Source organism: Entelurus aequoreus, linkage group LG12 (assembly GCF_033978785.1).
Source record: "Entelurus aequoreus isolate RoL-2023_Sb linkage group LG12, RoL_Eaeq_v1.1, whole genome shotgun sequence".
Lineage (NCBI taxonomy): Eukaryota > Metazoa > Chordata > Actinopteri > Syngnathiformes > Syngnathidae > Entelurus > Entelurus aequoreus.
This window is the reverse complement of record NC_084742.1, coordinates 45,527,815-45,599,903: the sequence shown is the minus strand read 5'-3', so window position 1 is coordinate 45,599,903 and position 72,089 is coordinate 45,527,815. Positions and strand designations below refer to the sequence as shown.

Here is a 72,089-nt window from a genome sequence, read left to right as displayed (position 1 = left end):
TATCAGTCACCCAAGCAAAGTGATGCTACGAATAATTCTCAACCGCCTCAAAGCAAAATCTGAAGAACTATTATCAGAAGAACAGGCAGATTTCAGAGCAGGACACAGTACAGTGGAACACATTTTCAACTGTAGGACACTCATGGAAAAACACATCGAACATCAGAGAGACCTGTTCCACAACTTCATTGATTTCAAAAAGGCATTCAATCGTGTATGGCACGAAGGGCTCTGACACACTCTAAAGAATCCAATATCGAAAACTGGCTCATACAAGTCACGCAGGCCCTTTATGATAAAGACACCAGTGAAGTCCTCCTTAACAACCAAATTGTTCAATCTATTCCTAGAGAGAATCACATGCAGGAAGCCCTACACGAGCGCCAGACTACATTATCAATAAATGGCAGGCCCATCTGCAATCTACGTTTTGCAGATGATATCGACCTCATGGCAGGCTCAAACTCCAAACTGCAGGACCTTACAAACAAATTATGCACAGCAACTACTGCCTATGGAATGGAGGTCAGCACAGCCAAATCAAATGTACTGGTGAACACCTCAAAGAACTCAATGGCCAACATAATGATGGATGGGGAACAACTGGAGGAAGTGTCCAGATTTAAATACCTGGGAGCAACAATGACCAAAGATGCCACATGCAATGCAGAAATCCGCATCCGGATCGCCACAGCAACAGCAGCAATGACCAAACTAGGCAAAATATGAAAGAGCAACATCAACTTCAAGACAAAGTTCAAACTTTACAAATCCCTAATAACATCAATATTACTGTATGGATGCGAGACCTGGACACTCCTGGTAGAATCAGAACGAAAAATACAAGCCTTTGAAAACAAATGCCTAGGAAGAATACTCAAGATAACATACCACGAACACAAAACCAATGAGTATGTGCGAGGTGAAGTGGAAAGACTCGTTGGTCACCAAGAACCCCTGCTCGCAACAGTCAAAATAAGGCAATTAGCTTGGTTCGGCCACACATGCCGCTACGACACCCTGTGCCCATCATGCAAGGCACACTACAGGGTGGAAGGAAGCGAGGAAGACCACGGAAATTCTGGACAGACAACATCAAGACATGGATGGACCTATCGCAGACTGGCTGCAGCCTGGCTGCTTCTTCATCGCAGTTATCCCCCCGACGACTTGACAGTCATGGGAAAGAGTGAGTAAGTGAGTGAAATTCAGTACATTCACCTATTGTCAATGCGTGGACAATGGGGTGTTTTGTTTTTCCGGAATGCAAAGGAAAGTTGGAGCGGGCAAGGCGTGAAGGTAAGGACATATTTATTTCAACACTATCAAAAGGAACAAACGAAAAGCGCGCACAAGGGCGGAAGTACAAACTTGGCTATGAACAAAATTAACACATAAACAGGCTAAGGACATGAAACAAAACTTACTTGGTCAAGCATGGAAAGATCATAGAACTATGGCATGGACGCGTAATCATGGAGGTATCAGAGTTAATGTCTCCAGACTGACTTCCTGGCAACAATGGGCTTAAATAATACAGACATGATTTGTGACAGGTGCGCGAGTGCAAAACGTGAGACAGGTGAAACTAATGAGTAGTCATGGTGACAAGGCAAGGGAGTGAAAGCAGGAACTAAAAGTGTCCAAAAACCAAGCAGAACATAACTAAACAAAAACATGATCAACAGACATGACACCTATACATCTCCAGGAAACTTATACAGTTGTAAAAGTATGACCACCTTCTGTTTTGTCTGAAAGTCCAGTTTGAAAAAGTTTTTGAGCTTGGATATAGACTATATTACCAAAAGTTTTGGCCACCTGCCTTGACTCACATATGAACTTGAAGTGCCACCCCATTCCTAACCCATAGGGTTCCATATGATGTAGCTACTACAGCTTCAACTCGTCTGGGAAGGCTGTCCACAAGGTTGTGGAGTGTGTTTATAGGAATTTTCGACCATTCTTTCAAAAGCGTATTGGTGAGGTCACACACTGATGTTGGTTCGAGAAAGCCTGGCTCTCAGTCTCTGTTGTAATTCATCCCAAAGGTGTTCTATCAGGTTCAGGTCAGGACTCTGTGCAGGCCAGTCAAGTTCATCCTCACCAGACTCTGTCATCCTTGTCTTTATGGACTTTGCTTTGTGCACTGGTGCACAGTCATGTTGGAAGAGGAAGGGACCCGCTCCAAACTGTTCCCACAAGGTTGAGAGCATGGAATTGTCCAAAATGTTTTGGTATCCTGGAGCATTCAAAGTTCCTTTCACTGGAACTAAGGGGCCTAACCCAACTCCTAAAAAAAAAAAACACACCATAATTCCTACTCCACCAAATTTCACACTCCTACCACTTCATGGCTGAGTTGCTGTTGTTCCCAAACTCTTCCATTTTCTTATAATAAAGCCAACAGTTGACTTTGGAATATTTGGGAGAGAGGACATTTCACGACTGGATTTGTTGCACTGGTGGCATCCTATGACAGTTCCGCGCTGGAAATCACTGAGCTCCTGAGAGCGGCCCATTCTTTCACAAATGTTTGTAGAAACAGTCTCCATGCCTAAGTGCTTGATTTTATACACCTGTGGCCGGGCCGAGTGATTAGGACACCTAATTCCCATCATTTGGATGGGTGGCCAAATACTTTTGGCATTATAGTGTATATACCGCCAGATTCAGGATTCAGGATGCTTTATTATTGTCCATTCTTTAACATGTACAAGACACATAAGAACTGAAATGTCATTTTCGGCACCGTCCCACTAAGAGCAGACAGACGTTACAGGGAGACAAGACGGGACTGCCAACGGATCAGCCTCTTACGGCGCTCCTTAAAAAAGGTGGGAAAAAGGTGATATTGGGAAAGGGGGGAAGAGTAAAAAATATCAGTCAAAGGCTGGACCCTCGGGAGGGGGTCCAGACTAAGTCCAAGGGAAATAAGCTCATTTAGCATAGCACACATAAACATATTACATATAATCACAACAACTCGCAACAGAGGGGTGGGGGTATTTGGGGCCCTGGAGGCCGGCCTGCTGGTACAAAGCGCTACTCAGCCGTCCATAACCCCAAAGAGGAATTAAGCGGTGGTGAGGGCGTTGGGTGGGGGTGGGAAGTGTGTTTGTATATATGCCTATTGTCTTTGGGTGAAGTGAAGTAGTGTTCATGAGCCCAGAATCGTTCTGCATGCAATGCAAGCAAAGTTTCACTCCCAGGTGTCGTTAAGGAGGGGAGGAGGAAGGGAGGTAAAAAGCGTCCAAATTTTGAAATTCCTCAGGGGATGATTACAACACAGCCTGTTCTTGTCTCAAGGCCATTCGGGGGAGTCAAATCGTAGATAAGGATTTTTGTTTTTTCTTGAGCAGGCATTACAATGGCTTGCCTGTTCTATACGTCCATGCTGGCCCTCATGTCCAATCCTTCCTTTACAGCAAGCTTCTCCATGATGTGATCTGTCTTGCAATTCAGTTCAGAAATCGCCCCAGACTGTGATCCCACAGCCCGGCCCAATCCGTCCATTGCGACGAACAGCCTTTGGGCTCCTTGAGTAGCTGCCATCGTCTTACGAATTTTACGATACACCAGAGCAATGCCAAGCCCAATCAGCAGATGCCCCGGGATCATGGTTCCAAATAGGTAGATGTCTTCCACGTCCTCGATGGAAAGGACTGAGAGGCACATGATTCTCCATTTGTCCCAGGAATCTCTCACATACACCGCAGCAATGGTTCCATCAGGGCAGCCAGGCTCCCCAGAACCTCTTTTCCTCGTCGAAAAGATTTTGCCAATTGAGTCGAGAGTCCAGCTAATCAATTCCATGTCTGATGTTTAGATTTGGAGGACAGCGCAAAGAAAGAGGCTTCAAAAAAAGTTTAGACAAAACAAGACAAAAGAGAGCAAGCCAGGAAAAGACGGGAGGAGAAAAAAATGCGACCGACCCTCACCAGAGGCAAGACAGAAAGATTTATTAATTCATTCATGCATTCATTCAACAAGCATTAAAATATATTTGTTACATTTGATTTGTTGCGAGGTCTAGGTCAAGAACTAGGTCAAGACCGCCCCTCTCAGTATGATTTTTCTGTATTTATAGTTCAATTAGCGAGAATAATAATGTCACATTTACAGTAAATACATTACTCAGGCTTTAGATTCTACAGTGTGGAAGGTTATGTTGTTAAATGTTTCTGCAAACATTATACAGGGAACTTCGATTTTCAAATTTAATTGGTTCTTCAACATGGTTCTCCAACTGGAGACTTTGTATACTGAAGCAGAGCTCCCTAAAAGAAGTCAATGTAAACATGAAAAATTGGTTCTACCCTTGACAAAAGTCCCTATTTTAGTAAAACTATATATATATATATATATATATATATATATATATATATATATATATATATATATATATATATATATATATATGGAATAGATATCTGTTTTTTATCCAAACGACACAATAATATTACAGCAAGCTTAAATGTCAACACGCCCACACGCACACAAGTCTCATTGGTGCGCGCCAAAAACAAAAAAACAAAAATAATTTTAGCTTGTGTCTGCGAACATTTGTGGCATTGTTGAACACTTTGAGAGTTTCAGTGTGACATACAAGCAGCAGCTTTACGTAGTCGCCACTAGGGCTAGCTCAAGCTGGCAGTGTGAGGCGATCCTTTATCGGCTTGTGTCCCGGTAGTGCCTTCTCCCTCACTGTAAAAAAAGTCTGGTGTGGCATCTTCTTTTGTCTCATCACATTTAAAGACTTGCTGCGGAACAAAGCCCCCTTCGCTAAAAATCTTCAAAACTAAAGGGGCCGCAAGCTGGCGGCTAACTGGCTAAAATGCTAACTCAGTGGTTTTCTAGCAACCCAAAGCTATACAGCAAGTTTCTGATTACACAAAGTGATCTCTAAGACAGCTCTGACCAGTGCAAAATACAACAACTGTGGTAAAAAAACTCATCAGAAAAGCCGATGGCTGTCTTCGAAATGGTCGCGCCAGTGTGTACAGGATGTAAACATGATGTGTCATAGGTGGCCCGCCTCTTCAAAATCGCCGTGCCCGCGTGTACAGGAAGTGATGTCATCAAAACGGCAGCCCCCATGGCTTGAAGCAGCATGATCAATGAACGAATAAAGCGTTTGTATGTCGAGACGTGGTCCACTCACAGGGGAACCTTTGGCGCAATGTAAAGGTTCGTAAATCGAAAAGGACGTGAAGTGAATTAATTAACTCATAGTATGTTTTGCATATGGTGAATGTTTATATTCACTTTGGAGAAAGAAAACCACCAAGTTTAAGTAAATAGTGGTATTTCAGTTTGAGCACATAATAAGATACGGCCCCTTAGTTTGATATTTATGGGTGGATTGGATCACTTCTCGTAGGAAAGAGGCCCTAATTGGGAATTTGGAATGCAAAAGTGATAGCCCTATCCTTGTGAAGAGACTACCTCTCTAGCTCAATGCCAACATTTAAGTTATGACCTAAAGCAGTTGTTTTCCAGACACTTACACACAAACTTCTCCTTTAATGGCCAGGATGCACTCACCTTTGTTAGCACACACACAGAGACAGGAAGGAGGATTATAAAAAATGACGGTTTGGCTTTTTCAAGTTAGGAGTGAATACCTGTTGCAATTTTTTTCTTGTAAAAAGACTGTAGAGAGTTTCTGCTGCCGTTGGCGCTTTGTTGCTGTCTGACGTCACTCCCGCCTGCAGGAATTGTTAAAGGCCTACTGAAACCCACTACTACCGACCACGCAGTCTGATAGTTTATATATCAATGATGAAAACTTAACATTGCAACACATGCCAATACGGCCGGGTTAACTTATAAAGTGCAATTTTAAATTTCCCGCTAAACTTCCGGTTGAAAACGTCTTTGTATGATGACGTATGCGCGTGACGTCAATTTGGCCCCATTAAATCCAATACAAAAAGCTCTGTTTTCATCTCAAAATTCCACAGTATTCTGGACATCTGTGTTGGTGAATCTTTTGCAATTTGTTTAATGAACAATGAAGACTGCAAAGAAGAAAGTTGTAGGTGGGATCGGTGTATTAGCGGTGGACTACAGCAACACAACCAGGAGGACTTTGAGATGGATAGCAGACGCGCTAGCCGCCGACCTCACCTTGACTTCCTCTGTCTCTGGGCCGCCGACCGCATCTATGATCGGTTGAAGTTTTTCGTCACTCCGTCGATCGCTGGAACGCAGGTGAGCATGGGTGTTGATGAGCAGATGAGGGCTGGCTGGCGTAGGTGGATAGCTAATGTTTTTGGCAAAGCTCTGTGAGATTCCGTTGCTATGTTAGCTTCAATGGCGTCGTTAGCAACAGCATTGTTAAGCTTCGCCACCCTGGAAAGCATTTACCATGTATTTACATGTCCATGGTTTAATAGTATTGTTGATTTTATGTCTATCCTTCCAGTCAGGGGTTTATTTATTTTGTTTCTATCTGCATTTAAGCCCGATGCTATCACGTTAGCTCCATAGCCAAAGAGCTTCACTGATGTATTGTCGTAGAGATAAAAGTCACTGTAAATGTCCATTTCGCGTTCTCGACTCTCATTTTCAAGAGGATATAGTATCCGAGGTGGTTTAAAATACAAATCCGTGATCCACAATAAAAAAAGGAGAGAGTGTGGAATCCAATGAACCCTTGTACCTAAGTTACGGTCAGAGCAAAAAAAGATACGTCCTGCACTGCACGCTAGTCCTTCACTCTCACGTTCCTCATCCACGAATCTTTCATCGTCGCTTTCTCGGTCCGAATCTCTCTCGCTGCATTGAAAACAATGGGAAAATGTGAGCAGCCCTTCCTCCTGTGACGTCACGCTACTTCCGGTAGGGGCAAGGCTTTTTTTTATCAGAGACCAAAAGTTGCACACTTTATCGTCGTTGTTCTATACTAAATCCTTTCAGCAAAAATATGGCAATATCGCGAAATGATCAAGTATGACACAGAATGGATCTGCTATCCCCGTTTAAATAAAAACATTTCATTTCAGTAGGCCTTTAAGGGAATCGTTTGGAAAAAATGGCATGCGATTCCAAGAAATTGATACACCTGCAACCACTTCTCAACAAGAACCGGTTTTCGATTCCCATCCCTACCGCCAGCATAAACATTTTACAAATTCTGAGAAAGCACATTTTAAGCAGGCAACTGGATCAACATTTCTCATCCTTATCTAACAGTTTCCTCTTCAATTCAGCTTATATTCCACAAGGCCATCTTTTATAGCTCTAATAAGGCTCCTGAGGTTGACACAGTCTTTGTGATGGCCGCCCCGCTTCTAAAAATACCTTAGAGGAGACATTCAATCAGACACCGGAGGAGACGGCTCTGACTCTCTGGGCCTGTTTGCTCGTTAGTGAACAGGTTTGGGTTTTTTTCCTCATGCGCCAAACTTCTTGACAAGCAGGTACCTATGACTATTCAGCCAGCAAAGTTATGTCCGTGTTAAGATGTGAAGATCGGGACTTGAACACATCTTTTAAAGAGGGGTCTCATTGCTTTCTTTGGAAGAGACCTTTCGACGACAGGCCTAACAAACGAGCCGGGCAACTTTTCATTGCGGCGAGATAAAGAATCCGCCGGTGTGACACTGATGTACGAGCAGCCCATTTGCGGAGAAGCCAGGGCAAGATGCAAAACTGCAAATCGAAAACAAAAGCACGGGCCGAGCGCTGACCCAGCGCTGCAGAAGTGCAAGCTAAGGGAGGAGGAGGAGGCATGTCGGGAAAACGAATGGTGGCGCGGACTCTCATTTGCTAATTGAGGAGATAATGTAAATCACCATGGTAGTTGCTGGAATAAATAGCGTTTTAAAAATCAATGAGCTGCTCAGGTTTGAATCCTGCGAGAGTGAATAAGCATCGAAAAGAAAGAAAGAAAGTGGTGATGGAGCTAAAGGTTAATGATGGGCTAAAACTGCTCATTCCTGGCATTTTCAGGTCTCAGAACGATCACTTCAACTTTGCCTCATTTAAAGGCCTACTGAAATGATTTTTTTTTATTCAAACGGGGATAGCAGATCCATTCTATGTGTCATACTTGATCATTTCGCGATATTGCCATATTTTTGCTGAAAGACTTTTGGTCGCTGATAAAAAAAGCCTTGCCTGTACCAGAAGTAGCGTGATGTCGCAGGTTGAAGGGCTCCTCACATTTCCCCATAGTTTACACCAGCAGCGAGAGCGATTCGGACCGAGAAAGCAACGATTACCCCATTAATTTGAGCGAGAATGAAAGATTTGTGAATGAGGACCGTGAGTGTGAAGGACTAGAGTGCAGTGCAGGACGAATATTTTTTCGCTCTGACCGTAACTTAGGTACAAGGGTTCATTGTATTCCACACTTTCTCCTTTTTCTATTGTGGATCACGGATTTGTATTTTAAACCACCTCAGCTACTATATCCTCTTGAAAATGAGAGTCGAGAACGCGAAATGGACATTCACAGTGACTTTTATCTCCACGACAATACATCGGTGAAGCACTTTAGCTATGGAGCTAACGTGATAGCATCGTGCTTAAATGCAGATAGAAACAAAAGAAATAAGCCCCTGACTGGAAGGATAGACAGAAGATCAACAATACTACTATCAGGAGACACCGAACCAAACACTGGACCTGTAACCACACGGTTAATGCTGTGCCGCCTGTCGAAGCCTAGCAACGCTGTTGCTAACGACGCCATTAAAGCTAACTTAGCTACGGGACCTCGTCAGAGCTATGATAAAAACATTAGCGCTCCACCTACGCCAGCCCTCATCTGCTCATCAACACCCGTGGTCACCTGCGTTCCAGCGATCGACGGCGCGACGAAGGACTTCACCCGATCATCGATGCGGTCGGCGGCTAGCGTCGGATAGCGCGTCTGCTATCCAACTCAAAGTCCTCCTGGTTGTGTTGCTGCAGTTGGCCGCTAATACACTGATCCCACCTACAGCTTTCTTCTTTGCAGTCTCCATTGTTAAGTGAACAAATTGCAAAAGATTCACCAACACAGATGTCCAGAATACTGTAGAATTTTGCGATGAAAACAGAGCTGTTTGTATTGGGATACAATGGTGTACCAATACTTCCGGTTCAACCATTGACGTCACGCGCAAATGTCAGCCGGAAGTTTGCCGGGAAATTTAAAATTGCACTTTATAAATTAACCCGGCCGTATTGGCATGTGTTGCAATGTTAAGATTTCATCATTGATATATAAACTATCAGACTGCGTGGTCGGTAGTAGTGGGTTTCAGTAGGCCTTTAAAGGCTCATGGTTTGGTGTCTGTCTTCTGATAGCTTTTAGTTCAATCAATCAATCAATCAATCAATGTTTATTTATATAGCCCTAAATCACAAGTGTCTCAAAGGGCTGTACAAGCCACAACGACATCCTCGGTACAGAGCCCACATACGGGCAAGGAAAAACTCACCCCAGTGGGACGTCGGTGAATGACTATGAGAAACCTTGGAGAGGACCGCATATGTGGGTAACCCCCCCCCCCTCTAGGGGAGACCGAAAGCAACGGATGTCGAGTGGGTCTGACATAACATTGTGAAAGTCCAGTCCACAGTGGATCCAACACATCAGCGGGAGTCCAGTCCACAGCGGGGCCAACAGGAAACCATCCCGAGCGGAGACGGGTCAGCAGCGCAGAGATGTCCCCAACCGATGCACAGGCTAGTGGTCCACCCGGGGTCCCGGCTCTGGACAGCCAGCACTTCATCCATGGCCACCGGACCTATGCAACTCCCCCTCGCAAGGGACAGGGGAGAAGAGGAGAGAAGAAAAGAAACGGCAGATCAACTGGTCTAAAAAAGGGGGGGGGGGGTCTATTTAAAGGCTAGATTATACAAATGAGTTTTAAGATGGGACTTAAATGCTTCTACTGAGGTAGCATCTCTAACTGTTACCGGGAGGGCATTCCAGAGTACTGGAGCCCGAATAGAAAACGCTCTATAGCCCGCAGACTTTTTTTTGGCTCTGGGAATCACTAATAAGCCGGAGTTCTTTGAACGCAGATTTCTTGTCGGGACATATGGTACAATACAATCGGCGAGATAGGCTGGAGCTAAACCGTGTAATATTTTATACGTAAGTAGTAAAACCTTAAAGTCGCATCTTAAGTGCACAGGAAGCCAGTGCAAGTGAGCCAGTATAGGCGTAATATGATCAAACTTTCTTGTTTTAGTCAGAAGCCTTGCAGCCGCATTTTGTACCAACTGTAATCTTTTAATGCTAGACATAGGGAGGCCCGAAAATAAAACGTTACAGTAATCGAGACGAGACGTAACGAACGCATGAATAATGATCTCAGCGTCGCTAGTGGACAAGATGGAACGAATTTTAGCGATATTACGGAGATGAAAGAAGGCCGTTTTAGTAACACTCTTAATGTGTGACTCAAACGAGAGAGTTGGGTCGAAGATAATACCCAGATTCTTTACCGAGTCTCCTTGTTTAATTGTTTGGTTGTCAAATGTTAAGGTGGTATTATTAAATAGATGTTGGTGTCTAGCAGGACCGATAATCAGCATTTCCGTTTTCTTAGCGTTGAGTTGCAAAAAGTTAGCGGACATCCATTGTTTAATTTCATTAAGACACGCCTCCAGCTGACTACAGTCCGGCGTGTTGGTCAGCTTTAGGGGCTTGTAGAGTTGAGTGTCATCAGCATAACAGTGAAAGCTAACACCGTACTTGCGTATGATGTCACCCAGCGGCAGCATGTAAATACTAAAGAGTGCAGGGCCAAGAACCGAACCCTGGGGAACTCCGCACGTTACCTTGACATAGTCCGAGGTCACATTGTTATGGGAGACGCACTGCATCCTGTCAGTAAGATAAGAGTTAAACCAAGACAAGGCTAAGTCTGACATACCAATACGTGTTTTGATACGCTCTAATAAAATATTATGATCGACGGTATCGAAAGCGGCGCTAAGATCAAGAAGCAGCAACATAGATGACGCATCAGAATCCATCGTTAGCAATAGATCATTAGTCATTTTTGCGAGGGCTGTCTCCGTAGAGTGATTTGCCCTGAAACCGGATTGAAAAGGTTCACAGAGATTGTTAGTCACTAAGTGTTCATTTAGCTGCTGTGCAACAATTTTTTCGAGAATTTTAGAAATAAACGGAAGGTGGGAGACCGGTCGGTAGTTTACCATGAGGTCAGGATCGAGGTTAGGTCTTTTGAGCAGAGGATGAATAACCGCTTTTTTGAATGCTAAGGGAACAGTGCCGGAGGAAAGTGATAAGTTTATAATATTTAACACTGATGGACCTAATAATACAAACAGTTCCTTGATAAGTTTCCCAGGAAGTGGGTCAAGTAAACATGTTGTTTGTTTTATCCCACTTACACGCTGTAATAATTCCTCTAATGTTATTTCATCAAAAATAGAGAGACTATTTTGGAGGGCAGTGTCCGTCGTATATACAGTCGTATTTGTGTTAATAGAACCCAGTTGTAGCTGGGATGCGTTGTCTTTAATCTCCTTTCTAATGAGTTCAATTTTCTTATTAAAGAAATTCATAAAATCATCTGCCGAGTGGGTGGAGCTACTGGGAGGAGTCCCTTGTTGGGTTAGCGATGCTACTGTACTAAACAGAAATTTAGGATCGTTTTTGTTGAGGCGGATGAGATTTGAGTAGTATTTAGCTTTAGCTAAGGTAAGCATGCGTTTATAAGTTATTAAACTATCACTCCATGCTTGATGGAAAACCTCAAGTTTAGTCGCGCGCCATTTGCGTTCCACTTTTCTACATGATAATTTATGAGCTCTAATTTCTTCTGTAAACCATGGGGTGCGCCTTTTAGGGGCCCTTTTTTGCTTTAGCGGTGCTATACTATCAATAATTTCGCGCAAGGCATCGTCAAAGTTGTTAGTGAGGTTATCAATAGAGCCGACATAATTTGGGAATGGTGCCATTACCGAAGGCAGTAGGTCAGCAAGAGTCATCGTTGTGGCAGCATTAATGTTGCGGCCGCTATAGCAGTTATTATTATTATTAGCTTGTTGACAAAGAGTCACAACTTCAAATTTTATAAGGTAATGATCGGACATTACTTTAGTATATGGAAGTATCATAACTTTGGAGGTGGTGACACCCCTGACAAACACTAGATCTATTGTATTACCGTTGCGATGCGTGGGTTCATGTATTATTTGTGTAAGACCACAGCTATCAATTATGGTTTGGAGCGCCACGCACTGAGGGTCCGATGGGGTATTCATATGGATATTAAAGTCCCCCATTATGATTATATTGTCGGCGTGCGTCACTAGATCAGCAACGAACTCTGAGAATTCACTGATAGTTGACATTCTTCTGTTACGCAGTAGACGCATGTGTTTAATAATATTAAGCAATTACCATGGCAACGCAGACACAACCCAGCAGACACCAGCAGGTAATACCAAACAACTATGGTGCCCCCTTGCACCATGGGGGGCTGGTGTCTGGCTGGAATGGGGGCCCGCTGCCCCTGGGAGGTTCCCCTGAGTACCTCCCACAGTGGGGTTGTGGTGGTTTGCTTAACTAGAGGGCGGGGGGTCTACGGAAGGAACTGAACTTCTTGGGAGTTGGGTGGACTATCCGGCGGGGCCCATGTGTGTCTCTGGCTGCTGGGTCGTGGGTCTGGAGGACCTGTTTGGCACAGCGTATGTCATCTTGAAGGAGGCTGGTGGGCCACCTTGCAATCATCTTACCCCCCGGCCCGTTTTTGTGGGATGCGGCTATGTGGGCGGCTCTATCGCCTCCAACCTCTAGCCCCTGGGTGGCTTCGGCGCGGTGCAGTCGAGGAGCCTGCATGTCCTCTGTGCCTGTGGCTTTGGCAGTCAGGGCTGGGCCCACGTCGGCCGCTGGATCTAGGGGTCAATGTTGCACCCCTAGGGAATACTAGCAACAATACCAAGTGACAAACTGTTCCATACTCAATCACACACACATTAGCATGCATGGCCTGTTCTCTGTACCTTCATTCATCCTGTGGCACTTACCATTAATGTATCGTCTTCATTCTTCTTATAATTATTACTACTACTCCTGTCATTACGTCTATCAATACTATCATCACCATTAATTGCTATTTATATTATTAGTACCACAGTTTAAAGTTGCTTATTCTAAACATTAGCAGTAGATTATGCTATTGCCACATATGCTGGTTTGTTTATCTGTCTCACCTTTTTTCTCTCTCTTTATTCATAGGGATTGCAGACTGTAAGGGAAACTGACCTACCCCTAAAATGTCCACACACAAATAAAGTACTCAAAAATGTACACTGTAAAAAAAAATCCACCCGGAGGGAACCCATACGGTCACAGGGAGAACATGCAAACTCCCCAAAGAAAGACCCCTAGCCTGGGAATCAAACCCAGGACCTGTCAGGGAAAAGCGTTAACCACTGTTTCTCTGTGCTGCCTCTTCACCAATACTACAATCTGCAACATGCCTGTGTTTCCGAGTCTTGTGAGCGGTACATGAGGATTTTAACTTGAAAGTATTGTACAACCTTTCACTGGACAACTCACAACATGGTCTTCCGCAACATGTTCCTTCAAGTAATCTATTAAAAATGAGCTGCTTGCAACCAGTTCCAACACACGCGGCAAACGTTTTTATCATCATCGCACATCAAGTTTAAAATACCATCTTAAAGCGAAACACGTACTCGAGGATGGCTCCAACACTGTTGGCAATCCTCTTGGTAACGTCTTTAGCAAACAGCTACTAGCGACAAATCTAGTGACTTTTCCAAGGGATATTGGAGACTCTTTTGTGTCTTGGAGACTCTGAGTTGAAAGCAAGCAGCAGTAACCGTCCTCAGCCAGCAGTGACGACTGCTGCCGGTCAGCTGGTGCTGCTGCTTTGCTCACACCGATAGCTACATGCTAGCATGAATGCTCGCTACATTGACAAGAAGTAGAGGAGAACGCTACGCTGGGAAAGTTTTCTGATTCAATGTTGTCAACAAAAGTAGCAAAGTTAACTTAAACATATGCCTTTGCTAAAATTAGAATAAAAAACTAAGAATCATCTTTTTATATGTTTGCAAATACATCAAAGATGCTATTTTAATCCATTTCTAATGAATAAAGCTTTGGCCCGGACAAGAGGTCATCAGGTGGTCCCCAACGTTCACCGAGTGTTTCGACCCTTAACCACAACACTCTCCGGTTGGTGGGTCAGCAGTGATTGGCCAGATCACTGCCCCTCTCATCCAGGCTTCCAGCTATTGTCCTCTCTTTTATGCCAGAGCCAACAGGAGGCTCTCTCTGCCGCTTCTCCCAGCCTACGAACGGCTGTTTTCCTCGAGTGACCTCTCAATCCGACCTTTGTCATCAGATTCCACACAGATTGAGCAGGGAATCCTCGACATCCAACTTCCACTGTCATCAGCCATGCCATCCACCCCTTGTCCCGGCAGTCCTGGACAAGTTGTTGGTACTTTGTTTTCTTCCTCTCTGCCGCTTCCTCACATCCCTCCTCCCATGGGACAGTAAGTTCCACCAGGATGATTTTCTTTCCCTCTGGGGACCACATAACTATGTCTGGTCTTAGCGTGGTGGACAGTACCGCCTCTGGGAAGAGGAGCTTCCTCCCCAGGTCGACCTCCATCTCCCAACCCTGGGCCAACTACAGGAAGTTTTGCTTGGCTTGGCCTTGGATAACTGGTCTATGACCCTCTTTCACGAAGGTGATGGGGCTCAGCAGTGGCTTAGTTTTGGCCGGGTGTTTCTTTCTCCTCTCTTGCTCTAAGATGTCTGCGAGCATTGCCAACACCCTGTCATGGCGCCACCTCTATCTTCCTTGGGTCAATGCTGTTTTGCACCCAGAAAGAATGTGCGCCATAGTTCCTTTACCGCCACACAACCTGCACAGCGGGTCCTCCCTCATTCCCCACCTATGCAAGTTGACTGGGGTCGGCAGGGTGTCGTATACTGCTCGGAGCAGAAACGAAATACAAAACGGCTCCAGCCTCCACAGTTCACTCCACGTCACGGTCCTCTTGGGAAGGTTCCACCTTGTCCAGGCACCTTGGGTTGCGAGCTCGACGGCTTTAGCTCTTCTTCCTTCTTCCTCGAGGTTTCGAACTTCATCTTGTATCATGGTCCTCTTTTCCCTGGGAGTGGACTTGGACCACTGCTGGAAATGTGATGTTCCTAGACCCTGTCTTCCAGTGCAAGGGCTTCCGATGGTATCTTTGGTCCTGAGAGATGATTCTGCCTGGGTAACAGCAGTGCTGGCGGCCCATTTCCTGCCAGATCTTGTTCTTATTCCAGCTTCCCTGATGAGTTGATCTTGGGAGTCCCTATACGTCAGGGAAAGTCTGCATTTTGCGACTTTAAACTCCTCCACAACTGAAGACAGACTGATGTACTTAGTCCATAAGTAACAAACGTGTACTTCATGTTTAGTGACACGCTAATTCTTATTTTTACACTTTTATTTCCAAATCCCATTGTATGTTATACTCTTCTGACACCATCAGATGGCAGTGTAAGTGTCCACATAAGGGCCATAAGACCCCAATTCAGTAGTGTACACAATTTTGGAAATAAGAACTAAAAGGTGCTGTCCACGCATGTGGCCACTAAGGCCTTTAGAGGTTTTAAAACAAAATACATTTTGTTAAGGGCTTCTAATTAAGAATAACTATTTTAAATGGAAATACTACGGAGCCCCTAAAGGGACATAGATATGTATCTTATGCGCCCGAGAAACTATCTTGTGCTCACGCAAAAGTTTCTTGTGCGCTCAAGATGCTTTCCTGTGAGCACAAGAAACATTTAGGGACATGGGGAATACATATTTTTTTAGATATGTTTGTTGTGCTCATGGGAAAACATCTCGTGTGCATGAGAAACTATCTCGAGCGCAGTAGCAAGAGATAGTTTCTCGTGCGCACGAGATACATATCTAAAAAAAAATGTTTCCCCCATGTCCCTTTGGGGCTGCTCAGTAAAATACAGTAATAGGGCAGTTTAATAATAATGCCATCGAGCCTAGACTACAAACAGGAGAGGTCATTAATCTACATTTTGTTACTTTAAAATTGGAAGAACACAATCAATAGTTTTGTCTCCATAAAGAAGAGGTGAGATGCAAATTACAAATATTTATTGCCGCTGCAGTTCTATTTAGCGCACAAAACAAAAGAAGTGGAATAGCTTATGTCTGGTTTATGCCTCTGCCTAGTCCCTTTCGATGTTCCGCGTCATCTTGTGGGCCTGCCATGCAATGAAACACTAGGGGCAGTAAGTCAACTCAGTGAGTAACCGTGACACTCATCAAACATACCGTCACTGCTCGGGAACAATGGCCATTTTATACAGAGACAGAGTGGAACTGGAACTATTTGTCACGGTCACTTTTATTGCAAATCAGAAAAGTAGGCGTACACTAGGGGTGTGGGAAAAAATTGATTCGAATTCGAATCGCGATTCTCACGTTGTGCGATTCAGAATCGATTCTCATTTTAAAAAAATCTATATATGTATTTATTTATTTTTTTTTTCATTTTTTTCATTGTTTTCGTTTTTTTTTAATTAATACATCCAACAAAACAATACACAGCAATACCATAACAATGCAATCCAATTCCAAAACCAAACCGACCCAGCAACACTCAGAACTGCAATAAACCCAGCTATTGAGAGGAGACACAAATACAACACAGAACAAACCAAAAGTGTGACGACCGGGTGCGGGTGTTCGTTCTCTCAGGGACACAGCTTGCAGGTAAGCAATGATTTATTAAAGCATAAATCCGACAGGAACAAATAAACACGTGCTCATAGCACTAAAATTACAAAACTAAAAGAGCTAGCGTGGGAGCTAGGGTAAAACACTAAACAGAGCCTTTAGTGCGGAAGCTAGCAGGTTACCAGAGCCTTTAGCGTGGAAGCTACAAGGTTACAGAACAGGAACAGAAGTCGTCAACTGTCGTGCGAACACAAACTACGATGCAACACAGACTGAATGAAAAGGCAGGCTTATACAATGAAGACAATAATGAAAAACAGGTGCGCGTCGGGAACACCCGCGGCAGGTGAAAGTAATCAGTTGCTATGGTAACAAACTCAGGTGCATAAACAGATACTAAAAAGGAGTCCAAGACTAGCAGAAAAACACAAATGACTAGAAAACGTAAACAGAAATATGATCCGGGCAGCGGATCATAACAGTACCCCCCCCCCTTAAGGGACAGATCCCAGATGTCCCCTGGAAAAACTAACCCCCCCCCCCGACTACAAGGCAGTTCACAAATCAAGGGAGGGAGGAGGGAGGAATTGGCGGAGGGTCGCCAGGCCACGTGTCCCCGAATCCAACGGGGACGAGTCAGGTGGCGGCGGCGAATGGAACGCCGCTGCCGCAGGCGAGGCGGGCGACCACGGAAAGGCCACCCTTGTGGCTGCCAAGAAGGTGGGCGTGATTGGCGCCAGAAGTTCAGCAGCCTCTGAGTCCTGCAACAAAGTCTTGTGTGTCGCTGCTGTTGGCGCCAAAGGCGTCCATAAAAAGTCCATAGACGAGGAGGTGGCCGGCGCTGTGGTGTGGCTCGCCGGACACGAGGAGGTGGGCGGCGCCGAGGTGCGGCCCGCCGGGCACGAGGATGTGGGCACGTCGTCGGCGAAGCAGGCGTGGAAGCCGTGGGAGGCGTCGCCATGGAAGCAGGAAGCGCCGCCGTGGCAGCAGGAGGCGTCGGCGTCGCCGTGGAAGCAGGAGGCGTCGACGTGGAAGCAGGAGGAGGAGGCGTCGACGTGGAAGCAGGAGGAGGAGGCGTCGCCGTGGAAGCAGCAGGAGTCGCTGTCGCAGCAGGAGTCGTTGTCGCAGCAGGAGACACTGTCGCAGCAGGAGTCGCTGTCGCAGCAGGAGTCGCTGTCAGTGTCGCAGCAGGAGTCGCTGTCGCAGCAGGAGTCGCTGTCGCAGCAGGAGTCGCTGTCGCTGTCGTTGCAGCAGGTGCTGGTGCGTGAACCAGTCTGGGGACAGGTGCTGGTGTGGAAACCAGACTTGGAGCAGGTGCTGGTGTGGAAACCAGACTTGGAGCAGGTGCTGGTGTGGAAACCAGAATTGGAGGTACTGGTGTGGAAACCAGACTTGGAGGTACTGGTGTGGAAACCAGACTTGGAGGTGCTGGTCGTGACTTTGGCGGAGGTGGCCTGGCAGGAGGTTGCGGCTTAGCACGCCGAAGGACTGGTGGCGGTGGCCGGGCAGGGGGTTGCGGTTTAGCACGCCGAAGGACTGGTAGCGGTGGTCGGGCAGGGGGGGACCATCACCTGCAGCGCGGTGAGTATAGTTACCAGCTGTCTCTCCATAGCCTCAAGGCGGGTGTCTTGGCGTTCCGCCATGGCGTTGATGCCAGCCCTAAGAACGCCAAAACGTTCCTCCTGTTGTCTGGCTGGGGGTTGCGGCTTGGCAGGGCGCAGCTGTGCTACCTCCGTAGCACAGCTCCCAGCACTAGCCCCCCCCCTCAAGAAGCGGATACGAGACGCGCTCCCTGTGTTCTGAAATCTTCTCTAGGGGCGGGTGGAGGGAGGTCAGGAGGGGGGTAGACTCCTCCCCCCTTGATTGTCCAAAAAGTCTGTTTGCACCCCCCACTAGAGATTGGGTGGGAGCACAGGGGGAAAAATTATGTGCTGTGGGCAGAGCAATAGTTACTGGGGGCGGAACCAAAGTCACTGGAGGTAGAGCTTGAAAGTCAGGTGGTGACTGGGACTGACTAGACCTAAAATTTACAAAAATGTCCTGATAGTGTTTGACATCATCACAAATGGACGGGGCAACGTCATCAGGGGGCGTGTCATCAGGGGGCGTGTCATCAGGGGACGCTGACGGAATGACGTCATGGCTGAAGTCCCAGTGATTGACAGGCCAGTCATAACAATCTTCGGTAAGGTAGTTGATGGAATTAACAGACCTTTGAAGAGGGAAATCCTGGGCTGCCTGCTGATGGCTGTGTTCCGGAGGGACGATTGGCGGGGTTGGTGCGTCTCTGCCGCGAGCCGAAGCCTTCCTTGTTGACTTCCGCTTTCGCATGCGAGCGGGTTGAGAGCGGACCTCCCCGGGCCAGATGGAGTCGAGCGGGACCAGAACTCCTCCAGGTCCCCAAATCATCTCCTCCTCTGGTGAACAGCGGAGCGTCTCTGCCTCCATCGCTCGGAGGACCATCCACGCACCTTCATCTGACATGCCCGCAGCGAGAGAACTCTTTCTTGGTTGCATCGTACTGTGACGACCGGGTGCGGGTGTTCGTTCTCTCAGGGATGCAGGTCGGGCTTCGGACACAGCTTGCAGGTAAGCAATGATTTATTAAAGCATAAATCAGACAAGAACAAATAAACACGTGCTCATAGCACTAAAATTACAAAACTAAAAGAGCTAGCGTGGGAGCTAGAGTAAAACACTAAACAGAGCCTTTAGCGCGGAAGCTAGCAGGTTACCAGAGCCTTTAGCGTGGAAGCTACAAGGTTACAGAACAGGAACAGAAGTCGTCAACTGTCGTGCGAACACAAACTACGATGCAACACAGACTGAATGAAAAGGCAGGCTTATATAATGAAGACAATAATGAAAAACAGGTGCGCGTCGGGAACACCCGCGGCAGGTGAAAGTAATCAGTTGCTATGGTAACAAACTCAGGTGCATAAACAGATACTAAAAAGGAGTCCAAGACTAGCAGAAAAACACAAATGACTAGAAAACGTAAACAGAAATATGATCCGGGCAGCGGATCATAACAGTACCCCTCCCCCTTAAGGGACAGATCCCAGATGTCCCCTGGAAAAACTAAACCCCCCCCCCCCCCGACTACAAGGCAATTCACAAATCAAGGGAGGGAGGAGGGAGGAATTGGCGGAGGGTCGCCAGGTGGCGGCGGCGAATGGAACGCCGCTGCCGCAGGCGAGGCGGGCGACCACGGAAAGGCCACCCTTGTGGCTGCCAAGAAGGTGGGCGTGATTGGTGCCAGAAGTTCAGCAGCCTCTGAGTCCTGCAACAAAGTCTTGTGTGTCGCTGCTGTTGGCGCCAAAGGCGTCCATAAAAAGTCCATAGACGAGGAGGTGGCCGGCGCTGTGGTGTGGCTCGCCGGACACGAGGAGATTTGTGCGTTGAGTCGTTGTATGAAGGCAGAGTGGTAGTCCCATCTGGGTAGCAGTGCAGAAATTACTATTTTTGCACTGGGGAATGTAGAGGTGGCTTTTTCTATCACTCCCTTGACAGATTTGGCCACGTCCTCTCCTGTCTGCGTCCTCAGGTTATTTGTGCCTGTGTGGATGATGATGTGAGTGGGGGACCCCAGCTGGTCCTCTGTCAGAAGCTCCATGGCACGATTGGTATTTTGGCATTTTATTTTTTTTACTCTGTGGTTAGGGAAGAGTCTCTTCTCGTCTACATATTTCCCATTGGAGTCCAAGAGGAGCACCACCTGTGGGCTTTCTCTTTCTTGAGATCTGGTGGAAGGTGTTGGTGCAGGGGTGTCTTGTGTTTGTGACTCCTGGCTGGTGGGGGGGGTTGGGGGTGTTGGAGATGGGATCTCTTGGTGTGTGGCTTGATGGTTGTCGTCTGGACCTTCTTTTGTTTCCATTCTTAACGCTTCCACCTCCTTTTTTAGTTTATTCATCTCTTCCCTGATTATATACATACAGCTCATCTCTAGGTAACAGTACAGTAGATTACTTTATCACTGACCTCAGCCTAGCGTCTCTCAGAGCGTTCACAGTCAACCCGCTAACACCCCTGTCAGACCACAGCAAAACCACTGTATACCTGAACAGATCAACACCCAACCAGGAAGTACTAAAACCAAACAAACTACACACTATTAAAAAATGCTACAAATGGAAAGAAAGTAGTGGAGAAGAATTCCAAAATGCTATCCAGCAACAAAAGGTCCAGTCATGTTTAGACCAGTACCTGGAAAAGAACTTCCAATGCAACAGTGAAAGCGTAAACGGGGCGGTAGAAAGCCTCAATAATATATTTGACCTTACAGCCTCCCTATCCAACCTAAAGGCCTCAAATAGAAAAATGAGGAAGAATATTATTACCCACGACAAATGGTATGATAATGACTGTAAAAATCTCAGAAAAAATTTAAGAAACCTATCAAACCAAAAACACAGAGACCCAGACAACCAGAACACACGTCTCCAATACGGCGAAACCCTGAAACAGTATAAAAATACAGTCAGGAAAAAAAGGGACCAACATGTTAGAAACCAGCTACATGATATAGAGGAATCCATAAAAACAAACAACTTCTGGGAAAACTGGAACAAACTAAACAAACAAAAACATGAGGACCTACCCATCCAAAATGGAGATGTATGGGTAAACCACTTCTCCAATCTCTATAGCCCAATACAAAAAAATGAACAGCAAAAACACATACAACATAAACTACAAAGCCTAGAGTCAACAATAAAAAACTACCAGAACCCGCTAGACTCCCCAATTACTATACAAGAACTACAGGACAAAATAAAATCACTTAAAACCAAGAAGGCCTGCGGTGCTGATGGTATCCTAAATGAAATGATCAAATTCACAGACTCCAAATTCCAATTGGCTATACTAAAACTCCTCAACATTGTCCTTAGCTCTGGGATCTTCCCCAATATTTGGAACCAAGGACTAATAATACCGCTTCACAAAAGTGGAGACAAATTTGACCCCAATAATTACCGTGGGATCTGTGTCAACAGCAACCTCGGTAAAATCTTCTGTATGATCATCAACCACAGACTTGTAAATTTCCTTACAAACAATAATGCCCTGAGCAAATCACAAATAGGCTTCCTACCAAATCACCGTACAACAGACCACATTTTCACCCTCAGCACCCTAATTGACAACCAAATTAACAAAAACAAAAGCAAAATATACTCCTGCTTTGTTGACTTCCAAAAAGCATTCGACTCAATCTGGCACGAGGGTCTGCTATACAAATTGCTAGAAAGTGGCATCGGAGGGAAAACATATGACATCATAAAGTCAATGTACACCAACAACAAATGTGCAGTGAAGATTGGTGAAAAACATACAGACTTCTTTCCTCAAGGCCGTGGGGTTAGACAGGGATGCAGTTTGAGTCCAACCCTCTTCAACATATACATCAATGAATTGGCAAAAACATTGGAACAAGCTGCATCACCTGGCATCCCCCTAGTAGACACAGAAGCCAAATGCCTACTGTTTGCAGACGATCTGGTGCTGCTGTCTCCAACAAAAGAAGGTCTACAACAGCACCTTGATCTTCTACACACATTTTCCAAGACCTGGGCATTGACAGTCAACCTAACCAAGACAAAAGTTATGATATTCCAAAAAAGACCCAGCCTCCATCACCACAAACACAAATTCCTCCTAGATACAACTGCCCTAGAATACACAAAAAACTATACCTATCTCGGCCTAAACATCAGTGCCACAGGGAATTTCAACCAAGCTGTGAACGACCTGAGAGATAAGGCAAGAAGGGCTTTCTACGCTATCAAAAGGAACATCAAACTAGACATTCCTATTCAAATCTGGCTCAAAATATTAGACTCCGTCATAGAACCCATTTCCCTGTACGGCTGCGAGGTCTGGGGCCCTCTTGCTAACCAAGATTTTGCAAAATGGGACAAACACCAAATCGAGACTCTGCATGCAGAATTTTGCAAATCCATTCTCCGCACCCAACGGAAAACACCAAATAATGCATGCAGAGCAGAATTAGGAAGATACCCACTAATAATCAAGATCCAAAAGAGAGCAGTCAAATTTTATAACCACTTAAAAGAAAGTGACCCAGACACGCTCCATAACAAAGCCCTCACCTACAGAGAGACCCTAGAGAGATGCCCGCTCAGCCAGCTGGTTCAGGGACTCTGCTCACAAACACAAGCAAAACCACCAGACAGAAACCACACTGGACTAAACCAAATTATAAGAAAACAAAAAGAAAACTATCTGACACATTGGAAAGAATCAACCCAAAACCAGAGCAAATTGGAATGCTATTTGGCCCTACACAGAGAATACACATTGGCAGAATACCTGAGCACTGTGACCGATCCAAAACTAAGGAGATCCTTGACTATGTACAGACTCAGTGAGCACAGCCTAGCCATCGAGAAAGGCCGCCATAGGCAGACCTGGCTCCCAAGAGAAGACAGACTGTGCAACCAATGCACACAGGGTGCGGTAGAAACTGAACTGCACTTCCTAACAACCTGCCCACTGTACCAAGACATCAGAGACATATACTTCCCACAAATGGCAAATACCCAAAGAGAGTTTGAAAACATGACAATTAACGACAAACTCCCATACCTACTGGGGGAAGTAAAGCAATGTGCAAACACAGCAGCAAGATTCGTGAGCCGTTGCGACAAGAAAAGGACATCCAATGGAATACAACCACCATAAAGACTATTCCTGCACTATTTGTACTATACGGACATCTGTACATAGATCTACCCACAAACAGAGCATATACGTTCAAATACACTTGGAAAACTGCTGCTATTTTTAAGCCATCTTTACTTGAATGTATACATATATGCATCTTTATTTAAACGTTTTGCACAACTCTATAGTTTATCTTATTTTATTACTATAATGTTATATTTTAATTAGTCTTAACATTTTTAAAGTTGCAATGTGACACAGCTCTGTTCACACAGCTCTTTAGTATAGTAGACCTATATTTTAATTGTACATAGTTTTAATTTCAATTTCAATAGGTGCTTAAGTTTGATACATTTTAATTGTTTTGATCCTTACTTGAATGTATACATATGCATCTTTATTTAAATGTTTTGCACAACTCTATAGTTTACCTTATTTTATTACTTTTTATTATTATAATCTTATATTTTAAATTAGTCTTAACATTTTTTAAAGCTGTAATGTGACACAGCTCTGTTCACACACATCTTTAGTATAGTAGACCTATATTTTAATTGTACATACTTTTAATTTCAATAGGTGCTTAAGTTTGATACATTTTAATTGTTTTGATTGATTGTTTTAATGCTGGCTTTGGCAATGTAAACGTTTGTTTCCCATGTCAATAAAGCCCCTTTGAATTGAATTGAATTGAATTGAATTGAGAGAATGAAGGAGAGTAAGAGAGAGAAAGCGAGAGCAATATCCAGCGAGAGAGAACCTTAGATGAATGTCCAGACAAAGCAATTAGAGAGAGAGAGAGAGAGAGAGAGAGAGAGAGAGAGAGAGAGAGAGAGAGAGAGAGAGAGAGAGAGAGAGAGAGAGAGACAAACAAAGAAAGAAAGTGAGAGCGATAGCCAGAGAGAGAGAGAGAAAAAAAGAGAGAAAGAAAGAAAGAGAGAGAACAATAGCCAGACAAAGCATTTAGAGCTAGAGAGAGAGAGAGAGAGAGAGAGAGAGGAGAGAGAGAGAGAGAGAGAGAGAGAGAGAGAGAGAGAGAGAGAGAGAGAGAGAGAGAGAGAGAGAGAGAGAGAGAGAGAGAGAGAGAGAGGGAGAGAGGAGCTAGCAGGAATGTGCTAACATTGCAGTCACCTTGGAGCCCTCCAGTGTCCTCCAGGTACATTTCCACTCTAGTAACACGAGAATAGGCAGCTGAGGATTGAATGAAAACAGAGCGCTTGTTGTGTTTTGTGTTCTGACCTTGCAAGTACAGTCAAATGTTTAATGTGAGATGCACGTTGTATCTATACCTGTTCTGCAACCTTTCTTGATGCATGCCTCATTATGCAGAACAACAATCATATTTCATTAAAAAGACTGTGCTTTTTGAAATGATGTTTTGCTGTGCTACATGATGACATCCTACTATATATGCACTTTGCTATGGCACTTTTGGGATGCTCTAATCTGTTTTTTTTTTACTATAACAATACAAATGTGGGCTCTGTACCGAGGATGTCGTTGTGGCTTGTACAGCCCTTTGAGACACTTGTGATTTAGGGCTATATAAATAAACATTGATTGATTGATTGATTGAAATAAAATCTATTATTATTATTATGACAATAAAGAATTAAATTAAACTTAACAGATTTGATACTTTGTGAAAGGAAGATATGCTGTGGCCTTATTAAGAGAGTAAATTATCTTTTAATTGTATATATAAATGATAAATGGGTTATACTTGTATAGCGCTTTTCTACCTTCAAGGTACTCAAAGCGCTTTGACAGAATTTCCACATTCACCCATTCACACACACATTCACACACTGATGGCGGGAGCTGCCATGCAAGGCGCTAACCAGCAGCCATCAGGAGCAAGGGTGAAGTGTCTTGCCCAAGGACACAACGGACGTGACTAGGATGGTAGAAAGTGGGGATTGAACCCCAGTAACCAGCAACCCTCCGATTGCTGGCCCGGCCACTCTACCAACTTCGCCACGCCGCCCCTTATATTATATTATATATTATCACAGGGACGGTATAGCTCGGTTGGTAGAGCGGCCGTGCCAGCAACTTGAGGGTTGCAGGTTCGATCCCCGCTTCCGCCATCCTAGTCACTGCCGTTGTGTCCTTGGGCAAGACACTTTACCCACCTGCTCCCAGTGCCACCCACACTGGTTTAAATGTGACTTAGATATTGGGTTTCACAATGTAAAGCGCTTTGAGTCACTTGAGAAAAAGCGCTATATAAATGTAATTCACTTCACACTTCACTTATATATATATACATACTTTATACAGTATACTGTATATATATATATATATATATATATATATATATATATATATATATATATATATATATATATATATATATATATATATGTGTGTGTGTGTGTGTGTGTGTATATGTATTTATGTATGTATGTATTTAAGTGTATATACAGGTATGGACATATATGTATGCATATACAGTAGGTAGGTATATATATATATATATATATATATATATATATATATATATATATATATATATATATATATATATATATATATATATATATATATATATATATATATATATATATATGTGTGTGTGTGTGTGTGTGTGTGTGTGTGTGTGTGTGTGTGTGTGTGTGTGTGTGTGTGTGTGTGCGTGCGTGTATTTATATATATATATATATATATATATATATATATATATATATATATATATATGTATATATATATATATATATATATGTATATATATATATATATATATATATATATATATATATATATACATATATATATATATATATATATATATATATATATATATATATATATATATATATATATATATATATATATATATATATATGTATGTGTGGGAAAAAATCACAAGACTATTTCATCTCTACAGGCCTGTTTCATGAGGGTTTCCTCAATCATCAGGAGATGAGAAATCTCCTGATGATTGAAGTATACAGTATATATATACATATATATATATATATATATATATATATATATATATATATATATATATATATATATATATACATATATATATATATATATATATATATATATACATATATATATATAAATATCATTTTGTTAAATAATATATGTTATTTTGATTAAATTCAGCAGTCATCTGTCCACTTTTCCTCAATATGCCATTCTTCTCTTATTTTGCCTTTTCCAGCAGTGACTTTCTTCAGTGTGTCGACTGCTGTCACAATGACACATGGCTGTAGTAGTTGCGACCCCAGGATGCAGTGACAGGAGGGCGATGTGCAGGTGAGACGAGTCTTTCATCGTTTAACACAAGGAGTTCAGAAGAACATGTAACATCTTCCAGCCCTGACCGCAGGACAGGCTGGCTTATTAAGAAGCCTGATTGGCAACCACGAATAGGTGTGCTCAGGTTACCAATAAGGGACAGGTGAGGGAACAGTGTAGTGAAACCGGACAGGAAGTGAACTGAAATAAGAGGCAGGAAACAAATACAGAAAATTAAGAAACACAAGGACATGTCAGACCTGTTATTTGGTTACATCGCCTTGATGGGGAACTGCACCCCATACCTTAAAGCCCCTTTTCTTTCTCCCACACACAGAATAAAAGTCATGTCATATGTGGCTGCGCACAGAGGAACCAGGTGATGCAACACTATCTTAAAGTGCCAAGTGCACCGCAGGAGCCGCATGATGGGGGGCCACGACCGCAGCAACCCTGATCCAGGGCACACAGCGAGGGAATAGGAGGTCCTCTCGCCGAGGAACCCATGAGCCAGAACCACAGCAGCCGCGGCACATCAGAGCCTGCGGTGCAGGAGGCTCACGCTGAGGAAATGCTGTAAATGACTCTTTAAAACTAAAATATATTCAGAAAATGAATGAAATATATTAATATGATACGATATAATTAGTAAAATGCATCAATATTACATAAATATGTCGTTAAAAACTAAATAAAATGTATTAAATTGTGGTAAAGATAATACCAATTAGAAGCTGAGTAAGAATATTAATCAAACGCTAAGTTAAAAAGGTGGGTCTTGTTTTTAAAAAGCTTGTTCTCTGCAGTCCTGAGCATACTTGTCAACCCTCCCGAATTTTCCGGAAGACTCCCGAATTTCAGTGCCTCTCCCGAAAATCTCCCGGGACAACCATTCTCCCGAATTTCTCCCAATTTCCAGCCGGACCTGAGTGAGGACAGCCTGTCGTCACGTCCACTTTTCCTCCATATAAACAGCGTGCCGGCCCAGTCACGTTATAACATCTACGGCTTTTGGAGCTCAGTGCGCAACTGCACACACAACAAGAAGGAGACTATTATATATGTCTCCGTTATCCATAGGTTTATCTATAACCCATAAAGTAGGCAGGCACGGAGCTATCGGTCAGCGTGTGTTTATTCCAGCCGGCACGTTAATACACTGACACACAACATTCGGATTCCCATCATGCTTTGCTTCAAAACTACGGCAAGTAGTAGAGAGGAGTGTTATGTGTGTGTATATGTGTAAATAAATGAACACTGAAATGCACGTATTTATTTTATATATATATATATATAAATATATATATATATATATATATATATATATATATATATATATATATATATATATATATATATATATATATATATATATATATATATATAATAAATACTTGAATTTCAGTGAATTCTAGCTATAAATATACTCCTCCCCCCTTAACGCCGCCCCCCGGTCCGCCCCGCCCACTCTGACCCCATCTCCTGAATTCGGAGGGCTCAAGGTTGGCAAGTATGGCCCTGAGGCTGTTCCACAAATGGGGGTGGGGGTTATATTGGAATGACGTCTCCCCGTGAGTATGGGTCCAGACTTTTGGATTAATTAGGAGGCCGGAACGGAAGACCTCAGGGACCCGCGGAAGCTCCTATGATAAAAGCAACTCGGAAAGATAAGAAAGCCCAAGACCATTAGTGTGACGATCTGTCACTTCTCTTCTGGTAGTGGTTCCTTGTTTGGTGTTTGTTTCCTGTCAGCGCTCTTATTTTTGTTACCCTTCCTGCTTGTCTCCCTGAGCGCTCGTTTCCCTCACCTGTCCCTGATTGGCAGCCTGGCACACCTGGTTGCAGTTGCCAGTCAGGCGGCTATTTATGCCTGCCTCGCCTGTTCCTCAGTGCTCGGGGATTGATTATTTCAAAGACCTTCTGCTGAATGCATGACTGCTCCTCCTCTGTTGAGTATATTAAAAGACTCTTACCTGCACATAGTCCTCCTGTTTCCTGCATCTTGGGGTCACAACCGCCGCAGCCATGCGAGTTCCCGACAGTAACAGGCATATGTTGCTCTTTTTAATCATACGGCGGCACATTAATTTGAAAAATGCATCTCGACGTTTGCTTTTTCCTTTGACAACATCACTGATCATTACTCACTACAGACATCATGAGATCCAATAAACATAATAAATCATCACTTACTGTACAATGTCTGTTTTCATTAGGATGCCAACTAATAGGATGGTAAAATATTCCCGACTCCTAATTCTCACACTCGCCACTTTAACAGGTGGCACTATAGACAAAGTTTATACCACTACTTTTCTCTATGGTGGAAATATTTGTGTCTACTATCGGCAAGGGCCGCTGTAGCCAAATGTCTGCTAACACAAGACTGTACTTGACTATGTTTATGTTATTTTTGCAGTCTAAAGAAAACTGTGGTACACTTGAGGTTAATAGTTATTTCTACAGCCTTCTTTCATCTCCGTAATATCCCTAAAATTCATACCATTTTGTCCACCACCGACGCTGAGATTATTATTCAGGTGTTCGTTACGTCTCGTCTCGATTACTGTAACGTGTTACTTTCGGGTCTCCCTATGTCTAGCATTAAAAGATTACAGTTGGTACAAAATGCGGCTGCCAGACTTTTGACAAGAACAAGAAAGTGTGATCATATTACGCCTAGTACTATAATACACCTCATGGTGCAACCTGGACACATCATCAGTGATTCTCCCGGGGTCATAGGGTGTTTCGGGTCTTAATCAAACACCCTCACCCGGGCGACCCAGCCGAGGGTGATCAGTCCCTCGACTTGTGTCCAGGTAGCGCACTACGCCACGCGTCCCCCCTCCTCAACCAGAGCCAACGTGAAGCCTTTTCAGACGCTTCCAAAATGTTTTTTATGGCTCTTCTCCTGTGCAGTCCACAAATCCCAAGGAGCCCCATGACCCGGTGTAAGGACTTGCCTGCAAAACCCCTGCAGCCCACCTCAATAGGCTCGCAGCGGGCCTTCCACCCGTTCCTCCGGCAGTCAGCCACAAGATCTGCGTGCTTCGCTCTCTTCCTTTCCTGAGCTTCCTCCATTCTGTCCTCCCAGGGGACAGTTAGCTCAAGGAGTACCACCTGCTTGCTGGTTCCAGACATCAAGACCATGTCTGGCCGGAGTGTTGTAGTTGCGATGATGTCTGGGAATCGCAACTGCCTTCCCAGGTCAACCAAGAGCTGCCAGTCCCTTGCTGTTGTTAGAAGGCCCCTCTGGGTCTTCTTGGAGGGTTGAGGTTTCTCTCCTGCTCGGACAAAGGCAATTGTGCTCTTGGTTGGGTGTTGCCGCTTACTGGTGTTGATGCCCATGCAGATGGTGTCTGCTATTGCCCGCAGGACCTGGTCGTGGCGCCACTGATACCTGCCATCTCCCAATGCCTTTGAGCAACAGCTGAGGATGTGTTCTAATGATCCTCTTTTCTGACATTGCTGGCACACAGGTGCGTCTATCAGGCCCCAGGTGAACAGGTTAGCAGGGCTTGGGAGGACATCATAAACTGACTGGACCAAGAACTTAAACTGGTGTGGCTCCGCTTTCCAGAGTTCGGTCCAGGTGATCTTGCGACCAGCTATGTGCTCCCACTTGGCCCAGGCCCCCTGCTTGCTCATTCCCACCACTCTGCTGAAGCGAGCCTCCTCCACCTCGGCGCAAACCTCCTCTTGGACAAGCTTTCGTCTTTCCTTTCCTCTGGCTCTGCTGTAGTTTGGTTTGGTGTTGCTACCCAGCCCAGCCCGACCAGTGGCTACGGTTCCCACCAGGGTGCTGTGCCGCAGCCTCGCCTCTGCCCGCTCCACTGCATCCCGGGCACGCCACTTCCTTCCTGTTTTGACCTCCACACCTGCTGAAGATACTTTCCCATCAGCAGAATCTCTGTAGAGCAGGACATCTCTGGCCCGGGAAACTTTGAACTCCTCTGCCAGACTACCGAAAGGAAGCTGCAGCTTGGTGTTGTGCCCAAACAAAGCAAAGCTGCTTAGGCTCCGTGGCAGACCCAGCCACCTGCGCAGGGACGAGCTGATCTTCCTCTCAAATCCCTCCACGATGGTCATTGGGAATTCGTACATTAGCAGCGGCCAGAGGAGACGAGGCAGGATGCCATGCTGATATATCCAGGCCTTGAACTTCCCAGGAAGTCCTGACTTGTCCACAGCTGAGAGCCACATGTTGAGGTTATCGCTGGTAGATTGACGTGCAGCGGTATCCTTCAGATCACCAGTGAAGAGCTTGCCCAGGCTCTTCACTGGCTTTTCTGACACAGATGGAATTTGGGTGTCTGCCAGACTGAAGCGAAAGCGGTCGGTTACCTTTCCTTTTCTTAAGACCAAGGACCTGGACTTAGAGGGCTTGAAACTCATTCTTGCCCAACTAATGAGTCGATCAAGGCCTTGAAAGAGCCATCTGCAACCAGACACTGATGTTGTGGTTACCGTGAGATCATCCATGAGAGCTCTAATCAGAGGTTGCCGGGTGCCGGATTTGGACAAAGGGCCTCTGCACTCTACTTCCGCAGACTTCACAAGCATATTCATGGCCAGTGCAAACAGGGACACAGAGATTGTACAGCCGGTGATGATACCTTTCTCTAGACGATGCCAATCTGATGTTGAAGTGCCAGAGGACACCCTCAGACTAAAGTTGTTGTAATAGTCGAGGATGAGATTGCAAATCTACTCTGGAACGTGGTATCTGCTCAGAGACAACTCCACCAACTTGTGTGGAATTGATCCATAAGCATTGGCGAGGTCCAGCCACAGTACTGTCAAATCACCTCTGTTCTCTCGTGCCTCACGGATCAGCTGTGTTACCACACCAGTGTGTTCGATGCACCCTGGAACTCCTGGGACTCCTCCCTTCTGCACCGAGGTGTCAATATAGGTGTTCTTCAGGAGAAATCCCATGAGGCGATTGGAAACGATTTTGAAGAAGGTCTTGCACTCAACACTGAGGAGGGAGATTGTCCTAAACTGCTCGATGTTCCTTGCGTTTTCCTCCTTGGGAATCCATACTCCCTCTGCATACGTCCACTGCTGAGGTACTTTCCCTCTTTTCCAGATCACCCGGAAGATCTTCCAAAGACGCTCCAACAGGCGGGGACACTGTTTGAAAACCTTGTACGGAACTCCACTTGGGCCTGGTGCTGATGCTGTTCTGGCAGATTTGATTGCCTCTTTAACTTCCTTCAGGGTGGGTTCACTGATGTCGAACAGCGTGCAGGGTTCTGGTGGGCATATGAGGGCTGCACAGTGGCCGAGTTCTTGCTCTCTCATGCCGTCACTGTAGGTGTTCTTGATGTGGAGGTTGATTTCCTCCTCGGGACATGAGAGTTGACCACTGCGTTTCTCTCCCAGCAGCTTCTTTGTGAATCCAAATGGATTTGCAATGAAGGCACTGCGCTTGCGGGCCCTTTCCTTGCCTCTCTTCTTGTGCCACTCGGCACGTCGCAGGGTGAGTAGCCTATCCCTTACCACACCCCTCAGTTCTGCCAAGGCTGCCTTCTCATTCTCGCTTGCCTTCCTGTACTGGCTCCTGAGTACTCTCAGTTCTTGTCTGAGTTGGGAAATCTTGGTTTCCCGCCGGTTTGGAATTGGTGCTGCAGTTGTAGTCTTGGTGGCACGTTGTTCCTTTATGCCAAACCTGTCTGATGCAATGCCAATTATGAATGTGCTCATTGTCTTGAGCCTCTGGTCCACATTACCCTTGGTTGCTTCCAGGGCTGTATTAATATCTTCATCAAACTGTTTCCACTCTGACTCCTTGTTGGCAGCGGGCCACAATATCCGACGATGCTCTGGCGGTCTGCTTTGGGGTTGCGCCGGTGGTGCTTGGAGGTTCTGGGCACTGTGGGGAGTGTCCGGGCCTAGATCCTCCTCCGTCTCATCAGGTGCCGTACAGGGTACTGGCACTGTGCGTTGCGCCACGGGTTTCCTTAGGCAGCCCATCTTGGTCTGGTGTATCTTTAGACCCGTCTGGTTTTTGCAGACCTTGCCACATTTGCAGACTGCACTCGTAGTCAATTGTCCATTCGCAGGGGTCGTTACCAGAAAATCTGTCCGTTCTGTATACTGTATATACTATGAATTGATTTACGTGGACCCCGACTTAAACAAGTTGAAAAACTTATTGGGGTGTTACCATTTAGTGGTCAATTGTACGGAATATGTACTGTACTGTGCAATCTACTAATAAAAGTTTCAATCAAATCAATCAAAACCTTTAAATACCTATATACATATACCTGTATACCTACATATATACCTGCACTGGCTTCCTGTGCACCTAAGATGTGACTTTAAGGTTTTACTACTTACATATATACTAGGGCTGTGAATCTTTGGGTGCCCCACGATTCGATTCAGTATAGATTCTTGGGGTCACGATTCGATTCAAAATCGATTTTTTTTTTCAATTCAACGCAATTCTTGATTCAAAAACGATTTTTTCCCGATTCAAAAGGATTCTCTATTCATTCAATACATAGGATTTCAGCAGGATCTACCCCAGTCTGCTGACATGCAAGCAGAGTAGTAGATTTTTGTAAAAAGCTTTTATAATTGTAAAGGACAATGTTTTATCAACTGATTGCAATAATGTAAATTTGTTTTAGCTATTAAATGAACCAAAAATATGACTTCTTTTATCTTTGTGAAAATACTGGACACAGTGTGTTGTCAAGCTTATGAGATGCGATGTAAGTGTAAGCCACTGTGACACTATTGTTCTTTTTTTATTATTTTTATAAATGTCTAATGATAATGTCAATGAGGGATTTTTAATAACTGCTATGTTGAAATTGTAACTAATATTGATACTATTGTTGACAATATTAATTTTTGTTTCACTATTTTTGTTTTGTTCTGTGTCATGTTTTTGTCTCCTCTCAATAGCTCTGTTTATTGCAGTTGTGAGTGTTGCTGGGTCGGGTTTGGTTTTGGAATTGGATTGCATTGTTATGGTATTGCTGTGTATTGTTCTGTTGGATTTATTAATTTAAAAAATGAATAAAAAAAAATAAAAAAATAAAAAAATAAAAATTAAAAAATAAACTCGATTTTTTAAAAATGAGAATCGATTCTAAATCGCACAACGTGAAAATCGCGATTCGAATTCGAATCTATTTTTTTTCCACACCCCTAATAAATACATATACATATACTTACATATACTAAAAGGTCTAGCTCCATCCTATCTTGCTGATTGTATTGTACCATATGTCCAGGTCAGAAATCTGCGTTCTAAGAACTCCGGCTTATTAGTGATTCCCAGAGCCCAAAAACAGTCTACGGGCTATAGAGCGTTTTCTATTCGGGCTCCAGTACTATGGAATGCCCTCCCGGTAACAGTTAGAGATGCTACCTCAGTAAAAGCATTTAAGTCCCATCTTATCAATCAATCAATCAATCAAAGTTTACTTATATAGCCCTAAATCACGAGTGTCTCAAAGGGCTGCACAAGCCACATCTTAAATCTTAAAACCCATTTGTTCACGCTAGCCTTTAAATAGACCCCCTTTTTAGGCCAGTTGATCTGCCGTCTCTTTTCAGCCCCCCCCCCCCCCTGACCACAGATGATGCGCTAGCTGTTCAAAGTCCGGACCCGGGGTGGACCACTCGGCATTAGTTAGGGACGTCTCTGCACTGCTGACTTATCTCCACTCAAAATGATCCCCTATTGGCCCCACTATGGACTGGACTCCCACACTATTAACTCGATCCACTCGACATCCATTGCACCGGTCGCCCAGGGGGTCCCCACATCTGCGGTCCCCTCCAAGGTTTCTCGTTGTTTCCATTGGGTTGAGTTTCTTCTTGCCCCGATGTGGGATCTGAGCCGAGGATGTCGTTGTGGCTTGTGCAGCCCTTTGAGACACTTGTGATTAAGGGCTATTGTTCCCCAAGGGGATGGGTCAAATGCAGAGGACAAATTTCACCACACCTAGTGTGTGTGTGACAATCATTGGTACTTTAACTTTAACTTTAACTTAATATAAATAAACTTTGATTGATTGACTGATTTGTGTACAGTTCATAAATAAATATGTCTAAATGATGTAATCATCTTCATTGTCTCTATTTTTAATTAGCAAGTGCCAAAAATATCTCAAACTCAATTTAAAAGAATTCAACAGATTTCAATTTAGTCGATAACTCGTCAACTATCAAACTAGTAGTTGGTTGCATCCCTAGTTGTAGCGCCACCTGTTGCTTCGGCGTGCACTTGACCGTACCTATGAATGTGTATTGATTTTTTTTTTTTTTAACTAGCCTTTAAAATCCCTCAAATCCAGGCCAACGTGGGGATGAAGGAACAACAGCCAGCCATAAATAATCTATGCTAATAGGTCTTCTCCAGAGACGCCTGCTGAGTGTTTAATGGTGCTCGCAAACAACGCGTGAGTCCTCCTGTTGTTAAACACAACGAGCGGCGGCGAGACAAAATCCCCGGGCCGCCTCACGTCAATGCAAGCAGACAAGGTCCTCGCCGCATAAATTCATACGAATCACACACGCACACACACACACACACACACATGAGAGAGAGGGATTTCCCCAGACACACAATTGCTGGCGTGCACAAAGTCACATGCCACAACAATGACCAAAGCATGCGCACGTCTGAGGAGATTTATTAACGCAAGTAGACAGGAGGAATGAATTTGGCCTTGCTAAAAGGCATAATGACCTAATCTGTGGCCAGCAGACGATATGACTGATAACATCTGAGGCTACACACACACACACACACACACACACACACACACACACACACACACACACACACACACACACACACACACACACACACACACACACACACACACACACACACACACACACACACACACACTCTTCTAACGTGGCACCCTCCTAAGTGGCAGGATGCGAATGTCTTATAGATGGAGTGTTTGCGTGCTTTGAAGCCAGCTAAAGATGGAGCATTAAAAGAATAAAAAGGCATGTGTTGTGACATATTTTACACCAGCAATGCACACACATACACACATTCTCCCTCTTCCAGGCATTCTATTGAAGCTCTTTCATCCTTTCTTCTCCTCAGTGCTGCATGTATGTCAAGGCCTCTGCTAGTAGATACCAGGGACCTCTTGTGTGTGTGTGTTTGCTCTTTGTGCAACACATTTAATAGCCTGGAGAGGATGTCAGCGTACAGTAAGGTAAATACTGTATTTTCCGGACCATAGGGCACACCGGATTATAAAGCGTACTGCCGATGAATGGTCTATGTGGAGTGGGGCGTGGCCTGCGGACCTACAGCGAAGTGGGGTGTGCCAGGACCGGCTTCGAGATCAGTGACAGGTGCGTAGATGGCCCACCTGGGCCTGGTTATCTAATCACCTGTCGCTCTGTTAAAAGGCAGCAGCCGGGAGGAGAGAGTGGTTGGAGCGAGAGCGACACAGATACGAACCCAGAGAGACAGACTTTGTGCTGAAAAGCAAAAGAATGGAAAAACCCTGAAAATAAACCCATATTACATCCTGAAACCCGGGCTCTCATGTCAATGCTTGGTGGTCTGGAGGACCCACGGGAGGGCAACCTCCAAAGTCTATTTTCAATCTTTTTTCATATATAAGGCGCACCGGATTATTGGGCGCATTAAAGGAGTCATATTATCTTTTTTTTTTTTTCTAAATTGAAAACACTTGCTTGTGGTTTATATAACATGTAATGGTGGTTCTTTGGTCAAAATGTTGCATAGATTATGTTCTACAGATCATTTTCAAGCTGCTTTCTGCGTAGTTTTGTGGGCGGTCTTATTTACGTGGCTCACATTCTGTCAAGGTTTTCCCTGACAGTTTGGTCAAGTTTTAGTTTTCCTCTGCGTTTGTCTTAGTTTCCTGTCTTTAGTTCCTGTCAGCACTCTTATTTTGGTTATTTCCTGATTATCTCCCTGAGTGTTTTGTCCCCTCAGCTGTGGCTGATTGGCACCTGGCCACACCTGGTGCCAGTCAGCCAGCTGCTATTTAAACCTGTCCTGCCCTCCAGTCACGGCTGGATCATTCTGTTTCTGTCAGAGTTTGTTGGTGGGGAACCCCAAGATGCAGAGATGATGGCAGGCGTTGAACAGGAAAACATGATTTAATTCAGCTCTATAGCAAAAAACAAACAAAAGGGAACAAACAAAAGGCGCGCACAAGGCGGAGAACAAACTAGGCTATAAACTAAAATAGCACAAAGGCTAACTGTGGACAATAAACAAAAACACTTACTGTGACATGAAGGAACTATGACTAAAGCGGAGTGGACAAAAGTAGACGGAGCTACAACGACAAATAGGTAGAAGCTACAGGTACAAGTGACAAGTGACATTCAGGTAGACACTACAATGACAATGATCCAGCCGTGACTGGAGGGCAGGACAGGTTTAAATAGCAGCTGGCTGACTGGCACCAGGTGTGGCCAGGTGCCAATCAGCCACAGCTGAGGGGACAAAACACTCAGGGAGAAAATCAGGAAATAACCAAAATAAGAGTGCTGACAGGAACTAAAGACAGGAAACTAAGACAAACGCAGAGGAAAACTAAAACTTGACCAAACTGTCAGGGAAAACCTTGACACATTCGGCAGCGTCTTCTCCCCGTCATCTTTGTTGTAGCGGTGTAGCGTGCAAGGACGGGAGTCGAAGAAGTGTCAAAAGATGGAGCTAACTGTTTTAATGACATTCCGACTTTACATAAATCAATAACGGAGCAGCATCTCCTCATCCGGAAACAACAACAAGGCCGGAAATGTGTCCCGTGAAAAACTGTCCGACCGGAATCTCTAATAACCAAAGTTCCTTGGGTGAATTGTGTAAACTCACTATACCGGTATGTTTTAGCGCTTTCATGGCGAGTTTATTGACAGATATAAGTAAGAACTTTACACTACTTTATATTAGAAATGGCAACAGAGGAGGATGAATGTTCCATAATAAGAAGATAGAGAAAAAGAAGAAGCTTATCGAATACGGAATCGGCACGGACTACAAAGGCGGACGCGCGCAATTTTCCAGGATTTATGCAGATCCCAAATACAGATCAGCTGGTACCACAAAGTAAGACAAGCTGCTTTTGCATAATATTGTGTCTTCCCTTATACACACACCATAGTAATACTCGTATGTTGAAACACAATACAATCTTAAGCGGTGCGGCTTCATAGCTTACCAAAGTCGTACTTAAACATTTTGATAGATTTTTGAGCGCCGTGTATAATCTTCTATATTTTCAATGGAACATATAAAATGTTGGTGTTGTTTACTTGAGTCATATTGCCATCATATTGCACTCTATAACGTAGCTCTTATGTTTGACTGCCATCTACTGGTCACCTTTATCATTACACCATATACCAAATAAAATTGCTTCGAGGTCGGTAAGCAAAACCAGAATCATTCCGTACATTAGGCGCACCGAGTTTTAAGGCGCACTGTTGAGTTTTGAGGGGGAAAAAAATATTTTAAGTGTGCCTTATAGTCGGAAAAATATAGGTAAGTATTTCATGCCCTGCTGATTTAGTAAGATTTACCCCTTACAAACATATAAACAGTCCGGAATTGTTTATGGTAGATGTATTGTTACAGTGTAATAATTATTGTTACCTGTGGTAATGCCACTATGATACAACATATGTATTATAATCCTTGAACAAAGTTCACACTCATGTGAATAATCACTGAATGGAGAACTGGGGGTGGGATTAAATAAATTATCTTCTTCCCACTCCCTTTCAGGCAAAACTGGACAATCATGCATTACATACTATGCATTACCTTTCGCACTATATTAATTTATATTATTATGTGTTGTCAACGTTGTACTTTTTTATGTCATTGCCTGAAATAAATAAATAAATGAAAAAATGAAATGAAAATGAAATGAATTGTAACAGAGAGACAGAATGGAATGATAGGTAAGGTTATACATTACAGTAATTTTTATGTGACGAAGGGAAATAAGTGTTTGATCCTCTACCAAAAAGCACCCATTTTAGCTCCCATTGACTGGTTGTGTGTCCTTGAAGCACATAAATTAGTCCCGTCCCTTTGGGGAATAACTCCAACTTGTGGAAACAGAAATATTCTCTTCTATTTAAACCTTTCCTGTTACGACCTGTAGGGCAGGCCATTCTTGGTTTAGTTTTTGGCTTCACTTCCTGTTTTTTTTGTATTCTGTTGCAGTAGCTTTATTCTGATTCTGAGCGCTTATCTCCTCACCTGCGGGTTGTTTGTATTGATTTTCTCATCTGGTGTTAATAAGCACCAGAGGGCTATTCAAACCAGTCTCCCAGTTGTTGGTTGTGGGATAATTGTCTATGTAAGTCGGAGGTACAAACATGGTTAGTAATTCTTTGGACATTCTTGTTTTTTGTATTATTTTTGTGTATTATTTTGTTTGAAGCTTCCCTAAAGCTTACATTTTCAGGCACAGTTGATCCCTATGCTTTTTCTGTGCTATCCCTTCTGCACTCGGTTTGTTCTTTTGGAGTTTTGAGCATGAAATACTCTAGCCAGTAATATCTCTCCCAACTCGATTGTGGCAGTTGACAATTGCACACGTTGTCTGCAATATGATTATCACTGAATTAGGGTTGTAGAGTAAACCATTTTTTTGTGGTTAGAGTGTTCGCCCTGAGATCGGTAGGTTGTGAGTTCAAACCCCGGCCGAGTCATACCAAAGACTATAAAAATGGGACCCATTACCTCCCTGCTTGGCACTCAGCATCAAAGGTTGAAATTGGGGGTTAAATCACCAAAAAATATCCCTGGGCGTGGCCACCGCTGCTGCTCAGGGGGTGATCAAGGGTGATGGGTCAAATGCAGATAATAATTTCGCCACACCTAGTGTGTGTGTGACAATCATTGGTACTAATGAATCATATTCGGTACTATACCGCCTCTAAAAAGTAAACAGAAATGTTAAAAGAGAAAGTAGGGAGATATTAACAGTAAATAAACAAGTGGATTAATAATACATTTTTACAGCTTGTCCCTCATAATTTTGACAAAATAATAGAATGATAAATGACACAATATGTTACTGCATATGTCAGCAGCTAAAATAGGAACCTTTGTTTGCTTACTTACTACTAAAAGACAAGTTGTCTTGTATGTTCACTATTTTATTCAAGGACAAATTTGCAATAGTTAACATACTCTACCGTTCAAAAGTTTGGGGTCACATTGAAATGTCCTTATTTTTGAAGGAAAAGCACTGTACTTTTCAATGAAAATGACTTTAAACTAGTCTTAACTTTAAAGAAATACACTCTATACATTGCTAATGTGGTAAATGACTATTCTAGCTGCAAATGTCTGGTTTTTGGTGCAATATCTACACAGGTGTATAGAGGCCCATTTCCAGCAACTATCACTCCAGTGTTCTAATGGTACAATGTGTTTGCTCATTGGCTCAGAAGGCTAATTAATGATTAGAAAACCCTTGTGCAATCATGTGCACACATCTGAAAACAGTTTAGCTCGTTACAGAAGCTACAAAACTGACCTTCCTTTGAGCAGATTGAGTTTCTGGAGCATCACATTTGTGGGGTCAATTAAACGCTCAAAATGGCCAGAAAAAGAGAACTTTCATCTGAAACTCGACAGTCTATTCTTGTTCTTAGAAATGAAGGCTATTCCACAAAATTGTTTGGGTGACCCCAAACTTTTGAACGGTAGTGTATGTTTAATGTACAGTAAGATTTATTTTTAAAATAAAGCCAATAATGCAAATTTTTGTGGTCCCCTTTTATTTAGAAAAGTATAGAAAAGTATCGAAATACATTTTGGTACTGGTACCCGTACCAAAATATTGGTATCGGGACAACACTACACTGAATTAAGAATCAGCAACAATGAGCTTGTTTACAAACAAAGCCTACCAATATGACTAGCGGCAATGCATTGTGGGAAATGTAGAAAATTCCGAAGCACTCTCCAGTCCGATTATCAAGAATTTTGATGTCGCACTTATATTAAAAAAGGCTGTAGATTCTACAGTGTACAAGCTAGATATTCATGGTGTGAATATGTGTCTGTAAACAATGTTTTAGCGACATCATACATGCAGACCAGAAGTAAGTCACACCTTCTTCCTCATTTTCTCTCCCACACACACACTCAGTGGCCTAGTGGTTAGAGTGTCCGCCCTGAGATTGGTAGGTTGTGAGTTCAAACCCCGGCCGAGTCATACCAAAGACTATAAAAATGGGACCCATTACCTCCCTCAGCATCAAGGGTTGGAATTGGGGGTTAAATCACCAAAAATGATTCCCGGGCGCAGCCACTGCTGCTGCCCACTGCTCCCCTCACCTCCCAGGGGGTGATCAAGGGTGATGGGTCAAATGCAGAGAATAATTTCGCCACACCTAGTGTGTGTGTGACAATCATTGGTACTTTAACTTTAACTTTAAGTATTATTTGAAGTAACCCCAGATTTACACTGCATGACCTCGGTGTCCTCAATAGTGGTTACGGCCTTTGCCCCGCGTATATTTAGCGCTATTTTACAGCAACGCCATGGAAACCAAAGACTTGAATGGAAACAGAAAGAGTCACATTTCGCATCCAATATCTGCGGTGAGGAGGTGAAACGGCACCACACGCAGAAGCCTCATGATTGGTTTGTGTGCAAATATAGTGAGTTATACACAAGTAAATGTTAAAAAGTGATTTTAATCATACATAAAATACATTTATAACACAATTTAATGGAAAAATATTAATATTTATTGCATGTTTTTTTTGTTTTTTTCCATTCTGACAAGTGAGGCTCCGGCTCACCTATCTTCCACCTTTCCTGCTGTTCGGCCCCCAGACCGTAGTAGAGGACCACAGGGAAAACATTCCCTCCAAGGCCGATGTTTTAGTTGGGTGTAACACCGATCACTTACACGGTTTCGGCTCGGAATGATAAGGCTACCAATTTGTGAACATCTGGTTACTCTATGATTAGTTTTACAGTACACAACCGAACCCGTTCATAGCTCTAATAAAACTGACACATGATCCCGCTTGCTCTTGTGGTAAATTATACCATGTACCATTTTCTAATATGATCGTGAACTAGCATGTGTTTGTATTTGGTCACAGAATCCTTTAGAGGATTATTCTACTAAGGAAATATGCCCTTAGATCAGAGGTGTCCAAAGTGCGGCTCGGGGGCCATTTGTGGCCCGCAGCTAATTGTTTACCGGCCCGCCACACATTCTGGAAATACTATTGTAAAAATAAAAAAGAACATTAAAAAAAGTGGAATGAGGTGAAATCTAATGAGAAAAAGTTGCAATGTTGACACAAAAGCTGCCATGCAGGCTGTTTTTTTTTCTTTTGTCTTTCTTCATTTTTCTTTTTTTGCCATTGCTCAAAAAGAAAAAAAATCCATGTTATAATGAATTATTTTCAGGGCTCCAATTACTTCAAATATTTCACTTTAAAATGTTTTATGTGGTAAATATTGCATATATTGTGTAGTAGCCATATAAAAACATCAAAGTTTTCTTTGACAAAAGCGCATAAAACAAACAAAATAATAGTTCCGGCATAAAATTGACAGATATATCTGAAGTTGATCTCGTAACTTAAGTGTTGAAAGTAAAAGAAAAACCTACTAAATGATAAATGATAAATAAATAAAATAATATAATAAATAATAAAAATGTATCACTTTATGAGTGGGGCACCTTTTGGATCCCAAATATATTTTGTGATTTTTTATTTATCTTTTCACTGTGATTACTCAAAAATATTAAAGACTTAAAATCAATGGTGTCCTGCATTATTGATCTTTTAGGGCTCTAATTACTAAATACTGCATATTTTAGTTTTACTATAAAAAAAACTAAGTTGTTTTTGACAGAAAAGCCATAAAACATTTTTTTAAATTTGTATTACTTTATATCAACTTGAAGTTAATATAGAGATTTACTGTAAGCGTTAAATAATAAAAAAAAAAATGATAATCTGACTTATTTTTAACATTTTAATGACTGAGACCCTTCATGGTCCCTGGGACCCCTAAAGGTAAAATAAATTAAAAAAATGCATATATTTCGTTATGGTTTGAAAATTAAAAATATCAAAATGGCCCCCACATGCTTTAATTTTTCCGTATGCGGCCCCCAGTGGAAAAAGTTTGGACACCCCTGCCTTAGATAGATTCAATAGTGCACATGTGCATCACAAGCTCTCTAGAGAGTGGTGGCTCTGGCACCCATGAAATTGGAATCTTTAAATAATGCAGGTTTGGATTTCAGGAGTAAGTGTAAAGACATGAGCAACATCTGGTAGGAAGCCCTCACAGGTAGGAGTAGAAGATAGGGGTCGGAGTTCGCCCGACTCAAACTGATCAGAAGAATAATGTCAGGGAAAGATTGACTGGCCAAACAACAAAGGCTTCGAGGCTACAGTTACGAAGAGTGGGGGTCTTCATGTATGGGGCATTTAGGCACAGTTGTCCGAGAGGACAATAGAAGAGTAATCAGGCCCATTCTGCAGTTCCAGTCTGAGGCTCGCTGAAACAAATCAAGCATTGGCGTCTTCTTGACTCATCACCCATCACAGGATCATCAAATATACAAAACTCTTCCGCCCTGAGATCGGTAGGTCGTGAGTTCAAACCCCGGCCGAGTCATACCAAAAACTATAAAAAGGGGACCCATTACCTCCTTGCTTGGGTTGGAATTGGGGGTTAAATCAGCAAAATGATTCTCGGGCATGGTCACCAAAGCTGCTCACTGCTCCCCTCACCTCCCAGGGGGTGGAACAAGGGGATGGGTCAAATATGCAGAGGTTAATTTCACCACACCTAGTGTGTGTGTGACTATCAGTGTTACTTTAACTTACTTGTCCACTCACTCACTGACGTCACTCACACTACACACTGCCGTTCTTGCACCCACACATACACTACCGTTCAAAAGTTTGGGGTCACATTGAAATGTCCTTATTTTTGAAGGAAAAGCACTGTACTTTTCAATGAAGATAACTTTAAACTAGTCTTAACATTAAAGAAATACACTCTATACATTGCTAATGTGGTAAATGACTATTCTAGCTGCAAATGTCTGGTTTTTGGTGCAATATCTACATAGGTGTATAGAGGCCCATTTCCAGCAACTCTCACTCCAGTGTTCTAATGGTACAATGTGTTTGCTCATTGGCTCAGAAGGCTAATTGATGATTAGAAAACCCTTGTGCAATCATGTTCACACATCTGAAAACAGTTTAGCTCGTTACAGAAGCTACAAAACTGACCTTCCTTTGAGCAGATTGAGTTTCTGGAGCATCACATTTGTGGGGTCAATTAAACGCTCAAAATGGCCAGAAAAAGAGAAGTTTCATCTGAAACTCGACCGTCTATTCTTGTTCTTAGAAATGAAGGCTATTCCACAAAATTGTTTGGGTGACCTCAAACTTTTGAACGGTAGTGTACACTAGTCTCATAACACCTGCCTACCCTGTAAACGGCAAGATCCTGAACCCCCAGGTGTCGAAGCGCTTTGAGTACCTTAAAGGGAGAAAAGCGTAAACATGTGAGCTTGATCATTATTAGGGTTTCTGTTGCTCCGCTCTGCTCTGTTCCGGCACCGGGCTCAGCTCTAGTAGGCTGGTGACGGCAAATATCTATTCCTAGACGTAAATAAATCTGTTCCCTTCACTGGCAGCCCATTCCATCAACCCCACGGTGTATTGACAGCGTGAAACCAAGATGAAAAAAATGCTCTATGTGAATTACACATGGCAAGGTGTATAGACTGGGATAGCACCACATGTAGCAGAGTCAATAATTCAATATATTCATATATATCATTATATTCAAAAGTCAATCATTTGGTTGGTACGAGACAAGATGTAAATGCCCATGTAAGCACAGCAACTCGATCCTGTTGTCATATATGTTAGCCTTGTTCCCTATTCTGCCTCTGTCACCTAGTTGGGCCATGTGGCATGCAAAGCTGCACGTGTAGGTGCAAACACACATTTTGTGACATAACAGGCAAAAAAGCAAGTTAGCACAAAGACAGTGCGTGCGTGTGTGTGTGTAAAAACTAATTGGCGCAGCACTTTAAGCATCAGAGAGGACTGCCACAGACAATCCCAGTCAATTTTCCCACTCAGTGGAGAGAGCCAAGGCATGCTCAGACATTGTGCTTTATCTCACACGGGCCCTTCAGACCCTCTGCTCTTTTTGCTCGCATCGCGGAAGAGGGTAGGAGTGTACAAGTCAAATCCGCCGGGACAAAAAGGCACAAAGGGGTGACGGGAAGTGGGGCAGTGCTGAGAGACTTAAAGGCCTACTGAAACCCACTACTACCGACCACGCAGTCTGATAGTTTATATATCAATGATGAAATCTTAACATTGCAACACATGCCAATACGGCCGGGTTAACTTATAAAGTGCAATTTTAAATTTCCCGGCAAACTTCCGGCTGAAAACGTTTCGATATGATGACGTTTGCGCGTGACGTCAACGGTTGAAGCGGAAGTATTCGGAGCCCATTGAATCCAATACAAAAAGCTCTGTTTTCATCTCAAAATTCCACAGTATTCTGGACATCTGTGTTGGTGAATCTTTTGCAATTTGTTTAATGAACAATGGAGACTGCAAAGAAGAAAGTTGTAGGTGGGATCGGTGTATTAGCGGCGGACTACAGCAACACAACCAGGAGGACTTTGAGATGGATAGCAGACGCGCTAGCCGCCGACCTCACCTTGACTTCCTCCGTCTCCGGGCCGCCGACCGCATCGGTGATCGGGTGAAGTCCTTCGTCGTACCGTCGATCACTGGAACGCAGGTGAGCACGGGTCGTGATGAGCAGATGAGAGCTGGCGTAGGTGCAGAGCTAATGTTTTTAGCATAGCTCTGTCGAGGTTCCGTAGCTAAGTTAGCTTCAATGGCATAGTTAGCAACAGCATTGCTAAGCTTCGCCAAGCTGGAAAGCATTAACCGTGTAGTTACATGTCCAGAGTTTGGTAGTATTGTTGATCTTCTGTCTATCCTTCCAGTCAGGGGCTTATTTGTTTTGTTTCTATATGCAGTTAAGCCCGATGCTATCACGTTAGCTCGGTAGCTAAAGTGCTTCACCGATGTATTGTCGTGGAGATAAAAGTCACTGTGAATGTCCATTTCGCGTTCTCGACTCTCATTTTCAAGAGGATATAGTATCCGAGGTGGTTTAAAATACAAATCCGTGATCCACAATAGAAAAAGGAGAGAGTGTGGAATCCAATGAGCCCTTGTACCTAAGTTACGGTCAGAGTGAAAAAAGATACGTCCTGCACTGCACGCTAGTCCTTCACTTTCACGTTCCTCATCCACAAATCTTTCATCATCACTCAAATTAATGGGGTAATCGTCGCTTTCTCGGTCCGAATCTCTCTCGCTGCATTGAAAACAATAGGAAAATGTGAGCAGCCCTTCCTCCAGTGACGTCACGCTACTTCCGGTAGGGGAAAGGCTTTTTTTTATCAGAGACCAAAAGTTGTGAACATTATCGTCGTTGTTCTATACTAAATCCTTTCAGCAAAAATATGGCAATATCGCGAAATGATCAAGTATGACACATAGAATGGATCTGCTATCCCCGTTTAAATAAAAAAAATTCATTTCAGTAGGCCTTTAACAATTAGCTTTGCTTTGATTAGGCAAATGAGTCAAAGAAGTTTGAAATGGTTTGACGTTGTGGTAAAACGTGTCATCCACTAAGTGCTGTGGAACCCCTTTATGTCCACGACCCTTGGTTTGGCTCACTCACCTCGCCATTGCTTGCACTTTTACTTGTGACTTTCTCCAGGGACATAAAGAGAATGGGAAATAATATGGAAGTCATATTGTAGCAAAATGATGTGCAGAAGTGTATCTCAATCTGTGCGCGTGTAATCCAATTTGCAGGTACGTGCGTACTAACTGTATGTCTATCTGTATATCAATCTGAGGGAGTGTATTCGGATCAGCGTACATGTGCTCTAAGATGACTGTCTGTCCCTAATCAGAAAGAACCTTCGATAGGCTGTCTGCACACGTGACTTTTGTGCAGATTGTATTGCACGCACCCGCGTCAGGATGTGCGTGCACAAGTTGTTAACACGCTCGCAAATCTGGATGTGCGTGCTTAAATCTTACACGGTAGAAGTGTGGCAAAAGTCATGTGGAGGTAGACGGCCTATTGAGGGTTTTTTCTGATTAGGGACAGAGAGTCAACTTAAAACACACGTACTTGTAAGTCAGGGGTGTCCAAAGTGCGGCCCGGGGGCCATTTGCGGCCCGCAGCTAATTGTTTACCGGCCCGCCACACATTCTGCAAAAATTGCAAAATTGATAATATTGCAAAAATTTAAAAAAACATTTTAAAAAAGTGGAATGAGGTGAAATCTAAAAAGAAAAAGTTGCAATGTTGACACAAAGCTGCCAAGCAGGCTGTTGTTTTTGTTTTGTCTTTGTTTATTTTTATTTTTTTTGCCATTGCTAAAAAAAAAAAAAAGACTAAAAATCTATGTTATAATGAATTATTACTCAAAAAATATCACTTTAAAATGTTTTATGAGGAAAAAATATTGCATATATTGTTTTGGTTGCCATAAAAAAACATCAAAGTTTTATTTGACAAAAGAGCATAATACAAACAAAATCGTAAAATCGACAGATATATCTGAAGTTGATCTCGTAATTTAAGTGTTAAAAGTAAAAAAAGACTAATAAAAATGTATCACTTTATGAGTGGGAGCCCTAAAGGTTAAAAAAAAAAATCCATATATTTTGTTAAGGTTTGAAAATGAAAAATATCAAAATGGCCCCCGCATGCTTAAATTTTTCCGTGTACGGCCCTCAGTGGAAAAAGTTTGGACACCCCTGATGTAAGTAGACAGATTGGGCTCCATTACTCTGGAATGCCCTACAGTTAATCAATCAATCAATCAATGTTTATTTATATAGCCCTAAATCACAAGTGTCTCAAAGGGCTGCACAAGCCACAACGACATCCTCGGTTCAGATCCCACATAAGGGCAAGGAAAAACTCACAACCCAGTGAGATGTCAAGATGAATGACATCTAGGGGAGACCGGATGCAATGGACGTCGAGTGGGTCTAGCATAATATTGTGAAAGTCCAGTCCATAGTGGATCTAACATAATAGTGAGAGCCCAGTCCATAGTGGGGCCAGCAGGAAACCATCCCGAGCGGAGACGGGTCAGCAGCGCAGAGATGTCCCCAACCGATGCACAGGCGAGCGGTCCACCCCGGGTCCCGACTCTGGACAGCCAGCACTTCATCCATGGCCAGATAGAGATGCTACCTCAGTAGAAGCATTTAAGTCCCATATTAAAACTCATTTGTATACTCTAGCCTTTAAATCTGCCCCCCCTCTCCTTTAGGTTATCAGGTAACCACAGATGACACACTAGCTGTTCAAATTCGGGGCCCGGGGTGGACCACTCTTTTGTGCATCAGTTGGGGACGTCTCTGCGCTGCTGACTTGTCTCCACTCAAGATGATCTCCTGCTGGCCCCACTATGGACTGGACTCTCACACTATTCACTAGATCCACTCAAAATCTATTGCACCCATCGCCCGGGGGAGGGGGGTTTCTCATTGTATCCCATTGAATTGACTTTTTTCTTGCCTTGATGTGGGATCTGAGTAAAGGATGTTGTTGTGGCTTGTGCAGCCCTTTGAGACACTTGTGATTAAGGGCTATATAAGTCAACTTTGATTGATTGATTGATCTGATTACGCACACTCTGACTGACACATGCATGTGTACAGATTGAGATACAGGTTCGCAAAAAACTTTGCTCCAATAATACTTCCATATAATAAGCAATCATTTTTTATTTTTTGTATATAATTTTCACTAGATTACTTTGGTTTCATTAGATATCTTATACTCTTATCTGACAAAGCTGTTTTGGGTAATTTTGTAATTAAATGAGTGCTTTTTGATAGATGTTCTGGTATTTTTGTTATGATCCGTTGCCCGAATCATGTTTTGTTTGGTTTTCGACTACCTTTGTTCTGTTTCAGCACCCCTGGGTTTGTGTGTTTTTGGTTACCACGGGTGCTAATTAGTGTGTGAATGTGAGTGTGAATGTTGTCTGTCTATCTGTGTTGGCCCTGCGATGAGGTGGCGACTTGTCCAGGGTGTACCCTGCCTTCCGCCCGATTGTAGCTGAGATAGGCTCCAGCGCCCCCCGCGACCCCAAAGGGACTAAGCGGTAGAAAATGGATGGATGGATGGGTGCTAATTGGCAGAGGTGTGGACTCGAGTCACATGACTTGGACTCGAGTCAGACTCGAGTCATGAATTTGATGACTTTAGACTCGACTTGACAAAATGTAAAGAGACTTGCAACTCGACTTAGACTTTAACATCAATGACTTGTGACTTCACTTGGACTTGAGCCTTTTGACTTGACATGACTTGCTACTTTCCCCAAAACCCAAAGCTTAAAAAGTTATTTGGGAGCGCTCCGTATCATTCATTTTGTACGTGTCTGTCTGTCTATCAGCGTGTGTGCTGCCTGTCAGCTGGTGTGCTGTCAGTACAATAGCCAATCAAATTAGTTATACGTTGTATTCATCACACAGCATTGATCCAATCAAATTGCAGGACAACCACCGAACAAGAGTTGTCAAACAATGCGGCAGAGAGAAACAATTATGCCAAAGTTGGTTTCGTTCGGGTATAAAAACTACGACTTGGTCAACAAAAAACGAATTGCGTATGCAAATCACGCAGTTCGAATATTACAGACGCAACAACTTCCAACTTCGTTCGATATTTGAAGTTGCCCAAAGAAGGGTCAGTTTTGAATGTAAGATAACGTTTATTGGCTAAGTAACATGACTTTTATTTGCTGTGTAGTTAAATCAGTGAGGCTGTAAACTCACTGCTAACGTTATAACCATAGACATGTTTTAAGGGTACGCAGCATCGAGCGCTACTGCCTACTGGCGCAGACGAGACGCGGGGCCGCCATCTTGGAGTGGTGATCCGCTCCACTCAGTGCAATTCATTTGTCAGGAGCAATGAACTGTCAGCGCATTTAATTCATTTTACCTCACTGAATACCACTGATTTTCACGCGGTTTTTTGTCATACGTGTAGCTATGATAACGGACACATGTTTTGGCAAGTTTTATTATTCATAGTTTGCTTAACAGTAATATAATATGCTTATACGCTATAAGTGACCAGACGTCCGAGATCAAAACTGGGAATATAATCCCAGAGAAGGGGGAAAAAACGGTAAGCTATTTTTAAATTGAAGAAACAATATGATTAGGTTATATATACATGCGTATATCCTACATAAACAATGTATGAATACATTAGATATCTATATATCTTAGGGACCTATAGACTGTATCTCTGTTGCTGCAGCAGCAGAGAGTTTATTCTGTCTTGACACTTTGTATTGATATTTTGTATTACATTCTTCCCTTAAATGATCATGTTTACAGTGATTGTTATGTATGTATTTTTTATGTATGTCGCTTTGGATAAAAGCGTCTGCCAAATACTTAAACATATATAAACACCTGAAAGTCTTTATATCAGCTAAAACCACCAATTTGTTTCACTACATTCAGAATAAAACCAAATGCTGTTTTACCCAACAATGTTAGTATTTGAATATTGTTACTTGAAGACTTATTCCTGGTTACAATTATACTGTTAAGAAAGTATTGTCTTATATTTTGCCTAAAATGAGAATGCATCATAATCAGTGGCGGCTGGTGAATTTTGTTTTAGGTGGGGCTGAAAGTTTGTAAACCAAACCCCTGTAGGGGCGTCATCCTCCCCCAGAAGATTTATTTGTGATTTTCACATACAAATATTGAAGATCTTTGCTCCTTCTCAACTCTGTGGTAATATTATTTTTATAAAATACAACCAATAGTATGTTAATGTTTGTTTTTGCAAATGTGTTTATTCTGTAAAGGAATGAGTTAAATGTTTAAAATTGTTTAAACTATTAAAATTACTGTTAATAGTGCTATTATGAATTGCAATGTCAGCACTATTTTTTTTCTTGCAATTTCAAATGCATTTGTTTTAATAAATAAATACAGCGTTTTAAAAGCATACACAATCTGTGTAAAAATATTAGTCTGTGGTTAAAAGGACTTGAAAGGACTCGAAACTCAAAATGCAGGACTCGGGACTCGACTTGAGACTTTCCAGTCTTGACTTTGGACTTGACTCGGGACTTGCCTGTCTTGACTCGGGACTTGACTCGAGACTTGAGGGCAATGGTCATGGCACCATTCCCAAATTATGTGGGCTCTATTGATAACCTCACTAACAACTTTAACGACACCCTACGCGACACCATTGATAGTGTAGCACCGCTAAAGCTAAAAAGGGCCCCTAAAAGGCGTACCCCATGGTTTACAGAAGAAACTAAAGCCCAGAAATTATCATGTAGATAGCTGGAACGCAAATGGCGTGCGACTAAACTTGAGGTTTTCCATCAAGCATGGAGTGATAGTTTAATAACTTATAAAAGCATGCTTACCTCAGCTAAAGCTAAATCTCATCCACCTCAACAAAAATGATCCTAAATTTTTGTTTAGTACAGTAGCATCGCTAACCCAACAAGGGACTCCTCCCAGTAGCTCCACCCACTCAGCAGATGACTTTATGAATTTCTTTAATAAGAAAATTGAAGTCATTAGAAAAGAGATTAAAGACAATGCATCTCAGCTACAACTGGGTTCTATTAACACAAATACGACTGTATATACGACGGACACTGCCCTCCAAAATAGTTTCTCTCTCTTTGATGAAATAACATTGGAGGAATTGTTAAAATGTGTAAATGGGACAAAACAAACAACATGTTTACTTGACCCAATTCCTGGGAAACTTATCAAGGAGCTTTTTGTATTATTAGGTCCATCAGTGTTAAATATTATAAACGTATCACTTTCCTCTGGAACTGTTCCCCTAGCATTCAAAAAAGCGGTCATTCATCCTCTACTCAAAAGACCTAACCTCGATCCTGATCTCTTGGTAAACTACCGGCCGGTGTCCCACCTTCCGTTTATCTCGAAAATCCTCGAAAAAATTGTCGCACAGCAGCTAAATGAACACTTAGCGTCTAACAATCTCTGTGAACCTTTTCAATCCGGTTTCAGGGCAAATAACTCTACGGAGACAGCCCTCGCAAAAATGACTAATGATCTATTGCTAACGATGGATTCTGATGCGTCATCTATGTTGCTGCTTCTTGATCTTAGCGCCGCTTTCGATACTGTTGATCATAATATTTTATTAGAGCGTATCAAAACGCGTATTGGGATGTCAGACTTAGCCTTGTCTTGGTTTAACTCTTATCTTACTGACAGGATGCAGTGTGTCTCCCATAACAATGTGACCTCGGACTATGTTAAGGTAACGTGCGGAGTTCCCCAGGGTTCGGTTCTTGGCCCTGCACTCTTTAGTATTTACATGCTGCCATCATGCTATGGTGACATCATACCCAAATACGGTGTTAGCTTTCACTGTTATGCTGATAACACTTAACTCTACATGCCCCTAAAGCTGACCAACACGCCGGATTTTAGTCAGCTGGAGGTGTGTCTTAATGAAATCAAACAATGGATGTCCGCTAACTTTTTGCAACTCAACACTAAGAAAACGGAAATGCTGATTATCGGTCCTGCTCAACACCGACATCTATTTAATAATACCACCTTAACATTTGACAACCAAACAATTAAACAAGGCGACTCGGTAAAGAATCTGGGTATTATCTTCGACCCAACTCTCTCGTTTGAGTCACACATTAAGAGTGTTACTAAAACGGCCTTCTTTCATCTCCGTAATATCGCTAAAATTCGTTCCATTTTGTCCACAAGCGATGTTGAGATCATTATCCATGTGTTCGTTACATCTCGTCTCGATTACTGTAACGTTTTATTTTCGGGCCTCCCTATGTCTAGCATTAAAAGATTACAGTTGGTACAAAATGCGGCTGCTAGACTTTTGACAAAAACAAGAAAGTTTGATCATATTACGCCTATACTGGCTCACTTGCACTGGCTTCCTGTGCACCTAAGATGCGACTTTAAGTTTTTACTACTTACGTATAAAATACTACACGGTCAAGCTCCTGCCTATCTTGCCGATTGTATTGTACCATATGTCCCGGCAAGAAATCTGCGTTAAAAGAACTCCGGCTTATTAGTGATTCCCAGAGCCCAAAAAAAGTCTGCGGGCTATAGAGCGTTTTCTATTCGGGCTCCAATACTATGGAATGCCCTCCCGGTAAAAGTTAGAGATGCTACCTCAGTAGAAGCATTTAAGTCTCATCTTAAAACTCATTTGTATACTCTAGCCTTTAAATAGACTCCCTTTTTAGACCAGTTGATCTGCCGTTTCTTTTCTTTTCTTTTCTACTCTGCTCCCAACCCGGGGTGGACCGCTAGCCTGTGCATCGGATGGGGACATCTCTACGCTGCTGACCCGTCTCCGCTCGGGATGGTTCCTGCTGGCCCCACTATGGACTGGACTTTCGCTGATGTGTTGGACTTTCGCAATATTATATCTGACCCATTCGACATCCATTGCTTTCGGTCTCCCCTAGAGAGGGGGGGGGGGGTCACCCACATATGCAGTCCTCTCCAAGGTTTCTCATAGTCATTCACATTGACGTCCCACTGGGGTGAGTTTTCCTTGCCCGTATGTGGGCTCTGTACCGAGGATGTCGTTGTGGCTTGTACAGCCCTTTGAGACACTTGTGATTTAGGGCTATATAAATAAACATTGATTGATTGATTGATTGATATGTATGTATATTTATGTATATGTATATACATACATACTTTCGTACATATCCATCCATCTATTTTCTACCACTTGTCCCGTTCGGGGTCGCTGGAGCCTATCTCAGCTGCATTCGGGAGGAATATATATGTATATGTATATACGTATACATATATAATTATATATGTGTGTATGTATGTACAAAACCCAAAACCAGTGAAGTTGGCACGTTGTGTAAATCGTAAATGAAAACAGAATACAATGATTTGCAAATCCTTTTCAACTTATATTCAATTGAATAGACTGCAAAGACAAGATATTTAATGTTCAAATTGATAAACTTAATTTTTGGGGGCAAATAATCATTAACTTACAATTTAATGACTGCAAACCATTGTAAAAAAATTGCAACAGGGGCATTTTTACCACTGTGTTACATGGCCTTTCCTTTTAACAACACTCAGTAAACGTTTGGGAACTGAGAAGACCAATTTTTTAAGCTTTTCAGGTGGAATTCTTTCCCATTCTTGCTTGATGTACGGCTTAAGTTGTTCAACAGTCCGTGGTCTCCGTTGTCGTATTTTATGCTTCATAATGCGCCACACATTTTCAATGGGAGACAGGTCTGGACTACAGGCAGGCCGGTCTAGTACCCTCACTCTTTTACCACAAAGCCACGTTGATGTAACACGTGGCTTGGCATTGTCTTGCTGAAATAAGCAGGGGCGTCCATGATAACATTGCTTGGATGGCAACATATGTTGCTCCAAAACCTGTATGTACCTTTCAGCATTAATGGTGCCTTCACAGATGTGTAAGTTACCCATGCATTGGTCACTAATACACCCCCATACCATCACAGATGCTGGCTTTTGAACTTTGCGCCTATAATTATCCAGATGGTTCTTTTCCTCTTTGGTCCGGAGGACACGATGTCCACAGTTTCCAAAAACAATTTGAAATGTGGACTCGTCAGACCACAGAACACTTTTCCACTTTGTATCAGTCCATCTTAGATGAGCTCAGGCCCAGCGAAGCAGGCAGCGTTTCTGGGCGTTGTCGATAAATGGATTTCGCTTTGCATAGTAGAGTTTTAACTTGCACTTACAGATATAGCGACAAACTATAGTTACTGACAGTGGTTGTCTGAAGTGTTCCTGAGCCCATGTGGTGATATCCTTTACACACTGATGTCGCTTTATGATGCAATACTGCCTGAGCAATCGAAATATTCAGATTCTCTGAATATTTTGATGATATTACGGACCGTAGATGGTAAAATCCCTAAATTCCTTGCAATAGCTCGTTGAGAAATGTTGTTCTTAAACTTTTGGACAATTTGCTCACGCATTTTTTCACAAAGTGGTGACCCTCGCCCCATCCTTGTTTGTGAATGACTGAGCATTTCATGGAAGCTGCTTTTATACCCAATCATCGCACTCACCTGTTCCCAATTAACCTGTTCACCTGTGGGATGTTCCAAAAAAGTGTGTGATGAGCATTCCTCAACTTTCTCAGTCTTTTTTGCCACTTGTGCCAGCTTTTTTGAAACATATTGCAGGCATCAAATTCCAAATGAGCTAATATTTGCAAAAAAGAACAACGTTTTTTAGTTTGAACGTTAATTATCTTGTCTTTTCAGTCTATTCAATTGAATATAGGTTGAAAAGGATTTGCAAATCATTGAATTCTGTTTTTATTTACGATTTGCACAATGTGCCAACTTCACTGGTTTTGGGGTTTGTATGTATGTATGCACTATTATAGTATTGTGTCCTGAATACTCAAACGCCAGTGTGAATTTCTGAGCTCCTCTGTGTTCTTCAATCTGAATAAATCATGGCACGAGGCAGCCTTTGCACTTTAACACATTTGTTTTTATGACCTGGCTTTCCCATTAGCACAGACACACAATAACCATCTTGCAACATGAGGCGAAATGAAATCCTCATGAATGTCTAAGAAGACGCCAAATCTCCAGAATTTTCAACAGGGGTTCCAAACAGGATGCACACTTTGATACATTTTGTACATTGGAGGTACTAAAACTAATCCAATGTAGGGCAATACATGCTAAGCTATCTGAACAAAACACATATTGGCTTTGTGTAGGTGACAAAGTGTAATATCTAATAATATACTTCATTAATAATAAATTAGTTTTGTCTTTAGACCATACAAAAGGCCACTTGTTTGCATGTAATCGACTTAGTTGTTACGTTGTTACTTACACGCATTAAAGGGAAACCCTTTTCCTGAAATTATCAGTCTATAGATTGACTATGGTAATTTCCAGATCCGTTTGTAAGCCGCGCCCACCTCATTTTTGGGCAAAAGTTTTTGTATATATATTGGCCGCCAGAAATGGGCAGTAGCAAGCTACTTGTAGCGAAGCTACTTAACTTAACTACATTTCCTAGTAGCTTGGCAGTAGCTTCACTACTTTTTGAGCGAGTAGCGCTACCTGTAGCTTAGCTATATTCAGACTTAGACTTAGACAAACTTTAATTATCCACAAGGGAAATTGTTCCACACAGTAGCTCAGTTACAAAGGATGTAAGAATCAGGCACACAGGGGCATGAAAAGAGGGCAAAAACAAAAGGTTTTTAGACCCATATAGCTTATATCAATGCTGGAAGCTACATAGAGAGAAAATGGACTGCAAATCTAGGCCCAAATAATACAATGATTACAATGATTACTATTAAATACATACGCAGAAAGAAAGCAGAAAATCCATGATGGCGTTCGTACCAATCAATCAAAGATTACTTATATAGATAGCCCTTAATCACAAATGTTTAAAGGGCTGCACAAACCACAAAGACATCACATCAGGGCAAAAAAAACCTCAACCCAATGGGAACAAGGTGAAACCTTGGAAAAGACCACAGAAGGGATAGCGCTAGACCGTTTAGTATTTTATACGTAAGTAGTAAAACCTTAAACTCGCATCTTAAGTGCACGGTAAGCCAGTGCAGGTGAGCCAGTATAGCTATACATGTATATACGCTACCGTTCAAAAGTTTGGGGTCACCCAAACAATTTTGTGGAATAGCCTTCATTTCTAAGAACAAGAATAGACTGTCGAGTTTCAGATGAAAGTTCTCTTTTTCTGGCCATTTTGAGCGTTTAATTGACCCCACAAATGTGATGCTCCAGAAACTCAATCTGCTCAAAGGAAGGTCAGTTTTGTAGCTTCTGTAACAAGCTAAACTGTTTTCAGATGTGTGAACATGATTGCACAAGGGTTTTCTAATCATTAATTAGCCTTTTGAGTGTTTAATTGACCCCACAAATGTGATGCTCCAGAAACTCAATCTGCTCAAAGGAAGGTCAGTTTTGTAGCTTCTGTAACGAGCTAAACTGTTTTCAGATGTGTGAACATGATTGCACAAGGGTTTTCTAATCATTAATTAGCCTTCTGAGCCAATGAGCAAACACATTGTACCATTAGAACACTGGAGTGATAGTTGCTGGAAATGGGCCTCTATACACCTATGTAGATATTGCACCAAAAACCAGACATTTGCAGCTAGAATAGTCATTTACCACATTAGCAATGTATAGAGTGTATTTCTTTAAAGTTAAGACTAGTTTAAAGTTATATTCATTGAAAAGTACAGTGCTTTTCCTTCAAAAATAAGGACATTTCAACGTGACCCCAAACTTTTGAACGGTAGTGTATATATACTGTATATTAGTGACGTGCGGTGAGGTTCATGGCTGGTGAGGCACTGACTTCATCACAGTCAGATTTACAAACATATGAACCCTAAAGAATATCTTATTCACCATTTGATTGGCAGCAATTAACGGGTTATGTTTAAAAGCTTATACCAGCATTCTTTACACATACAAACTGTAGCACACAAAAAAGCACATTTAATAAAAAAAAACGTTATTATGGTCTTACCTTTACTTATAAATGAAGTCCATGCGCCGCTCCTTCTGAACAAAAGCATCGATAACTTGTTTATAGAAGTCTTCCTTATCTTTCTTCAGTTTTAAAAGTCTCTCTGTCTCGATGGAGATCTTCCTTTAATTATTACCTCCTGCTTGGATTGAATGTCCAGTTTAGAAAACTGTTTTATTTTAGATATGTAATCCTCCATGTTAAAAGTCCAGGCGAGAGGAAAAAATATACGATCGCTGCTAACTGTAGCTTGTTGTCACTTATTCTGCAGCCGAGTAGTCGCAAGAATGATCCCTGGGATCACTAGCGCCCTCTACCACCATAAGGCGGGATTACTGCGAGACTCACCCAGTGCGTCTTCGCAGCCGTTTTATGATTGCTCAGCACAAGAAATACAGCAGTTAGCCGAGTCATTGCGCAATCTATGGTGAGGCTCAACTGGCTGCTGACTCACCGCAAGTCTCTTCTCAGTATTTGAACGGCAAATGTAAAAATTCAGCGATTTTGAATAAAAATAATCTAAAACTTAAGTTAAATGGAAAATAACTTTATAGTATAATCACTGGATACATATAACAATTTCTTTCTTTTTTTTTCTTTTTACTTTTTTTTTCTTTCCATGATGGCACGTGAGGCCCTGCCTCACCTGCCTCCCCTGACTGCACGTCACTGCTGTATATATATATATATGTATATAGGTATATTAAGGTATATACAGTATAGGCGTAATATGATCAAAATTTTGTGTGCCTGTCAAAAATATAGCAGCCGCATTTTGTATCAACTGTAATCTTTTAATGCTAGACTTAGGGAGACCCGAAAATAACACGTTACATTAATCGTGATGAGACATAATGAACGTATGAATAATGATCTCAGCGTCGGTGGTGGACAAAATGGGACAACTTTTAGCGATATTACGGAGAGGAAAGAAGGCTGTTTTAGTAACACTCTTAATATGTCACTCAAATGAGAGAGTTGGGTCGAAGATAATACCGAGATTCTTTACAGAGTCGTCTTGTATAATTGTTTATTTGTCAAATGTTAAGGTGGTATTATTATATAGGTGCCGGTGTCTAGCAGGACCAATAATCAACATTTCTTTTTTCTTAGTGTTAAGATGCAAAAAGTTGCTGGACATCCATTGTTTAATTTAATTTAGACACGCCTTTAGTTGACTACAACCTGGAGTGTTGATCAGAGGTTGGGCATGTAGAGTTGGGTGTCATCAGCAGTGAAAGCTAACGCCGTATTTGTGTATGATGTCACTTAGCGGTAGCATATAGAAGCTGAAGAGTGCAGGACCAAGAACTGAACCCTGAACCCTGAAGAACTCCACCAAACCCTGTGGAACTCTGCACATTACCTTAACATACTCCAAGGTCCTGTCAAAAAGGCTAAGTCTGACCTACCAATATATGTTTTGATAGATTCTAATAAAATATTATGATCGATGGTATCGAAAGCAATGCTGAGATCAGTAGCAGCAACATGTGTGACGCATCAGCATCCATAGCTGTCCCTGTAACCGGACTGAAAGGCTTCACAGAGATTGTTTTAGAATCGAGGTTAGGTCTTTTGAATAACCGCTGTTTTGAATGCTAGGGGAACAGTACCAGAGGAAAGTGATAAGTTAATATATTTAGCACTGACGGTCCTAATATTACAAACAGGGGCCTTTTTTAGCTTTAGCAGGGCTATACTATCAATGGCGTTGCGCAGGGCATCGTTAAAGTTGTTCGTGAGGTTATCAATAGAGCACCACATAATTTGGGAATGATGACATTACCGAAGCCAGTAGGCCAGCAAGAGTCCTAGTTGTGACAGCATTAATGTTACGGCTGCTAAAACCTTGGTTATTAGTAGTTTGTTGACAATGAGTCAATTCATTTATTATTTGTGTAAGATCCCAGCTTTCAATTATAGTCTGGAGCGCCACGCAGGGAGGGTCTGACGGGGTATTAATATGGAAATTAAAACCCCCCATTATAATTATAATATCTGCGTGCGTCTTTAGATCAGCAACAAACTCAAGATAATTTGCTGATAAAGTTTGAATAGGGCCCAGGGGAGCGATAGATAACAGCCAGATGGAGAGGTAGCGGTGTAACATACTGCATAGTAAGCACTTCAAATGATTTATATTTATTACTTAGGTTGAGGCTAAGGTTAAGGCTTTCATCTGAGATTAGTGCAACCCCTCCATCCCTTTTAAGGGGACGGGCAACATGTGCACTTGTATAGTTAGGAGGAGATTCCTCGTCAAGCAGAAAAACATTCATCTGGTTTTAGCCAAGTCTCACTGAGACCAGTGATGTTAAGATTGTTGTCTCTAATGACCGCTTTAGGAGACAATGATCTGATGTTTAAAAAGCCCGTATTATAGGTATGGGCTGTTTTGAGGACTTTTTTGTTAATAGTATTCGGAGTACTGATAATAACATTACGTCTATTTCGCGTAGTGCACCTTAAATAATTTTGATCACATCTATGGATTGATATGTTGGGGATCCTGAGATTATTTGCTTGGTGCTGTGATAGATTCGGGCAGCACGGTGGTAGAGGGGTTAGTGCATCTGCCTCACAATACGAAGGTCCTGAGTAGTCCTGGGTTCAATCCCGGGCTCGGGATATTTCTGTGTGGAGTTTGTATGTCCTCCCCGTGACTGCGTGGGTTCCCTCCGGGTACTCCGGCTTCCTCCCACCTCCAAAGACATGCACCTGGGGATAGGTTGATTGGCAACACTAAATTGGCCCTAGTGCGTGAATGTGAATGTGAATGTTGTCTGTCTATCTGTGTTGGCCCTGCGATGAGGTGGCGACTTGTCCAGGGTGTACCCCGCTTTCCGCCCGATTGTAGCTGAGATAGGCTCCAGCGCCCCCCGCGACCCCGAAGGGAATAAGCGGTAGGAAATGGATGGATGTGATAGATTCAACGCTTCATAATTTGCCACCCAGTAGAATGCATGTCCACCTCTGACACAGTCACTCCAGAAAAACATTATGTGAGTTATGTATTATGCTACAAGAAATGCTATGTGTGTAGGAATTTTCCAGCCTGGCGCTGGTTAGTTCTAGCTTAACTGACTCCTCACCCGGGCTGACAGACACTGTAATTGCCTGTGTCCGAGCTTGCTTTAGTGTAGTTAGTCAAGCTTGACTCAAATGGTTATCTATGTTTTTAGAAAGAGTGATGGCGCCTTTCCGGTTTGCCCCAGAGAGAGGACCAATTATCAATAAACGTTAGTCCTTGTTCTCTAAAAAAAACTAGCCAGCCAATTGTTGAGCAAGACTAATCTGCTTCACACCTCTTCATTGGCTCTCGCAGGCACGGAGCCCGAGACAAGTACTCAATGCCAAGATATCTTTACAAGTCCTAGCTATGTTCCTCTTTGTAATCTCTGACTGTCTCATCCTAGTGTCATTGGAGCCAACGTATACAACTATGTCCGCGTTGCTAGTAGTGCGATTAGCCTGTTGTATGTGTTTGCTAGGCCTGTTGAGAGTCATCTTCCTAAGATTGGCTTCAATGCCAGGTGCTCGGGTCCTGGGAATACACTTAATTATGGCTGGTTTACTAAGCTGTATGTTCCGGGTAATGAAGTCCCCTATGACGAAGGTGTTGTGTCCGGGAGACTGTTGTGTAGGACTGTTAAGGTGTTTGAGCTTATTGGAGTTCATTTATGCGTGCACATGAACGACACTTTATTCGAGTTCGATCAACAACGTCCTCTCTCCGAGGATACTTTATTTTCTTCTTCTGTTGAACACACAACTGCTGCGGTGTTAAACACTACACAGCACCAGAGCGCCCCAAGTGGAGAACATGCGCTACAACATCCAACCTCTACAATAAACACACAGAGTAAGAGCGCAGATATATACAATCTTAACACCCCCACTCGCTATTAGCTCACTGTGTTAAATCAATTTGTAAACAATATTTTAAGAACATTTTCCATCATCCTGTTTTGTTAGTATTCCTCCTTCTAGTCTTTATCCCAAAATGCCAAACATATTCTGTGAAAAACATTTCAACTTATGTTTAGTAGCTGCTTTTGTCAGGATATCAGCAACCATTTGTTCTGTAGGGCAATATTCCAGTAATACCCTACCAGTAGCAACAATGTCTCTTATGAAGTGGTATTTCACATCAATGTGTTTGCATCTTTGTCTGTTAACAGGATTTTTAGTGAGTGCAATCGTATTTTTTAGGTATCTGAATACATGTTTCACTGTATTCCAATGTTCCATAGTAGATTCATTAAAGTGTTGAGATAGTTTACTCACAACAAAGCGTATGTCAGGTCGAGTGCATGTGGATAAGTAAATTAAACTTCCCACTGCTTCTCTGTACTGTCTTGGTTGTTTCAACTTTTCAGCATTTTCTGCATAATCAAGTTTTGGTTCACAAGGAGTTTCTCTTGGTTTACAATTTTCCATATCAAACCTTTGTAAAACCTTTTTCATATATCTCTCTTGTGACATTTTGACTAGTCCATTTGTTTGTTCAAAGTCTATTCCTAAGAAATGTTTTAGGATTCCCAAATCCTTCATTTTGAATCTCTGAGTTAACATTCTTTTTACATCCTGCATTGATTTTTCACTTGAAGCAGCTAAAATAAGGTCATCTACCCAAATAATAAGTATTACCTTTTGACCATATTTTTCTCTTGTATACACACAATGATCTGCTTCATTTTGCACAAAGTCATTTTCACATAAATGGGTGTGTAACACTGTATTCCAGTTTCTGCCCGACTGTTTGAGTCCATACAATGATTTGTTCAGTTTACATACCAGTTTTTCACCAGTGTTAGAGTTTTTCTCGTATCCTTGTGGTTGTTCTAAATAGATTTCACAGTCGATGGGTGCGTGCAGATACGCGGTCTTCACGTCCATCTGATGTAAGGTTAGGTCCTCCTGTGCCGCCTTCTGCATGAGAATCCTTACACTTAACATGTCAGCTGTCGGTGAAAACGTCTCTTCGTAATCAGTTCCTGCTTTCTGGTCGTATCCTTTAGCAACAAATCTTGCCTTATATTTATCAGATCCATCTGTGTCAGTTTTGAGTGCATAAACCCACTTCGCTTTTAAAGCTCGCTTACCTGGTGGTAAGTCAGTCAACTGGAATGTGTCATTTTCCACTAGTGAGTTCATCTCCTCATCCATGGCGTTTTTCCAGTGCATTGACTTGGATGATAACACGGCTTCCTGATAAGTTTCTGGAATGTCACAAACTGCTCGATAACAGAAATCAACACATGTTTGTAATCTGTCCAATGAATCATCAGTCTCAAAATCTTGTAGTTAAGCTGGCTTTTGTTTTATCCTGAGTGGATTCTTTCTGATTTTTGTTTCGGCATTTGCCGCTGACTGTTCCACATCTTCCTGCTCATTTAAATCCTCAGTTTTGTTTTCAGGTTGAACTCTGTCCTCATCCTTCTGGTCACTGTCACAGACTGCATTGTCTCTGTTTCCAATGTCATGTCCTGCGTATGGCTCTAAAGTTTGTGTCTCTCTTTCTACACTTGTTTTGGTTGCGAATCTCACCAATCTGATCTTTTGGACCTTTTCCATTTCTGGATAATATACAAGGAAGGCTGGGCTGTATTTATCATACCCTATGAAAATGCCCTGCTCACTTTTGGAGTCTAGTTTTCCTTTTTCTTGTTTGTAACCAAAACATGTAGACCCAAACTTTTGCATTAGTGACACATTTGGTACTTTTCCTGTAAGTAACTCGTATGCTGTTTTCTTTGTCCGTCTATTGTAACATCTGTTTCTAACATGAGCTGCTGTTTGAATGGCATAGTTCCACAAATAGTTTGGTAGTTTGCTTTATATCAGTAAGCATCTAGCCATGTCAAACAGTGTTCGCCATCCTCTCTCTGCTGTGCCATTTTGGTGTGGCGAATAAGGCGCTGACGTCTCATGTCTTATTTTGTTCTTTGTCAGTAACATTTGGAACTCTCTGTTTGTAAACTCAGTGCCGTTGTCTGAACGTATACACTTCACATCTCCATAGGGTGCTACATCTGCTAAGAACTTTTCTGTTGCAGCAACTGCATCACTTTTTGACTTAAGGAAATATACTAATACAGCACCTGAATAGTCATCTGTGAAACATTGTGCGTATTTGTGTCCTTCTATGCTCTCAGTTTTCATTGGGCCTGCTAGGTCTGTATGGATTAACTCCAGGGGTTTATTTGCTTTAGCATCTAGCTCCCTATTTCTCGTTTGGGTAAACTTGCCTTTTGTACATATTTCACACATCTGATCTGGCTTAACAACATTTCCCTTAATTACCATACCTTTGACCACAGTTTGGAGTTTGATTACATCGTCATAGTTGCAGTGCCCTAGAATCTCGTGCCATGTTTGTACGTCATGACAAACTTTACACTGATCTTCATTTGCATCAACAGTTGGTAGATAATATAACTTCTCATGTTCGTTTATTTTAAATCTGTTACCATCTTTAGTGATCATGTGGCTCTTTCCTTTCTTGAAAGTTATGGTTGCTCCTCCGTCGGCTGCTCTCGCCACTGAAAAGATGTTGTGGGGATATGACGGCATGTACAGAGCATTTCGTAGTTGTGCCCTGTGCTGTCGTCCATCGCTGTCCACTAGGTGTATCGTCGCTGTTCCTCTTCCTTGGGCCATTCCACTGCATCTTGTCCCATCAGCTAGTTCCACTGAATGAGTCTCTGGTTGAAAAGTGTTGTCAAAGCTTGTAAAGTTATTTACATCATTTACAATGTGGGATGTCGCTCCTGCATCCACCATAATGCCTTTCATCTTTATTTTGGGTGCTGACTCACTTTCTTCTTGTGCTGCTTTGAAGAGGTAATCACCGGATTGTTCATCAGTAACCTTTCTGACGTTGTCTCGTTTATCTATCTTTTTGCATATGGTTTATTGGTGTGTGTTGCTCTTACAAAAGTTGCACCACACTTTTCGGATACAATTTCTTGCTCTGTGTCCTTTTAATCCACATTTGAAACATGTCAGATCTCCATCTTCACTTCTACTTTGAGTGCTGCTGGTGTACTTCTTCTGGATATTTCTATACTGTCTTGTGAACGTTTTCATCACATTGTCTGTTGGCTCAGCAGTACTAATTTTCTCTGACTCTTCGTAAATACGTAACCTCCTTTTGAAATCTGCAAATGTCACATTGTCTTCATTCTGTGTTACATGTACAGCCAATGGCTTGTAAGAGTCAGGTAGGCCTCCAAGAATCATGGCTATGATCAGACTATCACTGAGAGTCTCACCGGCATCACGAAGTGCTGTAATCAGGTTTTCTGCTCTGATGACGTAGTCCGTAGTTGACTCTCTGTCTGCTTTCCGTAGTTTTGTCAAGGACGTGTACAGGTTGATTATTCGTGGCTTGCTTTTTCCTGAGTAGTGGTCCCTCAGTATTTTCAGTGCTTTCCTGCCATCGTATGTAGCATCATGTCTTATTGAAGACAAGCTTTTATCATCGATCAACCTTATGAGCTCTGCATAGCAGTCTGGATTCTTTATTCTGTCCACTGCTGCTTGCTCTTCTCCTACTGGTTCATTTAGAACAGTGTCTCTCAACTTTAAAATATGTAAGTGTCCCAAAAACCTTGCTTCCCAAAGGTCATACTTGCTTTCGGATCCATCAAAGTACAGCTGCGGGGATACTGCTCCAGTAGTACGAGCCGCCATCTTTGTTTAATCTCCGCACTTTAGCACTGTGCTATGCTAATTAGCTCAAACTTTACCGCGGTTACTTCTTCTTCGATAGTATGCGCTACTTTGGCTAAAGTCCCTTTTATGCTCCGTGTAATACTTCGCGGTTACTTCTTCTTCGAGGGTACACGCTACTTTATGCTCCGTGTAATAGTTCACGTTTGCATTACCTTTATCCTTGGTCAAGCAGTTCTCCTCTGTTAGCTCAAGTCCACACCTGCAAACTTTCTTGGCTTCTCTGTCCGTGCGTCGACTCAATGGTACCTTGCCTTGTTTGCTTGAGGTGGCTGGAATCACTGGGGTTCCTGGGCCCATAACCTGTTAAGGTGTTTGAGCTTATTGGAGTTCATTTATGCGTGCACATGAACGACACTTTATTCAAGTTCGATCATCAACGTCCTCTCTCCGAGGATACTTTATTTTCTTCTTCTGTTGAACACACAACTGCTGCGGTGTTAAACACTACACAGCACCAGAGCGCCCCAAGTGGAGAACATGCGCTACAACATCCAACCTCTACAATAAACACACAGAGTAAGAGCGCAGATATATACAATCTTAACAAGGACTAGCTAAAGGGCTGAATCTAGTATGGGTCTTAACCGGTTCACCAGCGCTTGTAGGCCGTTTAGGGCTGCTACAAACTGGGCTAGTCAGCTCGCTACAGCTAACATTAGCAAACGTGTCTGTGGTGTCTAAAGTAACAAAGTTACTTTGCTCTAACTGGCGGACACTGCCCTCTAGTAGAGCCATGCTATCCATGAGAAAGGTGCATGAAGAACAGAAAGCCATACTCACGTTGTTTCTTTCACTGAGTCGAGTTCCTGCTGTCTTCAGAGCACAGTAGCTTCCGACTGGGACTAGCTTAGCAGCTAGCTAGCTGAAAGTGAAGCGGTGAAACAGAGAGTGGGTGCTATGTAAGTTCGATAGGACTACTAAAGGAGAAGGAATAGAGAAAGCTGTAAAACAGAAGCACACAGATAGACAGATAGCACTTTGCTTTGAACGGCAAACAGCAGTAGCAGGAGCAGCAGCAGCGGGACAACCGGACTCTGATGAGTCAAAATTGGCTAAGGTTAGAGTGAAACACTACTGGCCAATCAGAGGCAAGATAAGGCACATCAAAACCAGGAGGCAAACTTGTAACAAACACGCACTCATGTGACATGACAACGAGGGAGTCGGAGACAGAGGGACGCTTCAAGCTGACCACTCAAAAAATAAAAAATAAACATACTTGGCAAAAACAAATGGAAGAGGAATTATTTCCCGCAGATTAAATTTTTCCTTTAGTGATGAAGACGAAGAAGATGTTTGTTCATGGCCATATTTAGACAAATGTATGCATTTAGAGGAAACATCGCCCAAAACCTTAGTTTTAGTTGTTTACTCTGTAGACAACACACATTTAGGAACACATATTAAGGTGAGTTGAGTTCATGAAAAGTTTTGCTGCACATAACCATTAGCAACTGTTCCCAAACAACACACAAGTCATTGTTTGTTTTTGTCAAGATATAGATAGATGCTGTTTTTTTTACTGTAGGTAGAGAAAATTAATAACATTTTACGGGTGGGTCAAAGAAAAGGCAAACTAAAATAAATACATACAGTGGGGCATATTCTGTTTTGTTTCTTAAATAATGGCTTTCGTTTAGTTTTACTGTATTTAAATCCTATTTGCTTGTATCAGTTTCTTGCAGTTTGGTCAGACGCTGACAACAGTTTACGCCCATCCGTCCTTCATTTGTTTTGCTGTGCATTTTCTGTTTTCAAGTCACATGTGTTACGTTTTACTGTCTTGACACTTTAATGTTTTCCTTGGTCTACCAGTTTACTTGCCTTTTACAACCTTCCCATGTTGTTTGTACAAACCCTAAGACAATGCCAAGCCTCGTGTTACAACAGTGTGGCTTCATAGTAAAAGAGTGCGGGTACTAGAACGGCCTGCCTGTAGTCCAGACCTGTCTCCCATTATAAATGTGTTGCGCAATATGAAGCCTAAAATACCATAACAGAGACTGTTGAACAACTTAAGCTGTACATCCAGCAAGAATGGGAAAAAATTCCACTTGAAAAGCTTCAAAAATTGGTCTCTTCAGTTCCCAAACGTTTACTGAGTGTTGTTAAAAGGAAAGGCCATGTAACACAGTGGTAAAAATTCCCCTGTGCTAACGTGCTGCTGCTATTAAATTCTAAGTTAATGATAAAAAAAATTTAGTTTCTCAGTTCGAACATTAAGTATCTTGTCTTTGCACTCTATTCAATTGAATGTAAGTTGAAAAGGGGTTTTGTACTTGGTCTAGATATTAGACACGTCTGACTGTGAACAATCAACATCTTCTACAACATTAAGTGATGGTTTACCTTCTTGAAGAAGTTTTATAATAATAATAATCAGGGAAAGACCAGATGACGGCCTGGAAAGACTGCTGACTGGAGGGAATAGACCCCAACGGGGCTGGTGTGGGTTAGCAACTCTACCAGCAGGACCCAGTGCTGCACAGCGTTCCTGGTTCTACCCATCATTGCTACGAAAAAGCCAAAGAAGAAAATACCCCTTGGGTCTGCGAGAGCGGGGGCGGAAGATGACCCATTACGGACTGATCTCACAGTGACAGACCACGGAACGGAACAGACAACGAACCGAACGACCAGCACAACTAATGGTCCGCCAACAGGACAAACGCTGCAGAACTGCATTTGTGGCTGGTCAAAAATAACAACAGCGAAGGGCCTTAAAATCCATCAAGGCAAGAGGAAATGCCTCAGCGAGATCAGCGAAGTGTCTCGCATTGACCAGTACTTCTTAAGAAGTAGGCCAAATCAGTCGAGTGAAGCCCGGAGGCAGGAGAACCCCCACAGTCCTCAGGGTATCAGTACCTCGAAAGAAGCTCAACGTCGCATAGACCCTCTAGCATTTTACAGCCTGGAGCCTAACCAGCCACAGCCAGCAGCAGCCTCCAGACCGGAGCCCAGCCAGCCAACACCAGTCCTGCAGCAGCCAGCTGCAGTCTCCAACATTGATCCCAGCCAGCCTCTGCCCGCAACAGAGAGGAAGATGGAAGGAAGGAAAGCCCAGATCCTGTGGCCCAAGTCCAACCAGAAGAGAGAGTGGGAGACCGTTGACTCAGACCTGGTCCTCCTTCTAGAACAATAGAAGGGTCCTGTTGAAAGAAAACTGGACAACATGGGAGCCACCATCTACTGCTATGGTGTCGAAAGATTTGGGGTAAAGAGCAAGGCACAAAGGCAGCAAAAAGGCCCTCCCTCCCCGAACCAACCAAAGTCCAGAAGGCAGCGTGAAATTGACAGCTTGGTGAAAGAAAGAAGACAATTGAGGAAGCAGTGGAGAAAGGCAACAGAAATAGAAAGAGGGGGAATTGAAGTTCTGCAGGCTGAAATAAAGCAACGGCTGACAAAGCTGCGAAGAGCAGAGCACCTCAGATGACAACGCAAGAGGAAAGAACGGACAACAACCCTCTTCTATAGCAATCCCTACAGTCTTGTCAAATGTCTTTTTGAGCAAGAGAAGAGTGGGAGCCTCAAAGTGCCCATAAAAGACCTGGAGGAGCACCTGAGGAAGACCTACACCGACGGCCAGAGGCATGAGCCAGTAACTGTCCCGCCCGACATGCCACCAATTCATGCACCTGAACACCAAATGGACATAAGATCTCCCACATGGAGCGAGGTGGAGAGGACCGTGAAGCAGGCAGGATCAGCATCATCACCCGGGCCCAATGGTATCCCGTATAGGCTTTATAAGAACACCCCCAGAGTCTTAAGATACCTTTGGAAGCTGATGAAGGTAGCATGGCAGAAGGGAGTGATACCGAAAGCTTGGCGAAGAGCAGGAGGCATCTTGATCCCCAAAGAGAAGGACTCGTCATCCATAGGCCAGTTTGGCCAGATCAGCTTGCTGAATGTAGAGGGGAAGATTTTCTTCAGTGTCCTTGCCCAGAAACAGCTTTATTGATACATCGGTGCAGAAAGCTGGGATCCAGGGTTTCTCAGGATGCTTGGAACACGCCTATATGATCTGGCACCAGATACAAACTGCAAAAAAAGAACGGAGAGACCTACATGTGGTGTTCTTAGACCTTGCCAACGCTTTTGGGTCAGTCCCTCATAAGATCTTGTGGACGGCCTTCAATTTCTTTGGTGTACCTAATCAAGTCACTGAACTGGTCAAGAGTTACTTTCAGGATCTCCAGTTCTGCGTAACAGTTGAGGGCAACACCACCTCCTGGCAGCATCTGGAAATTGGCATCATGGTGGGCTGCACAGTTCCCCTCTGGCATTCGTCATGGCAATGGAGCTGGTCATACGGGCATCCCAGTGGGTAGTGGGAGGTGAGAGGACCAAGAGTGGCCTACGTCTTCCGCCAATTAGAGCCTTTATGGATGACATGACCGTCATTACAACAACAAAACCATGCACCAGACGCTTGCTGCAGAAACTCCAGGAAAACATTCAATGGGCACGGATGGACTTCAAGCCAAGCAAGTCACGCAGCATCTCCATCATAAAAGGCCAACTAACAGGTGAGCGGTTCCACATCAGCGAGGAACCAATTCCAACACTCCTAGAGAAGCCCATCAAGAGCCTCGAAAGATGGTATAATGCAGATCTCAGAGACACCCAGCAACTTGAACAACTGCGGCAGGACACGGCTAACGGCCTCAGGCAGATTAATAGCACTGCACTACCAGGGAAACTGAAGCTCTGGTGCCTGCAGTTTGGGTTGATACCCAGACTCCGGTGGCCGTTAACTATGTATGAGGTCTCAATATGCCATGCTACTCGCTTGGAAATGCTAGTGAACTTGCATGTAAGGAAGTGGCTCGGACTTCCAAAGTGCTTCAGCAGCGTTGGACTCTACAGCGACGGAGCCCTGTCGCTGCCAATTTCTAGCCTGGTCGAAGAGTTCAAATGTGCCAAGGTGAAGCTGGAGATGTCCCTCACTGACTCCCGGGACCCTGTAGTGAGAGCCGCCGCTCCTTGCCTCGTTACAGGGCGGAAGTGGACCCCAGTCACAGCTGTGCTACAGGCCAAATCAGCTTTGCTCCATCGTGACGTAGTGGGCCACGTCCAACAAGGCAGAGGAGGCTTTGGCCTTGGAACCGTAACTCCTCTCTGGCAAAAGGCATCTGCAACCGAACGTCGAACTATGGTTGTAGAGGAAGTGTGTCGTCAGGAGGAAACAGCCAGACGTTCCAAAGCCGCAACACAAGCCAAACAGGGCCGCTGGACAAGGTGGGAGGGTGTTGAGAAGAAAAAACTCACGTGGAGCGAACTTTGGGGCATGGAATCCAACAGGCTGAGTTTCATCGTTCGAGCAACATATGATACGCTACCATCTCCCATAAACCTACAACAATGGTTTGGAAAGGACCCATCCTGTCCCCTGTGTACAACCCCAGCAACACTCAAGCACATAATGGTTGGCTGTAGAACCAGCCTCACTCAAGGCAGATATACGTGGAGACATAACCAGGTCCTCAGATGTCTAGCTGACTAACTTGAGTGCAGGAGGATATCCATCAACGCCCAACCCATCAACAACCAGGATGTGTGCCGACACCTACCAGCGTTTGTTCGGGAGGGGGAAAAGCTGAAGACGAGACCTTCAAATCCTGATGTAAGCCCATTGAATGCAGCCAGGGACTGGCAGATGCGAGTCGACTTAGATCAGAGGCTCATTTTCCCCCCGGCGATCGCAACGACCACCCTGCGTCCAGACCTCATCCTATGGTCTGAAACCTGCCATATTGTCTATATTATTGAACTGACAGTTCCGTGGGAGGATGCCATCGAAGAAGCGTATGAACGCAAGAAGCTGCGGTACTCCAACCTTGCAGCTGAGGCAGAAGACAGAGTCTGGAGGGTAAGGGTGCGCCCAGTGGAGGTGGGCTGTAGGGGCTTTGTAGCAAGCACAACAGCAAAGCTCCTTATGGAGGTTGGAGTCAGGGGGCAGGCTCACAGACAGGCCATTAAAGAGCTGGTCAACACAGCAGAGAGGACGAGCCATTGGTTGTGGTTGAGGAAGAGTGACACCAGCTGGGCTGCTAAGGCTAACACCTAATGGGACGCACACACCCGGGGAATTGATCACCCTGGGGTGGGCCCTTCCTCTGCAGAGGGTGTCTTGTGGTAAGCCGGGCCGAAACACCCCGTGACGCTGGGGCACACAACTGAAGATGTGTCTCAATGGTAGAAAAGCCTCCCAGCAGTGTCACCTAGCCTCATGTAGGTATGCGGTCAGGTGCAAGCCTGGCTCAGGGAGGAGGACGCCCCTGCCATGCAGAGTCCCCAGGGATTGTACCAACTAGTCCTTTCAACAAAAAAAAAAAAAAAAAAATCCTTTGCTTCAATTGACAACTGGTGCAACAACTCTCCGAGGTGTGAACACTTATTTTTAACTGCAGACAAATGAATGGATTTATCCATAATTATTTCTAAGAATTGAGTGATTTCATCATTATTTAACTTTGCTTAATCCAAAAATGAAACTGTTACCGACTGCCACAATTTATGTTTTTCATTTCTTAAAGACAGAATGTTGCCATTCGAAATGATTATAGTTTTGTGTCATGTCTGTTATTGGCTTTTTTACTACAACATAAAATAACTGAATGAACATCCTCCACGTCTGGTGATTCAATTATATTTGCTACGGGTTGTATACATTACCTGGAAGGCATTTCTAAAAACTGCCAATTCGCTGAAAACCTTTTCTTATAGACAAAGAGCTTGCATCAGCTGACTTCCGCTCCTAGTGCATGCGTATACTGTGAAGCATCAATTACAGTGTGGCCTCATCCTGCAGGGAAAGACACAGAGCGCACACAAAGCATCCCCAGGGAGAAAGTGGTTAAAAGTCACGTGACTTGAGAATAATAAGGTGCGAATAGAGATGAGGGTGTTGGAGGGGGAGAAAGTAAAAAGAGAGTGAGATGAAAATAGACAGA

At 43.1% G+C, this 72,089-nt stretch overlaps 1 pseudogene; it reads right to left on the bottom strand.

The window, feature by feature from the left end:
• Window positions 1–29,563: 29,563 nt before the first annotated feature.
• Window positions 29,564–64,056, bottom strand: LOC133661285 (uncharacterized; annotated as a pseudogene).
• Between the last annotated feature and the right edge of the window lie 8,033 nt (window positions 64,057–72,089).